At 34.6% G+C, this 72,089-nt stretch overlaps 3 protein-coding genes across 3 annotated transcripts; 2 read left to right on the top strand and 1 right to left on the bottom strand.

Moving 5' to 3' along the window:
* Positions 1-16,885: 16,885 nt before the first annotated feature.
* LOC145005514 (wax ester synthase/diacylglycerol acyltransferase 5-like) lies at positions 16,886-21,576 on the top strand. Its single transcript, XM_078964596.1, has 6 exons — positions 16,886-17,825; positions 20,115-20,187; positions 20,275-20,342; positions 20,421-20,633; positions 21,069-21,206; positions 21,301-21,576. The coding sequence occupies exons 1-6, from the start codon at positions 17,085-17,087 to the stop codon at positions 21,445-21,447; spliced, it is 1,380 nt and encodes a 459-aa protein (XP_078820722.1). The 5' UTR covers positions 16,886-17,084; the 3' UTR covers positions 21,448-21,576.
* An 11,537-nt stretch (positions 21,577-33,113) lies between these two features.
* On the top strand, positions 33,114-38,942 carry CER9 (RING/U-box superfamily protein). Its single transcript, XM_078962717.1, has 9 exons — positions 33,114-33,560; positions 33,951-34,631; positions 34,776-35,516; positions 35,607-35,818; positions 35,906-36,205; positions 36,880-37,040; positions 37,690-37,853; positions 37,939-38,085; positions 38,172-38,942. Exons 1-9 carry the CDS (start codon positions 33,273-33,275, stop codon positions 38,718-38,720), a joined length of 3,243 nt encoding a protein of 1,080 aa, XP_078818843.1. The 5' UTR covers positions 33,114-33,272; the 3' UTR covers positions 38,721-38,942.
* Positions 38,943-45,659: 6,717 nt separating this feature from the next.
* LOC145005314 (polyadenylate-binding protein 2-like) lies at positions 45,660-48,972 on the bottom strand. The gene is made up of 8 exons (XM_078964394.1): positions 48,300-48,972; positions 48,067-48,185; positions 47,255-47,989; positions 47,079-47,168; positions 46,858-46,995; positions 46,578-46,754; positions 46,284-46,490; positions 45,660-46,105 (listed from the first exon to the last, which is right to left on the bottom strand). Exons 1-8 carry the CDS (start codon positions 48,547-48,549, stop codon positions 45,857-45,859), a joined length of 1,965 nt encoding a protein of 654 aa, XP_078820520.1. The 5' UTR covers positions 48,550-48,972; the 3' UTR covers positions 45,660-45,856.
* Between the last annotated feature and the right edge of the window lie 23,117 nt (positions 48,973-72,089).

The following is a 72,089-nucleotide window of genomic DNA, read 5'->3' as shown; positions in this document are numbered from 1 at the left end:
AGGTTCTCTTGGATTGGCTTGAAACCTGGCACAATAACAGACAGAAAACATAATATCTGGTCTACTAAGTGTTAAATACATAAGGGACCCTATCATTTGACGATATAGTGTTATGTCCACAGCAGGTTTATCCAAAGATGAGGTTAGCTTAGTGCCAAATGCCATAGGAACCTTCAGTTTTGAATCACCCTTCATACCAAATTTCATCAGCAAGTTCTTTGTATAGGCCTCCACGTTGATAAATATACCTTCTGGTCCCTATCTAATATTCAAACCAAGGAAAAAATTAATTGGACCCATTGCGCTCATTTCAAATTTAGTCTCCATCAACTTCCTGAATTCAGCTGTTAAGCTAGGATTTATGGAGCCGAAGATGATATCATCAACATAAATCTGAACGATCATCAAATGTTCTCCTTCCTTCTTACGAAAGAAGGTTGGGTCAGCCGAACCTTGCTTAAATTTTGACATTTTCAAGAAGCGAGTTAGTGTTTCATATCAGGCCTTAGTGCTTGTTTTAGACCATAGACAAGTTTATCTAGTACACAGCAATGATCAGGGTATTTTTCATTCACAAAACTAGGCGGTTGCTCAACGTAGACTGTTTCTCCTAATTCTCCATTCAAGAAAGCGTATTTGACATCCATTTGGAAAACTTCAAAGTTTTTATGAGCAGCATATGCTAGAAAGATTCTGATAGATTCTAACCTTGCTACTGGAGCGAAGGTTTCCTCATAATCTATGCCTTCCTCTTGACAATATCCTTTTACCACCAACTGAGCCTTGTTACGAATGACATTCCCCTCTTTATCTAGCTTATTTCTAAACACCCATTTCAGGCCGACAACATAATCATCTTTCGCTGTAGGAATCAATCTCCAAACTTGGTTGCGTTCGAACTCATGGAGCTCATCCTGCATTGCTTGAACCCAATCAAAATGATCAAGTGTATCATTTACAGTTTTCGACTCAATTTTGGAAATAAACGAATTAAACATACAAAATTCAACTTTAGAGAATAATGCAATTTGTTTCGCCTTCAATTGAGATTGAGTAAGAACACTTTCTGAATATTCACCAATAATTTGTTCTTTGGGATGGTCCTTCGTCCATTTCACTAATGGAGGATAGTTTGGATCATATTCTAGATTCAATTTAGCTTCTACTTCTATTTCAACTTCTGATAAATCACCCTAACCTTCTTCAGTAGAACTCTCACTCTCTTTCTCCCCCTCGACTGGCGAAGTGTGTCCTGAGGCCGCATCAGAGTTTGCATCCACTGTGGGAGTTGGATTCTCCCCATCGATTGTACGACTACCCGATGGTTTTAAATCCGTATGTTCCTTTTCATATGGACCTTTTTTCGTTGAGGAGGTAGTTGACTTCTCCCCCTCGACAGAGACTCCAGTTGTCTTTGGTGCTGTCGAGCTCTCCCCCTTGAACGTTGAATCTTTGTTTGGAGAGCCAATTTATGACGTAGTACCTGTAGGTTCACTTTCCATTTCTTTAGCTGCTTCATCTATTACCTTTTTGAGATTATCGATTTTGTTATCTTCTGCTTTTGCTTCTGAATGAATCACCTTTTCTGGTTCGTCAAACAGCCGAATGTATTCCTCGAATAGGTTAGATATTGGAACCGAGACTTGTCCAGATTCTGGGAATATGTCACCTAGGTTACCTTCGGTCCTCTGAACTTTCTTCATATAATTGTCATCAAAGGTGACATAATAAGTCTCTTCAATCTTTTTGGAGCATTTATTCAACACTCTGTATGATTTTGATGACAGAGAATAACCTAGAAATATTCCCTCATCAGCTTTGACGTCAAACTTATTTCGGTTCTCTTTAGAGTTGAAAATAAAGCACCTTGAACCGAAGATGTAGAAGAATTTGACATTCGGTTTCCTATTGTTTAAGATCTCATATGGAGTTATAAAGAATCTCTTGTTGAGTAAGAATGATTTTGAGTATAGCAAGTCATGGCAATTGCATCTGCCCAGAAGTATAATGGTAGGGAAGCGAAACTGAGCATGGTTCTACTGCTTCGCATAACGAACGGTTTCGTCTTTCAACAATCCCATTCTACTGTGGTGTATAAGGGGCCGAAAAGTTGTGAGTTATCCCCTTATCAACCAGAAAGTCCTCAAAATCTTTGTTCTTGAATTCCAAACCATTGTCACTTCTGATGTTTCTCACTGTCTTCCTTAGCTGTACTTACACTTGCTTGATGAATACCTTCAGCTTGGGAGTTGCATCTGATTTCTTCTTAAGAAAGAAAACCCAAGTGAAGCGTGAAAAATCATCTAAAATGACAAGTATGTACCTACTTCCACCGATACTCTCTATAGCCGAAGGTCCACACAAGTTAATGTGCAATAGTTCAAGTGCTTCAATTATCTTCGTATTTATGCGTGTGGGGTGGATTTTTCTACTATGTTTGCCCATCTCACATGCAGCACATAGATGCTCTTTATCGAACTTAAGAAGAGGAAGGTCTCGAACGTGATCACCAAGCACCAATTTGTTGATGTCTTTGAATTTTAGATGTGATAGACTTCGATGCCATAACCAGATTTCATCAGTGTTTGCCTTTGATAGTAGACAAATCGTTGGTTTCCCTCGAATTGGGTTGAGATTCAGAGGGTACATCTCTCCCTTTCGTGCAGATTTCAGCAGAACCTTCTTGGATTGTTTTTCAATTATTTCAGACCCCTCATCATCAAATGATACCTTCAAACCTGTGCCCACAACTAATTGGGACACGCTGATGAGGTTTTGTTGCAATCAACCTACATACGCCGCCTTTCTGATAGAGAAGTCTCTGTTAGTTATCATGTCATATCCTTTGATTGTTCCATAGGAATTGTTTCCATACTTCACACTCCCACCATCTTTCAGGGACCTAAACTTCCTTAGTTCTTCCTTCCTTCCCGTCATGTGATGCGAGCAGCCACTGTCTATATACCATTCGTCGTCAAACTACTCGTCACTGATTACCTGCAAACTCAAGTAGATTTAGGAACCCAAAGTTTCTTGGGTCCTGATGAGTTTTTCATAGAGAAAGGAATAACAGAAGAAATATCAACCAAATATGTTCTTTTTACTAAAGTGGTCTGATCTTTTCTTTTAATGGTATACACCTTGATTTTAGTTTTATCTTCTTTAAATTTTGGTGCATTTTTTGGTGTGGTGTTAGATGGTTTAGGATTTTTCTTTTGATTCCTAGGGTTAGCTGGTGATTTCTTATGTTCCATCTCAGAGTCTAGTATTAGCTTTCCTTTTCCTTTAATGTCCTTCATAGAATTTGTTTCACCTTGGGACTTTGAGGAACCGACACTAGGTTTAGGACCAAAACTACATTTAGGAACGAAACTGGATTTAGGACCGAAACTGCATTTAGCATCGAAACGACGTTTAGGACCGAAATTGGATTTAGGACCGAAACTGTGTTTAGCATCGAAACTGCGTTTAGGACCGAAACTAGATTGAGAACCGAAACTCGACTTTTGGTTCTGGGCCTTGGAATAGTAGGAATTAGGACTGTAATTTTCCTTTAACTTTTCCTTTCTATTGTCCATTGATCCTTTCCTAGGAGGCTCATAGTTGGAGTTTTGAGAATTCCAGTGCCTTTTTTATTCATTGAGATTCTTGGCATGTCTCTGATTTCTCAAGCGTTTCTGTTCGGCTAGCTCCTTCTGAGATTTGTGGATATTGAAGTTGGCCTTTGGTTTCTCCTTTTGAGTTTCGATTGCCTTGTTGGACACTTTTGTTTATGCGTTATTCTTGGTTAGAACTTTCGGTTCTTCAATTGGTTCCTCAGGAATTTCTTTGGTTCCACTTGTGCTTGGTTTGTCGAAACTAGAGGGTGTGTTGATGGGTTCTTCAATGTATCTTCCTTTAACCCTCCATGTAGTCTGCTCAGATAGGCCAACGGTTTCATCTGCGTTGTCAATTGGAGCAGACCAGAAGTAGTCATCGCATCCTTCAGCATTATCTTTGTCGACCAAGATTCTTAATTCTGTCGTTTGCCTTTGAGTGACCCTAGTAACAGCATAAACCTGATTTGGAACAGTCTGAACCTTTTGATAGACCATGGCCTTTTCCTTGAGTTTTGGTTTATGTTCTTTTGACAGACGAGCAAATTCTACCGAGTTTTCAGATATTAGTGGTTTGTCATTCTCGGTTTAATTTTTCATAAACTTAGAGCAGTCAACTTCGTCCTCTACTGAGATTTCATTCATCTCGCTTTCCATATCAAATTCATATGTATTTTCTAAGTTTATTTTGTGTTCATTGTCAAGTTTGGCAGTTGAGAGATCGAATGATTGAATAGTTTCAGATTTAATTTTTAGCCTATCATTTTCATCTAAGATATCTTTTAGCATGCTTTTGTGTTCCTTAGAGTCGATGAAGGTTTCTATCTTTTCCAGACCTAGCCTATAAGACAAAGATGTCTCTTCGGAGGACACTACTGATTCACATTCTGCTATGATCTCATCTTCCTTAAATTCAAGAAAGGGCGATATCATTTTATGAATTTTCTTTCCAATTTCACAGCTTAAATGTAATTGAGCAATATTAGTATAAAGACGCCTAGCAATTAAACAGAAAACATTTCTTTGTTTTAAAAACTTTAAATTGTCTCTTTGCAAATAAATACTTTCATCCCTAGCTCTAACTAACTCTGCTTCCTTCAACTCAATCCACATTCTTCTTTCCTCACTTTTTGAAGACAACCTGTTGAGTTGGTCAGTTAGGTTAGAATTCGCTAAGCGAGTTTGTATGAGGCTACTACTTAGGTTAGAAAATTTAAAGTTTAATTCATTTAGTTCTTCTTGATAATCTATTTTTGGAATTTTAAGAGTTTCAAGAAGAGATTGTACCTTTTTGATCAACCGATCGCAGTCGTTGATCTTCTCACTCACTGGCTTGGCCGCAAAACACTTATTTTCGGTCAGGTTCGGATCCTTATCTACACTTTCGGTTGATGAATCAGCAGTGACAATAAAACACTTTCCAGCCGAACCTTCTTCCTTTTCCACAAAAGCCTTTCCATGAGTGGTCCTTCTAACCTCTTCATCTTCAGAGCCGGTTGACCAAACTTCTACGCCACCGAACTCAACTTCCCCAGCATTCTCCTGTACAATCAGGGAATTCATAGAGCGGTTAGTCTCCTTTTTCTTCTTGATTTCCTTTAACTTGCGCATACAATACGCCTCATCATCTTCACCCTCTCTCTTCTCAGCCAATTTTCTCAACATGCAATCTCTGGCAAAATGGTTCTTGCCATGATAGTAGTTACAGTCGTATCTAGAATCTCCTGCAAGCTTGCTCTCCTTTTTCTCTTCATCCTTTTGAGAGGAGACTTTCGGTTCATCCTTTATCTTCTCAGAACTATAACTTCCCTGCCAGTTTCGGTTCTTGCTGACAGGAAATTTTCTCATTGCAAATTTCTTTGGATTTGTGACCATCATCGCATACTCCTCACTTGTAGGGTCACATTCAGACATATCTGACTTTTGTTCTTCTTCTGCAATACTTTTTCCTTTAGAGACAAGAGCCAACGATCCCACACCAGAAACCACTTTCGCTTCCTTGGTTACTACACTTTCATGGGACTTAAGTATCCCTACAAGTTTAGCCAGAGAATAAGACTTAAATTGTTCATGTGCCTTCACAGTGGAAACTACGTCCATCCATTTTGGTCTCAGTCCGTTCATGATTGTCACTTTTTGTTCGATCAACTTTCTCTCTGTTCCATGCTTGATCATCTTACTTGGGAAATGATTGAACCAATCAAAAGTCTGTATAAGCTTCTCTTCATGTTTCTGTTCGAAGACTCCAAATTCTGACAGTAGTAGGGTTTGAATGGAGTGTTCCAGATCTTCATCAGTTGAGTAAAGTTCCTTTAGCCTATCCCAGATTTCTTTAGCCATTGTGCATGAACCAACTAACCGAAAGGTGTCAGATTGCAGGGCAAATCTTATCATTCGCATGGCCTTCACGTTACATAAGAGCTTGTCTTTCTTATCATGTGGCATCTTCTCTACATCTGTCACCAGCTTGTTGTAATCCTTTTGGGACTTAACAGTCGTGTTTGTTCCTGAATGTACAAATTGTCCAAGAGTGATAGCTTCCCAGATGAGATAGCCCTTATCTTCAGATCCAACCACATAGTCTTCAAAGTGATGAGCCCATACTTCGTAATCTTGAGTATAGAGTATGGGTACCCTTGTTGTAGATCCAATGTTGTTTGAGATGTTGATGGGGTTTGTATGCGAATCATCGTGAGACATGGTGAGCTGTTAGAATCAAACCTGTAATCATGAGATTAGGGTTTTATCAGAAACTGAGTTACCATCGATATGAAGAAGACGACTTCTATTTATACGATAAAAGCGGAAACCCTAAAGTAATCTGAATGCAGAAGGAATGCGTATTGATCACACAATCTCCTGCTATGATACCAATTGTTAGAACTAAGTTCTTTTAGGATCGAATGATTCTAAGCAAGTTAATAAACAATAACGTAATAAAGAACACGAGAATTGCACTGAATATGTCGAATGATCATAACTTCAACACCTCTGATGAGCTCGACGAAGAACTTCAACTGTAGAGGAGTTTAGGGTTACAATGATAAACGTAATGAATGACTGTCTTATATTATGCATACATGCATGCATATTTACATCAAAACCCTATTAGCTAATCTAGATAACTATTAAACTATTCTAGATAACCACGGATGGACAGGCCCAATCCGGGTACAAAACTTATGGCCCAAGACGCAACACAAATGGACTCAACAATCGGTATGGATTGGTTAAGCCTGCACCATGTCGATATACTTTTTCATGAAAGGGTCATCCGCCTAAATCTGCCAAAAGGCAAAACTCTTGTAATTTATGGTGACAAACCCGGATCCAATTTACAAATCATCTCTTGCATCAAAGCCCAGAAATACCTACGTAAGGAGTACCATGCCTTCACGTGGTAGATAAGGAAAAAGAAACGAAATGCATCAAAGACATTCCGGAAGTCTGCGATTTTCTTGATATCTTCCCTGAAGATCTCCCAAGAGTCCCACCAGAACGACAAGTCGAGTTCAGGATCGATTTAATTCCCGGAGCTACCCCAATAGCTAAGTCGCCGTATCGTCTGGCGCCAACTGAGATGCAAGAATTATCCAGCCAATTAAATGAACTACTAAACAAAGGATTCATCAAGCCAAGCTTCTCACCTTGGGGAGAACCAGTCATGTTCGTAAAGAAGAAGGATGTATCTTTCTGCATGTGCATCGATTACCGGGAACTCAACAAGCTCACTATCAAGAACCGATATCCCTTACCACGCATTGACAACTTGTTCGACCAAATCCAAGGAGCGAGTTATTTCTAGAAGATCGATTTGAGATCCAGGTATCATTAGTTGCGAGTCTCGGAAGGCGATGTTCCCAAAACAGCCTTTCAAACTCGTTATGGTCACTATGAGTTTGTAGTGATGCCCTTTGGATTAACAAATGCACCAGCAGTGTTCATGGACTTAATGAATCGAGTGTGTCATTCATTCCTGGACAAATTTGTGATCGTGTTCATAGACGATATACTCATCTATTCAAAGAGTAAAGATGAACATGATCAACACCTCCGACAAATCTTGGAAACTCTTAGAAACGAAAAGCTATACGCAAAATTCTCAAAGTGCGGATTTTGGATTCGGAAAGTAGATTTCCTAGGTCACGTGGTTAGCAAAGACTGGATACACGTGGAACCCTCCAAAATCAAGTCAATCGAGAACTGGTCAGCTCCCAAAACCCCAACAGAAATCCGACAATTCTTGGGCCTTGTTGGCTAATATCAAAGGTTTATACAGAACTTCTCGAAGATTACGAAACCACTTACCACCCTGACCCAAAAGGGTGTTACTTTCAATTATGAAGAAAGACAAGACGCTGCATTCCAAACACTGAAGCAAGCTCTATGCAGCGCACCTATATTGTCCTTACCAGAAGGAACAGAAGACTTCGTGGTTTACTGTGATGCATCTAATCAAGGTCTTGGATGTATTCTAATGCAACGAGGAAAGGTCATCGCCTACACCTCAAGACAACTCAAGACGCACGAGGTCAACTACACTACACACGATCTTGAACTAGGAGCATTCGTTTTCGCGCTAAAGATCTGGAGACACTATCTCTATGGCACGAAATGCATGACTTTCACCGATCACAAGAGTCTTCAGCACATTCTCAATCAAAAGGAACTCAACCTGAGGCAAAGACGATGGGTTGAACTGCTGAATGACTACGAATGCGAGATTCACTATCACCCAGGAAAAGCGAATGTAGTAGCTGATGCGCTTAGTCGAAAGGAATACTCGGGCCGCCGAGTAAAATCCTTAACCATGACGATCCACTCAAACCTGTCCACACAAATCAAGGAATCTTATAGGGAAGTCTTGAGAACAGATAATGTGGCAGGTGAAGCCTTAAGGGGAATGGATAAGAATCTTGAAGTCAAGGGTGACGGAGTTCGTTACTTCGTGGATCAGATCTGGACACCGAAGTTTGGGGGATTCAGAGATGTGGTCATGAATGAGGCTCATAAGACTCGATACTCCGTGCACCCAGGTTCGGACAAGATGTATCTGGACCTCAAGAAACTGTATTGGTGGCCGAACATTAAAGCAGAGATCGCTACCTATGTGGGCAAGTGTCTGACTTGCACCAAAGTCAAGGTAGAGTACCAAAAGCCATCGGGATTGCTACAACAACCCTAAATACCCGAGTGGAAGTAGGAACGGATAACCATGGACTTCATAACCAAATTACCCAAGACAGCAGGTGGGCTAGACACCATCTGGGTAATCGTAGATAGATTAACAAAATCTGCACACTTCCTACCCATAAAGGAAATCGACAAGATGGAAAAGCTAGCTCAAACATACATCCGAGAGATTGTACGACTACATGGTGTGCTAATATCCATTATCTCTGACAGAGATAGTAGATTCACCTCGCGGTTCTGGCAGTCACTACAAAAATCTCTGGAACGAAACTAGACATGAGTACTGCTTACCATCCACAAACCGACGGTCAAAGTGAGAGGAACATACTGACCTTGGAAAATATGCTAAGAGCTTGTGTAATCGATTTTGGTAAAGCATGGGATACCCATTTACCACTAGTCAAATTTTCATACAACAAAAGCTATCATTCCAACATTAAAGTTGCTCCATTCAAAGCCCTCTACGGCCGGAAGTGCAGATCACCACTGTGCTGGGCTGAAGTGGGTAACACGCAACTAGCCAAGGGACAAGTACCCAACATCACTCTCACTGGCCCGGAAATCATAAGAGAAACAACCGAGAAGATTGTACAAATTCGGGAACGACTAAAGGCTTCAAGAGACAGACAAAAGAGTTATGCAAACAAAAGACGGAAACCCTTGGAATTTCAGGTTGGGGACCAAGTGTTATTGAAGGTCTCGCCCTGGAAAGGACTAATACGTTTTGGAAAACATGAGAAACTAAACCCAAGGTATATTGGACCATTCGAGATCCTTGCAAGGATCGGCCCGGTAGCCTACAAACTTCGTCTACCGCAGGAACTCGATAACGTACATCCTACCTTTCATGTGTCAAACTTGAAGAAATGTTTGTCCGATGAGACCCTCATCGTCCCTTTAGACGAAATCAAAATCAACGAGAGTCTCCACTTTATAGAAGAACCAATTGAAATCACAGATAGGGAAATCAAAAGAACAAAATAAAACCGCATACCCATCGTGAAGGTCCGCTAGAATGCAAGGCGAGGACCTGGATACACCTGGGAACGCGAAGATCAGATGAAACACAAGTACCCACATATTTTTCCCTAATCCAAAAGTTTTTTTCTTACATTAAATTTCGGGACGAAATTCCCTCTAACGGGGGGTTGATGTGACAACCCGATATTTCGACTCTATGTAATGACCTAAAAAGTCAGGTATTGTAACCACTTTTGAAATAATGAAATTAACTTTGAAAATAAAATATACAAAAGTCTCTATTGGGTTACCTATTGTGTTAGATATTGTTTCAAGGTTTACAAAAATACTAAGAACACTAAAATCCGAGATATAACGATGAAGTTATGACCATTCTAAGATTTCCGATAAAACCGGCAACACCGATTAAACGAAAAACGCGAAGTTTCAATACAATAGTTTTTAGCCCTAAGTATCTAAATGAAAGTCGTAGATATCATTAAACCGTGAGCGTACATAAAAAGAACATCCAACTCTGACTTCGTATAAGGAAGTTATGATTTTTCCAAGATCCGGATATAGTAGTAGACAGCTAAAAACTCGAAATAGATATCGAGAGACTTTTGGCCGAAACAACCTAGATAAGAATCGAAGGTCTCAACCAAAGTAGCGCAACGGTAAAAAGTCTGGCAAAAACGGACTCCGGATGAAGAAGTTATGGATTTCCCGGCCGGTTAAAAATAAATAATTCAAAATAAATTCAAAATTAGCCGACTAAGTCTAAACAAGATTTGTATAGTATATTCTCACCTATGCGTGCATATAAAGAACGCCAAAAACGGAGCTCTTACGCGAAAGTTACGGATTTTACAAGTTTGAGGCTCAAAATCCGAGGTTGTCAGGTCTGCCACGACGTGGCACAGTTGGCCATGACCCGGCAAGTAACTGAGGGCGTCTAATCAATGGAAGAGGATAATATTTTGCTCACCACGACGTGGCACAGTTGGCCATGACGTGACACACCAGAAATGCTCCTATAAATAGGAGCTTAAGGGTGCTGGGTTTGGTGCTCATCTCTTTCCATCTAGGTGGTGTTACTCTGCATAATTACCTCGATAAGCCATCCCGAAGCCCCGGTTTTCACATTCAAGTTCCGAAGGAAGGTTCTACACTCCCGAGAATCCTGAGATTCCCGATAATCCCAAGAAAATCAACTCTTCCAAGTTGAAGTGCTGCTCGATTATCATCTCGCTTTCTCCCATCAATCAAGTGAGTTCATACCCCTATAAACTACACTTTCAACTATTTTATCAATGTTTTTTATACACTTTTAAGGGGGGAAATACAAGTAAACACACGATTATTATCGTGTGTAACATAAAGTTTCACTATATACTCTTTTTATCAAGTAAATCATATGTGATTCATAACTACTACATGGGAACTTTCGTATGCAATATATATTCTCGATAACATCTTGTCTTTTGGAAATAAAACATGTTTATATATATACACAAATCAAACACTTTATTATACTTTAAGTATATGTGATCATTTATGTCACTATAAATATTATACTTTACATAACAAGTGAGCATTACACTAGGGTTTACTATACGAACGAAACACACACTTTGAACAACTATAATAGGTATAGTTTACGAGAAAATCATGAATATTTACATACTAGAAACACTATATCAAGGAGATATTTTCATACACAATAACAAATTGAAATTTTCATACGTAAATCTGTTTTATACTAAGTTTTGTGAGACATTTTACGTACTTTCAAGTATGCATTTTAAGTCTTGTATTATATACCAAAATCCCTTGTAGGGGGAGCGTGATACTTGTGTACAAATCTATACGGGATGGACAATCCCACACCTAAGCTGTTAGCTACAGCTAGGCCGGCAGGCCTGGGGTGACAAACGTCATAACCTTCCAACGCTTGAAGAACGTTGTTATAGGGATCCTGGTCAAATAGCATGGTTATAAGACTCACATGGAGTATTAAAAACACATTGATTTACGAGGTTGTATTTCGAGTTTTTAGTTGTCTACCGCTATCCCGAAACTTCGAAAAATCATAACTTCCTTATACGAAGTCAGATTTGGGCGTTCTTTTTATATGTGTTCACGGTTTAATGATATATACGACTTTTATTTAGGTACCTAAGGCTAATAAGTATTTTATTGAAATTTCTCGTTTTACATTTAACTGTATTGACGGTTTTTGATGTAAATCTTTGGTTAGTCATAACTTCTTCATTATAACTCGGATTTTAGTGCTCCTTATATTTCTAAAACCCTGGAAACGATATCTATCATTTATAAAATCCAGTAATGACTTTTGAACATTTTATTTTTGACAATAATTTCATTATATCAAAAGAGGTTAAAATTTTTGACTTTTTAGGTCTTTACATTGATTTGAAATATCGGGTTGTCACATAAAAGGAGACAAATCCCAAGGCCAGGTCACCGGCGCTAGAACGCAGGGTCTTATGGACTATGGCCCGCTCCTGGATCTTGTCGAGTAATGGGTTTTTGTAGGGTCGTTCCTGAGTTGACGACCCCTTACCCTTTGATGTTTCTTCTGGTGAGATACATCAATACACATCATCATGGATATTTATTTGACTTATGGTTTTGGGATACTCTGATTTATACTTATGGTTTTGGAACTATGTTTTGTGTGAATTATGGATTTTGTGATGGTTAAAAAAATGAAAATTTTGTCATGATTTTTAGGATGTTATATTAGTTATGACCTTAGACACCTTAATCCAATAATTTTGTCTATAAATAATGGAACACAATAAAATTGCTATAATGTTAGGTGCATAAATTGCACATTTTCACATGTTTATTTCATGATTATTTATAGCATTACATTGTATTTTAATCTAATTTTACATGTATTTTGCATTTTTTTTTTAGACAAATCAAAGATCAATATACTTTTCATGGTTTTTGTGGATGTTTCAGGGTGATTTGAAGATTGGAGCATGATTAGGATGTTCGAGGGAAGCTCTCGGTAAAGTTTCATAATTTTTGGAGCTAAATTGAAGAATTCAAAAAATTAGAAAATGGGCACTTTTCAGATTATTACGAGGGTTGTGTAATGTTTACTCTTGTGATTACATGGCCGTGTTTTAGAGCCTTTCAGCATATATTTGTCGTTACACGATCGCATAACATTGTCATTACGTGCGCCATGTAATGTGATCTGATAGTTTTTGAGTTTGCAACTTTCAATTTATCTTCTCTTTTTGGCGCATGTTGAGATAACTTTGACCAAGGATTTCAAAGGAGCGATTTTGGGAGATCATGCCATCACTTAGCACTTTCGAACAATTTGATTTTGATTTTTTAAGTCTGTTTTAAGATCAAATTTGTTGGATTGATGTTCTAAGTTAGTCATGTGTGACTAACTTTTCTTATCATTTCCAGTTCTAGATTCTTATATTTGTCGACAACCCACTTTGTCGACAAACACAGGTTTGTCTTTCAAGCGATAACCACGTCTCTAATGGCACCGGAGCCAACAAAAATAAGCAATTTGTTGTGCGAATTTGATGTCCGACGTTCGATGACCACATTAACCAATAATTCTGAAACCCAACGTCCAACGAACAAACCCTAGATCCTGACACTGCCTTGGTTGTTTCCGACCAAATGTAACATCCCAAAAATCAAGATAAAATTTTCATTTTTAAAATCCAACCAAAAGTCATAATTGTTTACAAAACATTGTTTCCAAAGATAGTAGTCACATATCAAAGTATCCCAAAATCAAAAATCATAAATTAGAAGGATGTGCACGATCACACCTTTGCTTTTTCCCAGATCATCTGAAGTACCCGAAACATAAAACTTAAATTGTAAGCCAAAGCTTAGTGAGTTCCTTTAAATATCACACAACAGAACATATGTACAAAACACATATTGGGTCCACAACCTCCTGGTTGGATTACCCCTGGCCCACAACCTTTTGGTTAGAATGCCCTGGCCCACAACATTTCGATTGGATTGCCTAATACATACTGGGTCTACAACCTCCTGGTTGGATTACCCCTCACCCACAACCTTTCGATTGGATTGCTCGAGTTTGTTAACTGACAGCATAAAGCGGTACAATCTCAACTCCACCAACTATGTCAACATATATAATAGATAAAACACATAACAACAACCAGATAATCATGTAAATCTTAACAGATCACCATAGAATACCAATAAAACAAACCATAATACATAATCTACTATGCCGACATTTGTACCTTCAACCCACAAGTACAGTGAGGATAACTCACCTTTCGGTCTGAAAAGATAGTTGAACACAACACAACTCCATACACCAACTCTATAGGTTACCTTACATCCTAATAAGATCTTAATCTAATAAGTCATTTCGTACAAAACCCAGATCTAGTCCCCAAATAATGTTCTAAACCATAAACTTTCCAACTTTATGATCTTGCATGGCTATTAAGTGCCCACACCTTAAAACCCTAACTTCTTAACCTAATAAGACATCATAACCTTTGCATGGACGGACTTGAAAGGCCAAGATCACATTTTTATCATTCTAGACACTCTAAAACGTCCAAATGGACAACTCATTTGGTCTAGAGTAGCTCATACTCAAATCGACCAAGATTATGGGGCTAAAAAGCTTAAAACTCCACATCTATCAAGATCTATTGAAATAACCAACAAGTTCAGAGCTTTATACCTCTAAATAAAGCTTAAGGGAAAAATGCTTATGGATCTAAATGGGTCTTGAGCTTCTAAGGTGAACCCATTTCCTTCTTCCTCCTGCAAGAACACCAATAACACACTTTAAGGCTCAAAATGCTCCCAAAGGTAGATTAGGGTTTGTAAGATACGAAATGGGGTTGGAAGTTGATGAGAGAAGGAGTCTTGGGGAGTTAATGATGGTTAATAGGGTCCAAACCCTAAAATTTAGGGTTTAGCCTTCGGCCACGTACGCCCAGCATACAAAGACGTACTAGGGAAAAAGGTGCCTTCCACATTAATCCACCATGGGACCAATTTTGCAATAACTTTCATGGATAGGGGTCAAAATGTAAATTACTTGGATTATGAATGTTACACCAACCCCCCCCCCCCCCCCCCCACTCCTTCTCCTTCGTCTTCTCACTACCATCACACCTCATAAAACAATTACACCACAACCCCTAGAAACATAACGGGGCGCCACTTCTTCCCTTCTTTTCTAAAATTTGCGAAGAAATCAACATGGGTTTGTACGAGTAAAAATCAAATGAGATGGGAGAAGGTGGTGGGAGGGACATCGATGTTGAAGAGAAACACCACCAGTGACAACCGTGGCACTGGTAAAACGTGCGACAATGATAATAGAAGCTGTGGAATAGAGAGCACGTTCAATTCTTGTAAATTGACAAAATATGTGAAGGGAATGCGCGTGTCGTTTGACGTTTAATTCTAAAAGGTAGGGGTTAGGAGAGGTTTTTCTTCTAATATTTATAAAATAAAATAAGAGAAAATAATAACAGTTATAAATTTGAGGATGAAATAATTACTTTATATATATATATATATATATATATATATATATATATATATATATATATATATATATATATATTCTGTCAGTGTTGTTACTTATAGGGATGGAGTTGGACCTTAATAAAAAGAAAATACAAACATAATTTTTGCATTTTTGTCATTTTGACCTTTTTTGCCACCTATAATGTTAAATGTTCTCGACAAGCAAAGTTGTTTTGATGTTTTTGCTCATGACCCGCCCTTTTTGCGATACCCTAATTTTGTTTGTAGACGCCTTATCTTTTTTGCAGATGACATCTACGTAATTGATACACCTCACACAATATTATGTTTTTTTTACTAACATGAAAATAACCCGATTAAAACAACAAACACCAAAAAGATAATATAAAACAATTTTTTAAGTTATTTAGTTAAAAAATTGATCTTACAAAATATAACAACACCCAAGACTTGACAGATACATGCATTTTATTGTGTACAACAACAACCATCAAGAATTGAATGTGGACCTAACAAAAACTAAACGTATGCACCGAATCTAGTCTCTAATCTATTAGAATGTTTGAAAAGGTGTTAAATCAAATAAAGAACTAACATATCGAAAAACCTAGATTGTGACTAGTTACAGAAATGGTAATGATATCAATTATAGAGTTATTAGTAAAATAATTCACAATGATTAATTATTTTTAAAGCTTATTTTTCCATTTTAAATCAATAAAACAGCTTCTTTATTAAACCCTCTCTAATGCACAAGCTTTTTTGAAAGTTTTTCAATTAATTAAACATTTATTTTCATATATTTAAAATATATATTCAAAATGTTTTATATAACCTCGTCTTATAATTGTATGTTTTTAAGCACATAATGTTATTTCATTAAGCTACGTAGTTAAAAAAATAAAACACAATAAAAAATATTATGATTTATTTGTATATCCAATAAATTAGACTAATTAAGTAAAAAATAAAAAAGTAATAAAAATACTATATACTTAAATAAACTAAAATATTATTATTAATAAATAATTTTAAAATAAATAATAGAAAAATAAAAACGTTTATATCAATGAAATTTCAATAAGTCATATAAGTCCCATTAAATGCTTTAAGAGTATTGAAATGTAGATATTTATCTGACAACTTTTAAAAAATAAAATAAAATAAAATAAAATAAAAACTAATCCAATATTTTTTACTAATAAATGTTTAAAGTTCATATTTAACTAAAAAACAAATTGAAGATATGTTTAGTATACTAATTACAAGTTTAGTTGGTATATGAAAACCGTAATTTTTTATTTGTATATAAATATTTGATAAAATAATTAAAAACGTTTAAAATATATAAAATTATATAAAAAAAACATTTTTATAAAATTATATAAAAAGCAATCTTTGTAAAATATAAAATAGATGGAGTTTAAAAAAAAAAAAAAAACAATTAAATTAATTTAAAATAATAGCTAAAAAAAGCTTTAAAAAGCTGCTTGTTGATGACACATGATATTTTGAAAGAGTAATTATAAAAACGTCAAATATATAGATATTTTCGCTTATTTTTATCCTTCCACAGAAATTTTATTGTTAATTGACAAAATTGCCCCTGTGACTTCCCTGTATCTGTGTCACTCATTGGCTTCTTCTTTCCTCGCCGGCAATCCCTTTTCCTACGCCAAACCTTCTCTGTGTGTTGTAAATCCATCCTCACAAAATCGGAAGCAAAAAAACCATCCTCACACATTCATAACCCTCTTCTCTCTCTAGAAAATGGGCATCGAGAACGATGATGAACCATTAACGCCGGCCGGCCGGCTGTTCATTCAGCCGGCGACTCACCAGATCATCAACTGCGCTCTCGGCCTTGAGCGTCCGATTGGATTTGATGAAGTCCTTTCCGTCGTCTCCGATTCTCTCATGATCAAGCACCCTAGATTCACCAGCCTCTTAGTCACCGATAATCACGGCCGTGAATATTGGAGAAAAACCGACCTCCAACTCAACCGCCACATCATCCTACACTCCGATCCCGTCGGAGAAGCTGATAACGATGAGGCCGCGGTCAACGATTACCTCGCCGACCTCACAGTCTCAACTCCTTTGAGCCACGATAAACCGTTGTGGGAGATTCACATTTTATCGGCTCATAAATCTCTGGTGTTGCGTCTCCACCACGCGCTCGGCGACGGAATCTCTATCATGTCATTGATGTTAACTCTGTGTAGAAAATTAGATGATCCTGAACAAACGCCAACGATCGAACCTCTGATTTCATCCACTAGATCAAGCCCTAGACGATTAAAAACAGGAGAGAAGTTTTCGAAAGTGGTGAAAATGATTTGGTTTACTTTGATTTATCTGTTTGACTTTATGTCGAGGTGTCTATGGGTGAGAGACAGAAAAACGGTGGTGAGAGGCGGAGAAGGGGTGGAGCTATGGCCGAGAAAACTCTCCACCGCCACGTTCAGCCTTGACGACATGAAAACGGTGAAGAACGCCGTCAACAACGCGGTAAGTTTTGAATTTCTGTTACATTTTCCGTTAGATTTTAAGCATGCATTAGATATGTTTTTCCATTTTGGTATTCAGTTTCAGTTTTGTTTAACGATTATTCGAAAACCTTCCATATCCGTTAATGGCTGGCCAACGAAACACTACCTAAAACACTGAAAGCTTATTTGTACAGTACAACTTGTATATGCATCGTATGACAAAAATAGTAATTTTTAGACAAAATTACATAAATGGTCCTCATGGTTGACAAAATCGACCAATTATGGTCCTTATGACGAATTCTTTACACAGATGGTCCCTGTGGTTTCAAAATCTTACAAAGACAGTCCTTTTGACTAACGGCGTTAACTTTTTCAGTTAATTTTTATGTGAAATGACATATTTGCCCTTCATGCATAAGGACGCTTTATGTAATGTGTTTCTACCATAGGGACCGTTTATGTAATTTTCTGTATTATTTATTATTTTTTTATTTATTTTAATTATATATTTAACGATTTAGATTTGTTTAAATTTATTGTTTAATATATATATATATATATATATATATATATATATATATATATATATATATATATATATATATATACATGCTAACATTTTTTAATGTTTTGCTCAAATTATTTTTTTTAATCTTTTTGATATTTTCTTCAAGTAAATTTATTAATGTTTTTTATTTTGACGTTTCATTCGAATATTATTTATTTATTTATTTATTTATTTGACGTTATGTTCGAATACATTTTTCAACTATATAACGTTGTATAATTATTATTTTTGTAAACTAATTTATTAACATTTTTTTATAAAAAAGTGTAAAATGTATGTTAAATGTGAATATAATTAATATAGATTAGGTAGACATAGGCTAAGCTGAGACCGCCTCACAACGTTGCCGAGAACGACCAGGTCATTTCACATTAGATTTAAATGTAATTATTTCGAGTTATTTTTTTTTTTTTTTTAGCAGTGTTTTAAAAAATCACAACGCAAGGGTCTCTAATCAGTCAGGTAGCGTTTAGGGATTAATCTGAGTTTAAACGGGTCTAATTGTAATTTTTTACAACACTACTAAAAACAAAAAAATAAAATAACTCGAAATAATTACATTTAAATCCAATGTGAAATGACCCGGTCGTTCTCGGCAATGTTATGAGGCGGTCTCAACGTAGCCTATGTCTACCTAATCTATATTAATCATATTCACGTTTAACAAACATTTTACATTTTTTTATAAAAAATGTTAATAAATTAGTTTACAAAAATAATAATTATGCAACCTTATATAGTTAAATATTTGAATTAAAAATTAATAATTATATAACCTGATAAAAGAAAAAAATGAAAACATAATTGAAAATGAATTAAGTTAAGAATTATAATTACAATAGCCGTGAAATCCTTTAACAAATATAAACATACTATATGTTGAAAAATGTATTCGAACATAAAGTCAAATAAATAAATAAATAATATTCGAATAAAACGTCAAAATAAAAAACATTAATAAATTTACTTGAATAAAATATCAAAAAGATTAGAAAAAATAATTTGAGCAAAACGTTAAAAAATGTTATATATATATATATATATATATATATATATATATATATATATATATATATATATATATTAAACAATAAATTTAAAAAAATCTAAATACTTAAATATATAATTAAAAAAGATAAAAAAAAATAATAAATAATAGAGAAAATTACATAAATGGTCCCTGTGGTAGAAACATATTACATAAAGCATCCTTATGCATGAAGGGCAAATAAGTCATTTCACATAGGACTTAACTGAAAAAGTTAACGCCGTTTGAAACCACAAGGACCATCTGTGTAAAGAATTCGTCATAAGAACCATAATTGGTCGATTTTGTCAACCATGAGGACCATTTATGTAATTTTGTCTAATTTTTATATAAAACTCATGGAATTCACTAAAAAGTCACAATATCAATATTTTCGTAAATTTGTGAATAAAATAAATGTCTATTTTAAATGGCCCATGAATAGAAAGCAATTTAAATTGTTAGGTAAAAGATCTGAGTGTTTCTTATTTGTAGGACATGGGCCATAAATGTGAAAGTTACAAAGGGACAAATTAAACTTAAAAATATAGACAAACAAAATCGTAAATAAAAAAATGAGAAGATCTTGTAGATAATGTTGAGCCATATTTGTAACAAAAATTAAATTTTGGGTTAAAATTATAGTACATGTTATTATTATTTGATTATTGTCGTTAATGTAAAATTCGTAACATATTATTGTAATGCAGACGATAAACGATGTACTCTTTGGTATAATATCATCAGGAGTATCAAAATATTTAGACAAAAGATCACCAAACTGTAAGATTTTATTTATTTATTTTTCCTTTAAAATATAACAAATTAATTACTTGTTATTCAACCGAATTAATTACTTGTATTTCCTAGCTCATGAAGAGGGGCTTCAAATCACCGGTGTCGCCTTGGTTAATCTAAGACCATCACCGGGACTTCAGGTAATTATTATTATATATTTTTATACAAAATTCAAAATACATGTTTATTAAATTTCACATAATCTTGTAATTTTATAGGATATGAAAGAGTTGATGAAGAAAAATACAAAAATAGGGTGGGGAAATAAATTTGGTATTATGCTTCTACCAATTTACTACCATAAAAAAGGATCGGATCCTCTTATGTACTTGAAGAGGGCCAAGAAAATGATTGATGGGAAAAAATTGTCAATGGAGGCATTTTTGTCGTATCAGATTGGAAATTTTGTTATGAGTTGGTTTGGACCAAAGGTGAAATTATATTATTTTTTTTAATATTTTCTCGAGGTATTCAAAAAAATACTTTATGATGTGACATTTAAAAATTAAGCATTTTTTTATCAAACACAAAAGTCAAAAATAACCACCAACTTCGTTACCAGCCACTTACCAAATTAAAAAAAAAAATGCTTCTAACCACAAAATATCCTTATAAGTTTTTTTAATAAAAGAAAATATTTCGTAATTTAAATCTTTTATGTTTTTTTAATTGTGGTGAGCAATTTTTTAATTCAACTTGAAATATTACATTAATCACTAGTCAATTATAGCAATATCTCTAATTTGGAAAAAAAAAAAAAAAAAAAAAAAACATTTTCTTTTATAAGATTATTACGATTTATAATATAATTACTCGTAGACTGTTTGTCAGATATCTAAAATAATACAATTCAACTGTGTTTGTAGTGGGCAAGTTTGCTTAACAACAGGATAATTTGCAACACTACTTTCACGGTATCGAATATTGTTGGCCCGAGAGAAGAGTTCACGATTGCTGGCATTCCAGTTACATATCTCCGAACAACATCATCAAGCTTATCACACGTACAAATTCTTATGCTCTATGTACAAACAAAATAAGCACTTCCATTTGTTAAAATGAAAATATGTATTTACATCGTGTCAAATGGTGATGCAGGCGATCACAATGCATATGTTGAGTTACGCGGGAAAAGCCGATCTACAGATATTAGTTGCAAAAGATTTGATACCCGATCCTGATAATTTAGCAAAATGTTTCGAAGATGCGTTACTTGAAATGAAAGAAGCTGTGGTACAAAAATAAGGGGAAAAAAAAACATTTTGAATTTGTACAAGGTTTATAAATTTTACTTTAGTGTACATAAAAGTCAAATTCCATTGTGACTACAGTGACCTTCTTGATATACCAACAAATATATCAACATCTTGATAAGACTTAAGAGTATGCAAGTTATATACGAATGCACTTAATTTCTTAACAAAATGTGTTACGTCTTTTACTAGTCAAAATTGTTCTAGTGTTACTATGTGGTCCCTTGACGGCGCAAACCAAATCAATCCGTATTAACATTCTGTTTATATCATATTTCAGTATTTCACTTCCAACTATCACATGCAAGTGCTACTTGTGTTCATATGATATTTTGCATGAAAGTTCTTATCTTTTTATAAACAAATTGATTTTGACGTTACATTATTTTTTGTTATAATTTAGTTATTATATTTTTAATTTGATTATTTGAACGATCAACCTAATTATTTGTTGGCATGTCGTTCTTTGGTGACATGGCACACTGATGTGATACTATTTAGTTATGTAGCGCTGACATGAGTGTTAAAATTGGAAAATAAAAAATAAAAATTGTAGTAAAGGCAGTAAGTTCTTTTTTTTATTTATAATTTTAACACTAATTTTTTTTTTTTTTTTTTTAATTTTGACATTCAATTTTTTTTTTTTTTTTTTTTTGTTTCAAATCAAAATTAATTTAAATGGTTGTTACAGGTGTTGGATAAAAATGTTGAGATTATCGGATTAAAAAATAAATATGGCCAGACTCCACTCCATCACAAAAGTATAAAAAGTATATACATATAAAAGGATCTTATATGTCTTTAAAAAAAAAAAATCATGATTTAATTGCACAATGTTTCTTTTTATTATTTTACAAGGATCATTTATGAAATTTACTCTTTCAAACAAAAAATCAAAATGAGGTCATTTCTTGATATTACCGAGATTTCTTTTTTCTTTTAAATAATAGTACCGAGAAAGAAAATTTATTATTGCCTAGAGAACATAAATGGAAGATTGGGAACTGGGAAGTCATTTTTATAAAAGTTAAAGCTACAAAAGTTAAAATTATACCAATTGAATTTTTATGAATTGTAGCTTTTCTTACAAACCTATCATTTTTCGTAATTTGATTTTTTTTTTTTTTTTTTTGAAACGGCAAATCTAACATACTCCTAAACTACACCTTAAATCCACCTATGTCTACGATGGGACTTGAACCCTCAACCTCAAGTAGGGAGGGCAACACCGGATACCGCTGGGCTACAAGCCCTTTGGTATTTTTCGTAATTTGAAGAGTGATAGACATACTTTCATCAAAAAATTAAACTAAACTCAACGTCATTGGCTTTTTTTTTTTTTTTTTTTTTTTTACAATTGGATTTATTTGTGTTTGAAAATATTAATATTTACTGGAGTTTGAATATATAAAAATATTGCTTTTTTACACTAAAAAAATATAAATCAAACTTAGATATCCCATAAAGAATCTACTTGCATATTTTTTTTTTCTTGCACGCAGTTGTTGGACAAGACCGATATAAACACCACAAATAAAATCAAAAGTATATATATTTAACACTTTATTTAAAGTTCCCAAAATATTAACACCACTAAAAGAGATCTTTACAAAAGGTTGAACAACAAAAACAGATCTAAAAAATTACACTCCATTAACTACAAACTCCGATCTAAACAAGTGTACAAGGATATGAATCAGATCCAGTGACACTTGTTATGAGAGGTGGTGTTGATGGAGAGGCTGCATGGTAAAGGTGTAGCTATGAGTGTCACAAGAACGCTATAGAGGTGTTGGTGGTAGTATTTTTTTTGGCAAAGATGATCAAATGACATTCTTGTTGTGTGCTGGTTGGGATATGTAGTAGCCGTTAATAGTGGCGACAGTGGTAGCAACTGATGGCTGTGAGGGCAGTTGTTGCTATGCAGGTGTCGGAGTCCGTGGCTTATGTCGGCGCCGGAGTTAGTGGTTGAACATTATGAGGTGGAGTTCGGAGATTTTAGGTTTTTTAAGGAAAGCTTAATAGAGTGATAGTATATATAAGACAAATTATATGGGTTTACTTATTTGTGATTGGTTTAAACTTATTCATTTGGATTACCACCATCATATCTAATCTATACCATTAAAATTTGATCCAATGATGGAAATTTCATCCCCTTGTTTTTAAAACTTTAGTCTTAAAATTTATATTTGCCCACAATTATCTATGCATTATATATATATATATATATATATATATATATATATATATATATACACACTAGGTTACAACCCGTGGTTTCCACGGGTTAAAAAGAAAAACACTATTGGATATTTCAAATCGTAATAACTAATTAAGGATTTGTAAGAAGAAATAAAATTAATTTATAAAGATAGAAATTGTCTATAAAATTATACTTTCAGATTTAATAACTGTCTTAACAATACATTTGCCCAAAAATAACATCGATAGTCCACTGCCATTACATAAGTAATTTGTCAGAGCAATTTTACACTTTAAGACCATTTTAAAACATTATGTGAGTGATAACATTATGTTTTGTCATTAAAAAGGTTAAACACACAAAATACCAATGTACTTTTCTTTTATAGTTTGATCATCAAAAATGTTAAAACGCAAGAAATTTATTATGGAGGTTAGTACATTATAAAACAAAGAAAAAATTAAGCACAAAAAAAAAATAAATAAATAAATAAAAACCAGGGCAACTTTAAGTATCAAAACAATTAACAAAAGCATAAAAAAACTAAATACAAAACTTCAAAAATGGTCCCTGTGGTTTCCGAAAATATCAAGTTTAGTCCCTAAGTTCAAAAAACCTCACAGATGGTCCCCGTGGTTTCAAAACTTTTAACAAATGGTCCTTCCGCTTAACTCCGTCAGCTTTCTACCGTTAAGTGAGGGGCATTTTCGTCATTTCAATACACAAGGACCATTTATGAGGTTTTCTCTATTTAAAAAGAAAAGAAAAAAAATATAATTATTGAATTAAAGGGCCCCACTCTCTCTCTCTCTCTCTCTCTCTCTCTCTCTCTCTCTCTTTCTCCACAACATTGACCACCACTATCATCTTCTTCTCTCTTCCCTCGATGCACAGAGCACCATTATCATGACAAAACCTTTCATGCTTATTTTGCAGAATCTTTGGTATATATTAGAGGCTTGATGTTATGGGATAGTGAATATCAATCTTAAAATGACAGAAAACAACACGAATTCAATAATGGTAATAAAAGAAACTAGCAAATCTTTAAAAGAAACTCTTCGTGCTCAACAACAACTACTTCAAAAACTTTACAATGAATGAGATGTAGAAAGAGAAGCCTCTTCTTCAGCGGCTAGTGAAGCATTAGCAATGATTCTTCATCTTCAAGGAGAAAAAGCTTCTGTAAAAATGGAGTCCGAGCATTACAAAAGACTAGCAGAAGAAAAGATGTGTCATGCAGAGGAATCCAGTGAAGCATTATCAACTTCAAGCCTACAGATACAAGCTAGCAAGCTTAGGGTTTGAAGATATTGAAGCCAATGAAACAAGCCATGAAAGTCTTTTGAGAAGAAACTCTGCAATCTCAATCATGCCTTTATTTTTACTGGTATGATGACAGTTCCAACACCACCGATGATTTTGTCACAGAGACATTCATAGTGAACTTAACCACCAATATCAGTGGTCACAAACAACAACTCTAGGAGGTCTAGGTAAACAATGCTATGTTCGACATCGACCATTGGTACAAAGGTCTATTTCATGGTACTGTTGGATTGCTAAGTGAAGAACACCAATTGTAGATTTAGGGCTTTTCCTTTGAACTCAAAAATAAGGAATAAAAAGATGAAATCAGAGGAAATAGTGATTATTGTGACTTCAATAAACTCATAACGTAAGGAGTGGGAGGATAAAGGACTAGGGAGCATAAGAACGTAAGAGAGAGAGAGAGAGAGAGAGAGAGACCCTTTAATTAAATAATTATATTTTTTCTTTTTTTTAAATAGAGAAAACCTCATAAATGGTCCCTGTGTATTGAAATGATGAAAATGCCCCTCACTTAACGATAGAAAGCTGACAGAGTTAGGCGGAAGGACCATTTGTTAAAAGTTTTGAAACCACAGGGACCATCTGTGAGGTTTTTTGAACTTAGGGACTAAACTTGATATTTTCGGAAACCACATGGACCATTTTTGAAGTTTTGTCAAAACTAAATCATAATTCATGAAGCATGTAAGTATGAAATCAAACAGACAAGTACGTACTAATTAATTAGACAAAACTGCAAGATTGGTCCTTGTAGTATTCAAAAAACTTTGGATGTGGTCTAAAAAGTTTCTTACTTGCATAGAAGGTCCAAAATCAAGGTTTTTCTGTGTTTTTGGTCCAAAAAAACTTAAAATGACGATTATACCCTTTACTTTCTTTTTTATATATATTTTTTATTTTTCAAATACTATTTTAATTTAAAAATAAATAGAAAAGGAAATAATTATCTCTCTCTCCTCATTGCTTTGAGACTTTTACAATACGTATTCTTATAACTTCATCTTCCCCAAAAAGCCAAACCCACTTTGAACTTGAATAATTATAATCTCCATCATATTGGACAAAGAACAGACGAACGAAAGGCAAATTGACGGGAGCTGAGGTGCATATGGGAAATCGCAAGGAGGGGCAAGGGGTCTGTTAAGACCGACGACCCTTTATAGGTTTACTCTTCATCTTCATTGATTGGCAGAAGTAAGAAGGAACACAAATAGAAGCAATCAAAGTGGTGATCTGTTGATCAAACAGATCGCGAGAAGGAGTCGATCTTCGACGAACTCCCCTAGGCTCTTCGCTCGTCGTCGGCAACCCTAAATCGAGGGGGGAAAGGGAACCGACTGGATCGAAGGGAGAAAGAAAAAGAGGGAAAGCAGAATAGGGATGGTTCGATGGAGGTTTGCTCCATCGCCAAAATCAAAGAAGAAAACGAAGGTGGCTTACGCTGGTGGGTGACTGTTACAGCAAGGGAGCTGCTCCGGTGGCCTCCTTGGTTGTTCTCCTTCCATTTCATTGGCAAAACACGAGGTGTAAGGGGACAGAAACACTGAAGTATCAATCGAGGGAAGCGACGATCCTCATGGGTGTTTGGTAATTTCCGATTGACAGGAAGGAAGGGCAGAGGAGGGTTGTCGGTTCCTCCTTTTTGTCGTCAATGGTGTAGAAACGATATATATATATATATATATATATATATATATATATATATATATATATATATATATATATATATATATATATATATATATAGAAAGAGAGATAGAGAGAGAGAGAGAAAAATATTTCATTTTTCTATTTATTTGTAAATTAAAATAGTATTTGAAAATTTAAAAAAAATAAAAAAGAAAGTAAAAGGGTATAATCGTCATTTTAAGTTTTTTTGGACCAAAAACACAGAAAAACCTTGATTTTGGACCTTCTAGGCAAGTGAAAAATTTTTTGGACCCTATCCAAAGTTTTTTGAATACCACAGGGACCAATATTGCAGTTTTGTCAATTAATTAACTACAACCACCTCCTTGGTTTTAATTGATATCAACAAGAATACATCCCTAAAATTGCAAGTTTCATTTTTCATTTCTTGTCCATAATTTATCACAAATTAATGTGAATATAGTAATAATAATAATATTTTTATCTACAAGTAATGACAATAACTAATTAAAGAATGAATCCGAATTCGTTTCTTTAACTTTATACACCCTCATGAAACGATAACCGCAATTGTTGAACCTAAAAAGCATAATAAAGTAAATTATAAAAAAATCAAGTTTCCAACCAAGATAAATTACATCAGTAACCAAACTCTATAAGGAAGCAATGATTTAAAAATGACTATGTTTTTTTTTACACATACACCTCACTGTTTATGCATCACTGGTAGCAGCAACAATACATTCAAACCTCATAAGCTTAATGGTCAAGATGGTATGTAAAAATTTTGCTCATGAATTTCAATACACATTGGTTGTTCTTGTAAATTACTAAAAATATCAGTTATTTAAACTTCTTAATTCTGACACATCGTAAATTTTATCTAATCTTGTACGTCTGATCAGCCAGTTGGAATCATGTACGTTTAGTTCCTTCACATCTTCCATGGCCTGCATAGTTGGTCTTCAATGTGGACATACTTTTATAGAAGTATAGTTGAATTTCATTTCCTTTTAATCAATGTTATTTGTCTTGGTTAGATCTTGGTTGACTGCTCTCATTGTTATACTTTTAGTTTTAGATTATCTTTTTAATTTGAAAATAATATTTTTAATAAACTATTAATTATTTCCCTTTTTTTCAGATATTCCTTTAATATATATGTATGTAGTGGCTGTTTGACTATATAATTACTTTTTATATGTAATTTTCCTATGTGTTACATGAGGAATTTTTTTGTAACATTGAAATTGAAGATGAAATTGTAGAAAATGAAAGGGATATAGTGTGGTTTTCCGTTTCAGAGAGAAAACCCTAAGAATAAAAATAAAACCTGAAGTTTGAGAGTATAAAGACTTGTGTGAGATTTTTTTGATACTAATTTCCAAATAAGCAACATAAAAAATCAGTGATGATTAGTTTCTCATCAATTTCTTGTTAATTTAGAAGCATACTAAGAAAAATCAATGACCAAATTTCGTGAAACCAAATCAAAATATATAGAACAATCATTTAATTTGATGCTTCCATTAACGCAAAGCAAAAAATGGTGATAATGGGGATGAAGAACAATTCGACTTTGAGACCAGCGCTTTTAGTTTTCTTGTTTTCCTCACAAAAACAAAAACAACTAATATTATAGAGAAAAGAATAGGCAACATTGATGGAGTCCGGAGATGACAATACCTGCAAATCGAAACCTAAAGACGAATATGGTAGGTTTTCGTTTTAGGGTTTGATCATTCTCTTAGGAGGATTAAACCCTGGTTATTTAAAATTTGAAATATTATTTGATTTCCTACGGACCAAGCTAAGATGCAGTAACCTCCATTTGCATCTTTCATTCAACTTCTCCTTCTTAGTCTGATCAATCTTATCACCCCCACCCCTTCTTCCTTGTGTATTAGTTAACGATATTTTTTTTTGTTGGTTGACATTTGGAATCTCCAATAACCTAAAATAAAATTGTTTATTTTCTGGTGTAGTCCATGTGGTAATGTTTGCACCAGGTGCGGATTTCAGTGATGGCGGATTCAACTTGCAGTGGTCATATGATTTGGAATTGAGCAAGATTACTTCCAAAATAACAGTCCAAATTGTCGGATATTATCTATTGGTTTCTTGCAACCTCGATGGAAAACAATACAATTTCAACCAATAAAAGTATTTTAAAAATTAATTAGGGTTGTCTAAATGGTAAAATAGGGTGTCTTTTCAACCAACCCCTTCTTTTTATATTGACTTCATTTTTGTTTTTAATAATTTCATTATATGGGTCTAATCTTTGCAGATTTTGTCCTGTTGAATATATTGAAAACAATTCCAAATTTGCAAAAATTATCATGCATATTTGTTGAAAAATATTTAATATAATATAATGATATAAATTTGATATTTTTAAATCACAATATCACTAATAATGCATATTTCGGATACGAAACCATTGATAAAGCATTGAAGGCATCCAAGGAGTTAACCAACACATAGAAACATGATGTAAACAACACAATTGTGGCGAAGACCAGCTAGCTTGAAAACATGAAATTGCTCAAATGAGCCCATGGCAAAAACAAAAAATAAGATCTTTTATAATTTAGTAATTGCAAATGATAATACAACGAAAAAATAGAGGGTATTTAAAAGACGTGTTTAAAAGATGTCAGTTAACCCAATGACAAAACAAAATAAAAAAACCAAACAATCGAACAACTAAACCATTTTGAAAAACCGTCGTCGGGTTAGTGTTTGGAATATATAAAAAAATGTTTGTTTGTAAAAAAATAAAAAAAAATCATATGTTGGTGAAAATTGTAAAATAAAAATTAAACTTAAAAATATCGTGTCTACCTGGTAGATTAATATGATTTTTGTTAACAAATCTACAAAGATTAGTTATTATATATCAAAAGAAGGTGAAATTCTCATAACTAAACAGAAAAAAAAAATTATACATGGTAATTGAGCATAAAAACACGAAAATGTCAAATAAAATAAATGTTTTGATGATGTGGTAAAAAACAAAAAATTGTAAATGATAATTTTTATAATTTGGATGATTTATGAATAACAAAAACAATATAGTGACCTTTTTGTAATTTGAATTCCTATTCAATAAAGTACTAGAAATGATTCAAATAAAGTTTTTAATAGTCTATTTGATGTAAAAAAGCAAAACCATTATATAACAAGAGTCGAACTTACGTTTGTCATTAAAATAAAACGCAACTACTTACAAAACCTCTAACCAACCAGCCACTTAATGTTTTGTAATTTCTTTAACAAAAACTATATATATATAGTATAAAATAGACTTAATTTTGGGGCCTCAAATCATAATGAGGCCAGGGCCATCGTCCAACTTGCCTACACTATTGGGCTGGGCCTGGATATGTGAAACTCAACCCATATTTCCAACTCAAAATTTTGAATTTTTTGTTTATAATATTTGAAATTGGGTTGTTTTTGGTTTCTTTTTTTCTTTTTATGTTTGTTATAGTTTTAAATTTTTTGCATTTACATAATAGATATGGTACTTTTGTTTAATTTATTTTCTTACTATTTTCCGATTGAAGTTATTTTTTTAATTACTTGATCTTTTGCTCAAATTTTGTCAAACTAATAGATTTTTCTATTAGTATCAACTATAACAAAGGTACAACTCAATATTTATGCTTACTACACATCAATCCTCACACTTATGAAGTAGGTTTAATGGTTTTTTTGTTTCTTATCATTATTAAAGGTTATTTATAACATTTGTCCACCAACCAAATATTAAATTTAAAATAAGTTTTTCAGTCAAATACCTTAGTAGGATCAATCCTCCTTCACTTAGCATCTACTACTTCAACTTATCTTAATCATTCCCCTGCCCATTTATGGTACACCAACGATGGGAAGATGAAATAGTAGGAACTTCTATATTAAACCAAATATTTTCTATTTTTATTTGTTTTATATGTTTATTTTTAAAAAGACGAATATTCTGATTAGCGGTATAAATGATGTGATCATAATAGCAATATGATTGTATGTTTTTACCTTTACTACCAATATACTTGCATTTATTTTATTTTGATTACATTTAATACCAATCGTCTAACTCAACATAAATGTACGTAACTTCTGGTTGAACACATAATCCAAAAATTCACCTTACAACATATTGGCCTTCCGTACGCTTTGATGTTAATTTTTTTTTAACATTCTGATCTAATTATGCATGTTACTGCAACATTTTATTTCTTAGTTAGTTTCCTTCTTTTCTTTGTATATATATAGTTGTAGTTTCAGAGTTGTTGACCACTCCCAGATTTAGTACCTTCACCTTTGATTTAGCAAAGTACACTCTAAAAAAACTAGATTCCTCGATACTGATAAATGATGTTTCTTTTTGGATGTTGACCACTCCCGTATGTACTTTTTCTCTTGAGTTAAATTCAAGAATAACAACCTACTTTCATTGGTCACTTTATTATATATAACATCCTATTTTCACTTCTTAAATTAAGTTGCCCCATTTTTATCGGATCATGGCGTTTGGAACATTATCTTTATGATACAACATTGAAGTTTTTAGTGGTGTAGTGAAAATAATGTGTGGTACTTTCTTTTAGTTTTTTTGGTCGTTTTTAATGTTTTTTTTTTCTTTTTTTAACTTTAGTTCGCTTTTATGTTGTCGGTTTAACTGCAGAAGTAATTGATCGGACTAAAACTATGGCTAATGTATAGAAAGATTTGTGTGATTTTTCTTAAATTCTCCAACTCCAATGTATATTGGAAGACCAAAGTGGTTGATCAATCTGCTATTTTTAAACAACTTTACACATAAAAGTAGAATGTGTGCACTCTTGTTGTATGGATAGAAGGCATCTTTTTGAAGTTTCTTAAATAAACATTTAAGTAAACTTGTAAAGAGATTAAATATGATAAACTCACCTCATTTAATCTTTGATTTTTTTTTTTTTTTTTTCCGAATCACTTAAAACTAGCTAAATGATAAATTCTATTTTAGGGTCGTGATTATCACGGCCGAATAAGTTTCATAGTGTATATATATATATATATATATATATATATATATATATATATATATATATATATATATATATAGTCAAAATTGAAATTTATAAAAACATAATCAATTTTGTATCAAGACTAATGCAAAGAAAGTAGGAATCGAGTATCGGTTGGACTAGCTTGGTTATCGATAAATCAAAAATCAATAAATAAATTTTTTTTTAAAGTTCAAGGTTTTAGTTCTAAAAAAGCATTAAAGTATGGTTCTTTTGTTGACGTTTTTTTATTTTTGGGTTTTAAAAGATTGGGGTTTTTTAGGTTAATGTGTGTCTTTAATAATAATTAATAAATCATTGCTTCAAAAGTATAGATTTTTTAATCGGCAAATCTAATCTACTCCTAAGCTAACAACACCTATTTTACCTATGTCCACGACGGGACTTGAACTCTCGACCTCAAAGAGGGAGGGCACCACCTAATACCGCTGGGCTACAAGCCCTTTTCAAAAGTACATATATTATATGATACTGTATCATAGTAATGGTAAGAATTTCGGTCTGGAATGTTACGATAAAAAACATCATTGTTCAAATGTCAAACTTAAACCTAGACATAACAAATGAAACAAAAGTCATAGTCACAATCCATTTCAGCGGTCAAAATTCCCGCCATACCTAAGACATCTGGTATAGTGCCAGTGCCACCAACCTATACAACCAACATTGAATCCACTCGACACACATCTTTGAAAGTAGTATTCTCTACTTACAATCCTCCTAACACTTTCTTTAGTATACACCATCAAACTTGGCATCAAAATGTAATCACGGATAAAGATCGTTAAAATTTGTGATACTTTGAAGAAGTTAGGGCGTTAGAACTAAGTCAAACTATAAGAACTAAGCAACCAAACAAACGATGTCGTGATGGCCTTAAGAATAAACATCAAACATCTTATTAATGATTGTCTAGCATAATATGTCGTGAGAAAAACCCAAAAAAATTAGTCATAAGCATTGAATGTGTACAAAAACAACAAAGATTTATTTTGAAAAAAAAAAAAATTGAAGAGTAAATGTGCAAAAAGATATTAAGGATTAAATGTATATTAAATGATAAACATATTACCCTTTTAAATCATTTCTTCGGATTTCTCTCAAATAGCTGGTCATAGAAATTAAATGTGTAAAATCGAACGGTAAAAAAAGAAAAATAAATAAATAAGTATGTAAAAATAAAAAATATATATTCTCTTTAACTTATTATCCCTTTTATCATTAGTACAGCATACATCTTTCTAGAACCGGAAAATGACACATATACCCTTCTCAGGATCAACGACTTTACGTGGTACAACTGAGAATTGTCAAAAATCGCGTGCCCAAAACCGTAAATACCTTGGAACCCCGACCCACCACCAATCCACCCGCCCGCCTAGTAGCTCCGCCCTGTTAACCGTCTCTATTCCATATTCCATCATCATTCAAGTCCTACCAGTTAACAATCCCATCCACCGCCATCATATTCATCACAAAAACAAAGGGCTTTTCATCTTCTTCACACGTAGAGAGAGAAAACGCGTCGAGACTCTAGCTTCCGATTGTCAATTGATGGAGATCGCACCGGCGGTGCTAGCCGCACACGACGGAGTCGGAAACGCACCTGATTCTTCATCGGAATCTTCTGCTTCGACTGTTCCCGTTAATAACAATAATATCTCGAGCAACAGGTACGATGATGATGATGACGAAGAGGAAGATGTTTGCCGGATCTGTCGGAATTCAGGAGACGCCGACAATCCTCTCAGATATCCTTGTGCTTGTAGCGGGAGTATTAAGTTTGTTCACCAAGACTGCCTTCTCCAATGGCTCAATCACAGCAACGCTCGCCAGTGTGAGGTTCATTTACCTCTTTCACCTTAATATTAAGTGATTGTTTATACTCTCTTCCTACGTGCTGAATTTTTTGGTTAAAAATGCATTAAGATTTTAGGTTGATTATGCTGTGTGGGCCTCTTCGTTTTTATAAAAATAACTGTGACAACTGCAGACAGATTACATCAATTGACTGCAACAATTGTCCCTTCGTTGGTAAATGAGTTCAATGTGGATGTATTCATCATCTTTAGTGGACATATTTATTTAACTTAATTGAGATAGAAATTATTTTATTACAGAAGAAGTTAAGCTGACATTCTTGTAGACTAACGAGGAAGCAAATGAGTTCAATTGCTTTATTATGTGGCTTTATTGGCTTTTCTTCATTTCTGTTGTCATCATGTGCTGCAGGTTTGCAAGCACCCCTTTTCATTCTCCCCTGTGTATGCCGAGAATACCCCAACAAGGCTTCCTTTTCAGGAATTTGTTATTGGAATGGCAATGAAAGCCTGTCATGTATTACAGTTCTTCCTACGGCTCACTTTTGTGCTTTCTGTATGGCTTTTGACCATACCATTTATAACTTTCTGGATATGGCGCTTGTCATTTGTAAGAAGTTTTGGAGAAGCCCAGAGACTATTCTTGAATCATATCTCAACTACAATCATTCTCACCGACTGTCTCCATGGATTCCTGCTCTCAGCCAGCATTGTATTCATTTTTCTTGGGGCCACATCTTTGAGGGACTATTTTCGACATTTACGAGAACTTGGGGGGCAGGATGAGGATGAAGGAGATAGAAATGGTGCTCGTGTTGCTAGGAGACAACCTCCACAAGCTAACAGAAACCTTATTGGAGATGGGAATGGTGAAGATGGTGGAGGTCAAGGTATTGCTGGTGCTGGTCAGATTATCAGAAGGAATGCAGAAAATGTTGCTGCCAGGTGGGAGATGCAAGCAGCTCGTCTTGAAGCACATGTTGAACAGATGTTTGATGGTTTGGATGATGGTGATGGTGCTGAAGATGTTCCTTTTGATGAGCTTGTTGGTATGCAGGGGCCTGTTTTCCATTTGGTGGAAAATGCATTCACTGTAAGTATACTATTCCATTGCAGTTTTTCCATAAAAAACAACCTTTTTCATTCCAGTGGCATGAACCATTCCATTCCATTCCTTCTCTGATTCCATCACACCAAACACTACCTTATCTTTTTTAACTTTCTTTTACCCTTACAGGTTCTTGCAAGCAACATGATATTCCTTGGTGTCATAATACTCATCCCCTTTCACCTAGGCCGATTGATCCTCTACATTCTTTCATCTGCCACTACTCCAATGTTATCAACCGTTGTTCCCCTCACAGAACAAGCACTTTCCCTAGCCAATATCACATTAAAAAACGCACTAACTGCAGTCACAAATCTAACATCCGATCACAATGTCCTTACCCATGTCACAGAGATGTTAAATGTCAATAATGCCACTGGACTTCAAGACTCTCCAAACAATGTCACAACTCCCATTATTCTAAAAGGGGCAGTTTCAGGAGGATCAAGATTATCTGATGTCACAACTCTTGCTGTTGGCTATCTGTTCATTTTGTCCCTAATTATTTTCTACATTGGAGTTATTGCACTTATAAGGTACACTAGAGGAGAGCCTTTAACAATGGGAAGATTCTATGGTATTGCTTCAATTGCAGAAACAATCCCTTCACTTTTTAGACAGTTCTTAGCTGCAATGAGACATTTAATGACAATGATAAAAGTCGCATTCCTTTTAGTCATTGAACTTGGAGTTTTCCCTCTAATGTGTGGATGGTGGTTGGATATTTGTACCATAAGAATGTTTGGAAAGTCAATTAGTCAAAGAGTTGACTTCTTTTCGGTTTCACCACTTGCAAGTTCATTGATTCATTGGGTTGTGGGGATTGTCTACATGTTACAAATATCCATATTTGTCAGCCTTCTTCGAGGGGTATAATTATATACTATATACTCTACTACCCTTTCACTTTTTCATTTTCTAAAAGGCAAATTACAAGAAAACCCCTATATATATTTGCAGGTTTTGCGAAATGGGGTTCTTTATTTCTTGCGAGATCCAGCTGATCCTAACTACAACCCCTTCAGGGATTTAATCGATGATCCTGTCCACAAACATGCTCGAAGGGTATTATTGTCAATTGCTGTTTACGGGAGCTTAATTGTAATGTTGGTTTTTCTACCAGTCAAACTTGCTATGCGAATGGCTCCTTCCATCTTTCCTCTTGATATATCGTAAGATTGCTTTGTTATCTTCTATGGAATTGCCAATTCCATTCCATCTTGTACTTTTGTTTACAGATTCCTGTTCCATATTTGTAGGGTATCTGATCCATTCACTGAGATCCCTGCTGACATGCTTCTTTTCCAAATTTGTATTCCATTTGCTGTTGAGCATTTCAAGTTGCGTGCTACAATCAAATCAATTTTGCATTATTGGTTTACTGCGGTTGGTTGGGCACTTGGGTTAACAGATTACTTGTTGCCTGAACCTGAGGGCACTGAGGGGCAAAATGGGAATGATTTAGTATATGCTGAAAATCGAGCCATAGTTGGATTGCACCCTCAAGATGTCAACCGGGTTGTGGAAGAAGATGATGGTGATGAACAATCTGATTCAGAGTAAGTTTTTTTTTTTTTTTTTTTTTTTTTAATCATGTTGTCTGGTTGGTTGGATGGAATGGAATCAGAAAGGAACGGAATGAAAAAAGTAATGGAATACGCAAGGTAATGGAATGGATCATGGTTGTTATGTACAATTGGAAAATTAAATTGATAAGTATAGAGAAAAAAATATTATTCCATAAAATTTTTCTTTAATCAAATAAAGCTATATGTATTTCAATTGGTAAAAAGAAATATAAACCAAATATGAAAGATCAAGTAAAATGAAAAACAATGAAATCTTAAAATAGAATTCTAATTCAAAAATAACAAAAAGCGATTTAATTGAAGTTCTGAATTTTTATGAAAAGCAATGTTGTTATTGTTAATTATTTAAATAAAACTAATTGATAACTATAATATATCTTTCCATTACATTCCGACATGATTTTTCATTCCGCTGTGATATTCCATTCCATTCCCTCTTTGATTATTGCATACCAAACATTAGGGTATGGAATAGGTCATTCCATTCCATGGTCATGTTTGATTTGGAACGGATTTCCATGTGAATGGTCCATTCCATTCCATCAGACAAAACAAAACAAACAGATAATTATTTATTTCATTCCATGAATGAATGATGTGAAGTTACATATGTTTAATTTGTGTATATAATGATATTTTTTTAGGAGGTATACGTTTGTGTTCTGTATTGTGTTGCTTTTATTGGTGGCTTGGATGACATTGTTGATTGTGAATTCTGCTTTGATTGTGGTGCCTGTTTCCCTTGGCCGAGTCTTGTTTAATGCAGTTCCCCTTCTTCCTATTGCACACGGCATCAAATGTAACGGTAAGGATTTTTTTTATTTAGGCCAGGTTTATGTTTGACGGAATTGGAATTCGAGATTCCATTCCAGTCCCAAATTAGCGAAATTCAATTCCTTCAAATTCCATGTTTGATGGATTCCATTGGTAAGGATTAATGAATTTTATTCAAGACTTTAGGATGTGTTTGGTTCATCTGATGGAATTGGAATTGGATTTGAAGATTCCATTCCAGTCCCAAATGGCTGGAACTCAATTTCTTCATATTCCTTTAAATTCCATGTTTGGATTCCAATGGTAAGGAATTTGATTCAAGACTTTAGGACGTGTTTTGGTTCATCCGACATAATTGGAATTCGGGATTCAATTCCAGTTGCCGAATTGGCGGAATTCAATTCCTTTGAATTCCATGTTTGATGGAATCCATAGGTAAGGAATTTGATTCCATGTTTGGTTCATCCTACAGAAATGCAATTTGAGATTCAATTCCATAGTGTATGCGATCACCAAACAGATGGAATCCAATTCCCTCAGTTTTCATCACTTCTAGGGATCAGTTAGAAGCAAGTCAATATCATTTTTTTTGTTAAAAAGACCATAATACCCTCACTATATAATATGTTAAAATAAATAAAAACAAAAACTGATTCTACATTGGTTACACTTCATTCCAGACATATATGCCTTCATTATTGGAAGTTACGTGATCTGGACAGCATTGGCTGGAATTAGGTATTCCATTGATCAAATCAGAACAAGGAGAACCACAGTTCTACTAGGGCAAATCTGGAAATGGTGTTCCATTGTCGTGAAGAGCTCTGTACTTTTGTCAATTTGGGTATAACATCATATTTTTCTTCACTTCACCTCACCACATCTAATAACAACATTTAATCCCAATTCTTTTTTTTTTTTATTCACAGATTTTTGTAATCCCAGTGTTAATCGGACTCCTGTTTGAACTTTTGGTAATTGTTCCCATGAGAGTACCTGTTGATGAAAGCCCTGTGTTTTTACTATATCAAGATTGGGCTCTTGGCCTTATTTTCCTCAAGATCTGGACTCGCCTTGTAAGTCTATATCATTCTACTTTCTTAATTATTATAATTATAAACAAAATAAAAAAATCAAATTATATTTACTATTTCTCGAACAGGTAATGCTGGATCACATGATGCCACTTATGGATGAGAGATGGAGAGTGAAATTCGAAAGGGTAAGAGAAGATGGTTTCTCAAGGCTTGAAGCGTTTTGGGTGCTAAAAGAGATAGTAATCCCCATCATGATGAAACTTCTCACAGCTTTATGTGTCCCTTATGTGTTAGCCCGAGGGGTATTTCCGGTATTTGGCTACCCGTTAGTGGTGAACTCGGCTGTGTATAGGTTCGCATGGGTGGGGTGCCTTGGGTTCAGTTTGGTGTGTTTCTGTGGGAAGAGGTTTCATGTGTGGTTTAGCAATTTGCATAATTCGATAAGAGACGATAGGTATTTGATTGGGAGAAGGCTTCATAATTTTGGGGAAGATCATAGTAAGAGTAGTGTTGATGATGTTGATGTTGATGATGATCATGATGATGATGATGATGATGATGATGATGATGATGACAGTGATGGTGATGATGATGAGAGTTTGAATGTGTTGGTGAGAAATGATGAGGTGGGTTTGAGGCATAGACGCCATGTGGCTGTTGAGAATGTAATGTGAATATGACTGGGTTTTAAATTGGTCTGAAGGCTGTGGTTAAAATGTAAAAAGGTAGATTAAAACTAAAGGAGTTGGTGTTGTAAGTAATAAGGTTTTTGATTTATGGTTAAATTTGAGTAAACCTCAAGGTATGGTCGTTTTTGTTTTTTTTTTCTATAAAAACTGTTGTTATTGGTTTAGGTTTTATTAACTTATGGAATGAAGCATTATTTTGGTCTTTTCTATATTTTGTCGTCTTTCATTGGACCCCAAATAGAGGGAAAACACAACACAAGGGAATGAAACTAATAATATACACGCTCGTGAAGGATTGGATTTTAACACAGGTCGAGAGTTTGTATAATGAGAGAAATCATACTTTGTTCGAGTTTACTAAAGGCGACAAAGAATAGGGGTGACAATTGTGTCGTCTTTGGGTTGATGGGTTATAAAAGTTTAACGTGAACATGATTCATAAATATTTGTTTTGTCTTGCACAAGTTTAACCTTGATTAGCCATAAATATGTTAACATGTGTAACCACTAACTAGTTTCATTATATGGGTTTGCGTGTTCATATGGTTAGTTTTATTATATGGGTTTGCGTGTTCATGGGTCAGATTCAGAAACAGATCGTTATAATTGGGTTTGTGGGTTTTAGGAAAAAAATCTAAAGAAAATACAAACATAAATTATAATCACCATACCCAAAAATCCCAAGTCAAACATAAACCAATCTTTTACTTGCTAACAAAACTCTACACAACAATAAACGGTAGTACATAAAGCTATAAGCAAACTGAACATTCGGTGAACTATTCGTAAACCTTTCGGCAATAAGTTCGTTTATTTAATAAATGAACAAACATGAACATAAATTCTCGTTCGTTTAGTTAAACGAACGAATACGAATAATGGTCTTGTTCGTTCAATTATGTTCGTGAACATTCATTTTCATTGTTCGTTTATGTTTGTTTATGTTCGTGAACATTCATTTACATTGTTCGTTTGTGTTTGTTTATGTTCGTTCATTTAAGTTTTTTTTATGTTTATATATGTTCAATTGTGTTTTGTTTACATTACTATATTATATGTTCGTTTGTGTTAATATATGTTAGTTATGTTTATTTATTTACGTTCGTTTAACATGTTCATGAACATAAACGAACAAACAAGAACAATGTAAATTTTTAAACGAATGAACATGTACAAGAAAATTCGTTCATTTATTCGTTTGTATTCATTTATTTGTTCGGCTAACTTAAACCAACGAACATGAACAAATCATTGTTCGTGTTCATTCGACTCGTTTACAGTCCTATTAACACACCATCACTTTTTAAGAAACAAACTATCATTCAACGATAGACCCACCAGTTGATTGGTGGAACCACCAGAGCATTCATGAACACCTCCATGACCTTTGTCACCTTCTCTTTCAAAAATTCCATATAGTCCATCTTCAAAGGCATCCATGTCAAAATATGCCCTCGTATGTGATCTTTTTAAAAAATCAATTAATTCTCAAAAATAAAATATTATAGAGATGCTAGATGTAGCTAGTCATACATCCACACACTTATAGGGACTAGAAACATATTTTACTTATTACCAATATATACAATGACTTAATTTTTAACCTATTATGGCAACCTACTTAAAATTTTCACCCATAGTAGTAGTGTACTAACATTTTTATACCAAAAAAATCAACCTACTTTCATCTTTTTTACCTATAATACAAAGGGTCTTATATTTATTTTGCTCATGTAATTACTTTGCTACCAATATGTATAATGTAGTTTATTTGTTACATATTTGCTATTACCAATACATAATGCAAACATGCTAGTATGCTACTATATTATGAAATATAGGTATGTTGCTATTAAGGGTAAAGAAATGTAAGTAATAAAAAAACTAAATTTCATTGCCCATATTGCTAAAAGAAGTAAAGTGTGTTTTCTGCACTTTGCCCTAAAATTTAAGGAATTGAGAAACACATTTTTGGTCGTTGTAGTGTGTGTGTGTGTGTGTATATATATAGCAAACCAAAAGATTTGTGAGGACTTGCGAACTCATAACTAACTCATCATTTTTCAACACCCAAAACATAAAGTTTCTCCAAATGGTGCGTCTAAGCCATATCTAGGCTCAAAAAAAATTGATAATTTTTTTATTTATTTTCAAATTTTCATGTATGCATAATCAACAATTGTACGGACTGCTAATTGAACTGCTGATGAGCACAATCAACAGTTATATGGACTGCAGATGTGCACAATCAGCAGCCATATGGATTGTTGATGAGCAATTAACAGTCCATATGACTGTTGATTGTGCTCATCAACAGTCCATATGGCTACTGATTGTGCTCATCAGCAGTCCATATGATTGTTAATTGTGCCTATTAGTTGTCCGTACAACTGTTGATTGTGCTCATCAGCAGTCATACAAAAAAAATCGTATATATATTTTTAGCCTAGATATGGCTTAGAAGCATCATTTGGAGAAGATTTGTGTTTTTGATATTGAAAAATGATGAGTTGAATATGAGTTCGCAAATTCTCACAAATCTTTTGGTTCTCAAAAGAACCTTTCTCTCTCTCTTTATATATATATATATATATATATATATATATATATATATATATATATATATATATATATATATATATATCCTCTCTTCTAATAAAACACTCCTAAACCTACCACATGGCATTTTTCTAGACATGCACCATATGATTTTCCCGCTCATGTATCATTTACGATTTCTAATTAATGATCAATACCACATTTAAATAATTTCGTGTTTTGAATAATAACTTAATCCTTTAATTCTCGGGATGGATATCAGTTACATCTCTTTACAACTAAGGAAAAGTGAGTAAAGAAAGAGCATCAATTAGAAAATATTTCCATAATCCCGATTTACCAGCCAACGATCATGGAGTAATCCTCTTTCCAATTTCCATGTATATGCCCTTGATTCGCTCAATAATTACCTATAACTAAGCGAGTTTAATATTTCAATTATTAATGAGTAATTTCAAACATAAAGTTCTTGCTCTCCAAAAATATAAAGTTTCGATGGAGGAAAGATTGATTCTAAGCCGGTAGGGAAGGTGCTAATGTAGTCAGAAGAATCAATTTCATCGACTTTACTTGTGAGTAATTGTTATATGGATTTATCATATATCGAATAATATATATTGGTATTCCAGTTGTCTTTTTGATACCACAAGAATGAACAATCTGGAGTTTACAAGAGAAGTGATTACAGATAGTTAGTTTATACATGTTGAACTTCTTTTTAGAAGGATGGGGATGTTGAAATGGCCACAAATATAAAGAATTGTAAATTTTTTTAAGAAAATCATATTACAGGTTTTATAGTAGTAAGGTAACTCTATTAACTAATAGCTAGCAATCACTTGTTTTAACCCCTTTTCTCTCTTACTTTTTTATATAATTTCTTGCCTGTATCCATGAAAATACCAATTCATAGTTTTTGGTTTTGGTTGTAAGGCAGTGTAAAAAAAGATACATTGGAAAACCACGGTAGTTTGTAATCTGTTAAAACTGATGCATGACATTGACGCTTCTTCTTTTCAATTTACTTTGTATCTTTGGTTTTATTAGTTTTGAGTTATGTCATATACTACTCTCTGTCATAATTTGCTTCCATAGGTGTTCAAATGTAGTTTGTGCAGGCAATATTGAGGAGCGAGGGGAGATTCTCTTGGGTTCTATATAATTTTATTTTCATTGATACATATTTAAAGCTAATAACATGTAAGTATGACGATATTGTCCTAGAAAATGGGTTTTATCAACTCATTAGTGCTAATAAGCTTCGATTAACAACTCATTAATGGCCTCCTAACAATATAGAGCCAACAGTTGCACTGTTTATTATCATTCATCACTGCTGTTTATGGCCATCATTTTTTTAAACTTTGTTTTAGTTAGATCAATTAATATTTTCACATGTAGATCCCTCTTACTCAAAGAGATGCACATTTTTTTGAATTTAGTATATGTTGCAAAAAGAAAGAAATATAATGAATCCAACACATTGTGTTTTTTTTTTCTTTTGTTGGTAATCACTTTGTTTTTTCCCCATATAGTGAAATGACGATATGCTTGGACTTATGTGTTGCATTGTTAAAGTGGTTATTTATTCAACTCCTCTTGAAAGTAACAAATTGATTGGAAAAATCTTAAAAGTCATCGAATGAGAGGTTTTTTGGTTGATATATATGACAATAACCGTCCTTTTGAACCCATGAGTGGTGTTGGAGAATTAAGTTAAAAGTGTATTATATATATATATATATATATATATATATATATATATATATATATATATATATATATATATATATTAGCCATATTCCATTTTCATGTAAGATATTATAAACATATGCCTATTTTACACACATTTACTCATAAAAGCTATAGTGTTGGATAACATGTAAATAAGACACTTAGCCAGTAATTTGGAAAACTCACGGATATTAATTTTCACATTCCTAAAGCATCATTTTCTAAACCCTACTAGATCATCTGACTTTAAAGAGAATATAGGCTTATGTTACTTGAAACCCTAGAAATGACCAAAAAAGAGATGCTAACATACACAGCACGGGTTATTCACGATCCGCACAGTGGCAATCAAACTGTTGTTGATTCTTATTTATTTTTTTATTTTTTTGAAATGACAAATATCATCAAAAGGTTGACGATTAGCAAGTAACTAAATCGCGATAGAGAAACAATAAAAGGAGAAAAATATGAAAATAAAAGCAAAACAATTTACAAAAATAAATGAGCAAAAGATGAGCAAATTCATTCAGTCCGGTCACCACAACCATTTTTTCTTATGTATTTGCACCATGGGTATGAATTAACGATAATGGCATCTGCTACCTTTGTTGAAGATACTCGAATATTTTTAAAAATCCAATCGTTCCTGGCAATCCAAATGCTCCAGAGTGTGCAATATAAGACTGTATTGTCAATCAATTCCTGTGTCTGAGAGTTGTGTCACTCATTACCTAAGTTAAGAAATTCTAAGATAGTTGAGCACCTTCTACTTCCCAATCCAAGCCACAATGGAGGAAAAGATGGTTCACCGATTCTAAATCATTGTTGCAAACTGGACACATTTGATTAGTAACATTTAAACCCCTTGCTAATAAAGTATTCTTTACTGGAATCCTATCCATCGAAATCCGCTAGACAAAACACCTAACTTTTAACAGAATTATTTTCTATTGTTACATATACTCGATTTAGAATGATTAAAGATTACTTGCTTGCATAGTTGTCATGTCATCTACATCGAATAAGAATCTAAAAGTTAAAGCAACCAAGTTGAAAAACATCTTCTCAAAACAAAGATAGAAAATCAATTAAAAACGATGCCTTAGGACTCTTAGATTTACCCGTTGACAACCAAATGTTTGACATGTTCACACATTTGGATTTAAAGAAATGATTTTTTTGTTTTAAAACCCACTACTGGTTTGTTCCACCAAACGTTCGGTCCCCATTTTTCTTTTTTCTTTTTTCTTTTTTATTTATTTGTTTATAATTCTTTTTAGTTAAACATTATTTTGTAATTAATTTTATTTTACTTTTAAAATATACTAAAATAGGCAAAATAATTTCATCTACCAATAATAATATATTTTAAGAATTTTATTAATACACTTTCTATTATATAATCCTAAAAAATAAAAAAAAAATTAGGTTAGAAATTGAATAACACATAACATATGTAGTTTGTATAATATAATAAAAATTAATCATGAATAATACCAAAGTTTAGTTTGTGTTGGATTGATGGTGGGTGTTAAAAGTTAGGTTTAATTAGGTTGTGTAGGAAGAAAAATAAATTAATTTTTTAATATATAGTTGGATTGGTTTGGTTGTAAATAAAAATAGTTTTAAACATCCATCTAAAGCTTTGAAAAACTAATGTTAGCAAAAAATTATAGCTTTTATTTATACAGTGTTTGACAAAAAACAATTGTTACCTGTAACATTAATGAAAATGTAAAAGTTTTCAAATACTAGTTATTTTTGTTTAGTTTTTCCACAAAAGTTGCAAGCTCCCAACCAAACACATCCTTAATCTTCAAACCACATAGTTTATGGGTCCTACTAATTAGATCTCAGATTTTCTTAGAGGACCCCTCATTAATGACTTTTTAAGCATAAATTTCCGTGCATTTATAATATTAATAGCTTTTATGATTACCTAAAAGTTAATTTTTTTTGAAACTCGTATTTATCATTTAATTCCTATAAACTTTTTATTTATTATATATTTTATTTTTTTATAATCAAATAATAATACAAATATGTCAATTTTTTTTATATATTTTAATATTTATATAAACCAATAAATAAAAATAAAATGATATTAAATATTTAAATGAAAACTAAGTATTATTATTATATCGTATTTGAAGTCACTTATTATTATGCTTTTATATAAAAATGATTTTAATAAATTGCACTAAAAACCGAAAATAAATTAAATTTTTTTTTGTTTAAAATATTTTATTTTGTATATTTGAAAAAAAATAAGTATATTTTTATTTTAATACTTATTTATAAAAATAATATTCTTTTTCTATAAACAAATCTTTATATTAAGCCATTTTATTATATAATAATTAATTTTATTTAAAATAAAATATAAAATAATCGAGTAATTATTTAAGTAAATAAAAAGGATCCAAATAGCTGAACCCTAGTTTATTTGTTGATTTTGTTAAACAAGATAAAAAAACAATATTATTGTTGTGATAATGATATTTGGGAGTTTAATAAATTGCTCCAAAAATCAACGAATTGACTCCATTTTTTGGCCAAATCGAGAATGAAGGCTTACATATACGGAAGGAAGCCTTTAAAAGCCACCATTCCCAAATTAGCATGAACCAATAACAAAAACACAGATTATTTCAAATCCCAAATAAACACCATCACAACCAATCCATCACATCACATCACATCACATCACATCACATCATAACATCATTCATCAAATATTCAAATATCAAGCCCAACAAACTTCGAAAAAAAACACTACAATCAATCTCTTCACTTACTAACCAAACTTCCTACACCACAACACGATTTTAAGAAACAATCCCATCATTCAAAGACAGACCCGCCAGTTGACTGGCGGCACCACCAGCTGCCGCCTGCTGCTGAGACACATTCCTCAACACCTCCATGGCCTCCGCCACCTTTGCTTTCAAAGCCTCCGGCGACTCCAGCAAATGAAGAACCTCAGTTTGATCCATCTCCAAAAGCATCCCAGTCACCTTTGCTGCTGATTCAGGCTCCAACTGTTCCACCAATGGGTACAGACTCTCTCCCAACATCTATCATTTCATTATCAAAGGGCAAATTCGTCATTTCATCTCTAAATACTTTTTAGAAAATATACTTTAATAGTAATGCTTATAATTTGCAAAACAGACTAAAACTGAAAATAAATCAAAACACAGGGACCAAAATTGTAATTTAATCTAAAGAACTAATAAAAAAAAAAGCATATACCGTTCTCTGTTCTGTGGGGGAAGCATTAGCAAGTGCAGAAGCCAACGCACCAATCGGAATGGGTTGTGTGATTCCGGTGTCTCTCAATGCCATTCCACCCATGTCATAAGGAACAGAAACCATTCCCCCACCTCCAATTCCGGTCATGGAACCATCCGGAACATTCCGTCCAGGGGGGTAACGGTACATCCTCCCACGTGGCATCATCTGTTATTCATTCATTTTAATCAATCAATTAATTAATCCAATTATTAATATCACTGATTTTTTTTTAAATGATATTGGAATTCTAACCTGTTGCTGCATTAGGGGAACGGGCTGCTGGTTTTGCTGACCTGGACCAGTAGCGCGCCTGCCACCTGGGCGTTGACCTTGTTGACCTTGCTGCACCATCGGCATGAAGAAGTTTGGCATTGGTGTGCCACCTGGACGCATACCTGGCACGAGTTGCTGTTGATACCCAAATCCAGGCTGTACATGATTTTTTTTTTTTAAAAAAAAATTGTTTAGTTTTGAAAAGATCTTGAAACATGATTATAATAAAAAGAAAAATTTTATTAACTGAAGTTATTACCTGTGGAGGAATGAATGTAGGCTGAGCTTGACCATAGAATATCTGTTGACCTAAACCTGGCCCACCAGGTGGATACATTGGCATACGTGGCGCTACAGCTGGCGCCATTGCAATTGGGCGCATCTGTGAAAACTGTGCCTATATACAAAAAGGGCAAAATCGTCATAAAAATGTTTATATTTGTTGCATCAAAAGTACATATGTCTCAAGTCTCAACATACCTGCAATCTTGCCCTTCTGTCTTCCTTACGCTGTGCAAGTGCCACATAAAGTGGCTTACTTGCAACCATCTTTCCATTCATCTCAAAAAGCTATTACAATTTACAAAAAAGAAAAGAAATTTAGAAAGAAAAGTATGTAAGAATGATATTGATATTGATAAAGATATTTTACTTACTGCTCTAGAAGCTTCTTCAGAAGTAGAAAAGGCAACAAAACCTGAACCTTTGCTTGTTCCATTAGGATCTCGCATAACCTTGCAAGAAGTGATAGTACCATAAGAAGAAAATAACTCCTTGAGGTTTTCATCATCAATGGTATCATCTAGATTTTTTATGTACAAATTTAACCCTTGTGATTTATCAACTGCCTCTTTCATAGTCTGTTCAAATCGTTGCTTTAATTCCTGTTCCCTTTCGTATTTCTTCTGTGCTTTTCCAACATACCATTCTTTGTTATCAAATTTCTGACCATTAAGCCCTTCCACTGCTTTACCAGCATCCTCAGCATTCTCAAAGTTAACAAATCCAAAGCATTTGGAGTTCCCTTCAGCATCCCTCATCACAACAGCACTTGTCACAGTTCCAAATTCACTAAATGTCTTGTTTAGATCATCATCTGTTGTTGATTCGGACAGGTTTTTGACATAGACGTTAGTAAACTTTGTCTTGTCGACAGCTAGTTCTCTTTCTTGTTTGCGCAAAAAAGGTCCCACGTAGACTTGTTTGTCGTTTAAAAGCATGCCGTTGAGTTTTTCAATGGCTTTTTGTGCAGATTCTTCAGCGTCGTATTGTACAAAACCGTAACCCTTTGATTGGCCAGTTGAATCTGTCGCGATCTTGCAGGAGAGGATATTGCCAAATGTAGAGAATGTGTCGTGTAAGGCCTTTTGGTCGATTGCCTTATCAAGATTCTGTTTTAATTTACATTGTTCATACAAGTCAGTAGGTAAAGAAGACTAGAAGAAAGTAGATACAGTGATTTACATACCTTGATAAATATGTTTCCAGAGCCACTTTTGCGTACGCTTGGGTCTCGATGAGAATACATTATTCTGATCGCCTTCCCATTCAAAGGTGTGAAGTTCAGCACCTCCATTGCCCTTGCAGCTGTTGTCATGAACATAACAGAAGGAGTAAGAACTAATGTTTTCAACAGTGTTGACATCAAAAGGAACTGCAATATCTAACTATGAGAAGGTGAATTTGTTAAACAGCACTAACCATCTTGAGGATTCGCATAGTTGACATAGCCATAACCAAGCGATCGTCGAGTCGACAAGTCCCTGCAAACTCGAACAGAAACCACTTGACCTAACTGGTTAAACAGATCATACAACTGCGAATCCGTCACATTCCACTCCAGATCCCCAACATACAATGAAGTCGGCACAAACTGCTGAGCACCAGCAGGAGCAGCACCACCGACACCAGCACTCACCGCCTGAGGTTGAACTTGAACCTGAGCCGCCATCTCAAAACCCTAGAAATATTTTGCCTTTTCCCCAAATTTTCTGATTTTTTTGGCTTTTTTAACTTCCCTCTCCTTTTATTGATATGAATCCAAACCTAGATAGATAAATTGCCTGCAAATCAGAACGCTTTTCCAACTCCGAACAAAGCAAACCACAGAAACCCTAGAAACTTCCAATTTTTTATTGTTTTTTTTAATAAGAGAGATAGAGAGATAGGAGAGGGAAGGATATGAATATAAGGATAGATAAGTCGGAGATCCGACCAGGGAACCGCCTAGATCGCCGCCTGGATACGGCGGAGGAGAGAGAGGAGATGTAGATAAGAGAGGTTGGGAGTAAAAGTTGGGATAGGAGGGTTTGAAGGGGAAGATAAAAACTGCAGGCTGCAAGTTGAGGGCTTTGGAGACGCGTGTGCTATGTGGGCCCCGATTGTTGTGTGTCAAAGTCCAAAACGTTATGGTGAAACCTACGAGGTGGAGGCACGATCTACGCCGTTGGATCTATTGACAGCTGGGTTTATGACTACTTGGTCAGCATAGAAAACATAGAAAACATGTTTCCTCCGCATTTTCAAAATAGATATGTGTTTTTTTTAAGAAAAAATTATATATTTATTTATTATTTTATTTATCTATTCTAATAAATAACGTTTTTTTTTAGCATATATTACATTTTGATTCAAATTGTCTAATATTATTTTATGTTTATTTTGATTTTTTTTACATATCAATTTATAAATTTTTCTATTTCAATAAATCCATATAATAATTTAATGTTATAATTATAATAAAAATATTTTAAATTAATATTAATTTTATTAAAGGACTTACATTCTTATTTTAGAATTCTTAAATTAAAGTACATTAATTTATTTATTTAAATTTAAAAGATAAAAAAATCAATTTTAATAATTTATTATTTTTATGTATTTTCTTATAAATCTAAATTTCTTAAATATTTAGACATTTATATTTATTTATTTTAATTAATCTATGTAATATATAAGTCTTACACTTAGTAATTATATATATTATATTAAATCTCGTGGGGTCTGGGAATAAGAATATTTAAGGAGTCTGAATTTGACCACATAAGTTTTGCCTTTTACATTGACCACATAACTTTCCATAGTTATATTTTTCCATTTTCCTTGCTTCGAAGATGTTTCAATTTTTTGTTGGTCTTAGTCAATGGTTGGTAGTGGATCCAATTACGTCTCTTCCACTTATGATACACCGCCTCCAACGTTTCCTCCACCGCTTCTGCATCTAATTACTTTCCTCCATCTCGGTATCATTCTATATATATATATATATATATATATATATATATATATATATATATATATATATATATATATATATATATAATTTCTCTCCATAAAGGTAGCCTGCCACCACCACTGTCATTCTGATAGTTGTCTCTCAAACCCAACTTCACTTCGTGTCCTAATCCTCACTCTAGTTCGATCTAGCGATGTGACTCCTCTTATTTGTGTCTTCAAGTTCGATTGTATGCCCTAATCCTCACTCTGTATCTATTTGGATTTGCTTCGTCCGCGACCCACCATTACCAGAAATTGAGAGGGAAGGGAAAAGATGAAGCGAAATATTGAGGGTGAGTCGAACAACAGCTGGAAGTGGGAGGTGAATGGTTTTCTGGATTATTCGACACACATATTGTTCTTCATCATCTGCTCCGACACCGTCTCCATCTTCTATTTCTTTTAGAAAAAGGAGCCACATCGACTTAGATCAACTCTTTTTTTCCACATACTATGTATTCCGCCTGCCTTCTCTACTTTGTTTCTGATATTGGAACTTGTTTTCCTTATCAGCTTTGCTCACCACATGTTCGATGAAATGCCTTTCAAACATTCATAACGATTATAAGCAACTCATGACTGTCCTGCCTCTAGAATTGGTATATTTGTCAATTTTTTTATTCGTTTTATAAGGTTTAAACTCTAATTAACCATTCAAAACAAACGGACAATCATTTTACATTGCAGGTTCTGATTGGTTGATTGGTCACTGATTCGATTTTTGATTTTTCAATTTCTCATTGTTGTGTGCTTATTGTTATGTTGGATAAATTGGTTATTGTTGGATAGGGAGCATGTGTGAAGGTAGGAATCAAGTTGAGTTAAGGGTGTTTTAAAGTAAACTGATGTTTTGTTTTTCTGTCCATAGAATTTTGTGAATAGAAATCACTATCTTGGAGAGTACAAAGGACAATTTATTAGGAGCTTCTCAAAGGTACTGCCTGAAATTACAAAGAGAAAATCAGGGCACATATATTTGCTCCTGGTGGATTGTTAGGATGTTCCAAATTTTCGGATGATATCTCAACAACTAAAAGCCTGTGTAGCCTCTTGATACTGAAACATGTCATCATCCTCTTCAAACAACCTATATCTCTGTACCACAAATGTTACAACCATCAACTATTCATTTTATATATGATATGAATGAGGTCACTGCAAAACAATATCAATTTTACTTGGATATAAGAAATAGTTGCAATGATTTAGTTTAAGCATACAAGCCTTTCATTTGTTTCCTTTTTTTCTCATTTAAACATATAATTCTTCTTCTGTCCTATTTCTCCTTTTACTTTACGTAAAACAAAAATAAATGTAAAGTTAAATGACAATATATTACAATTTGCTCTTAAGAATCTTTATCTACCTATCCTTGCATCTACAGGCCCAATTAATATTATTTCATCTTTAACTTGTTTACTTTATTCATAACAATTTAATTTTGATCCAATTTGTTTGACATATAAAATTCTAATGGTAGTGGTATTAAACAAAATGACCAAGCATGATGGGTTCTAAATTTTTTCATATTATGATACATTTTATATCAATTTTTTAAAACTCATAACAAAAAAGGTTTGAAATTAAAAACCACAGACTAAAACTATAATTTAGTCAATAATCTAATATGGTAGACTGGTCAATGCTGACTTGCTGACTTATTTGTCGCGTGTATATATCATGTAGGCATGTAGGTAAATGACCAAAAGCCCCTTGAAGAATAAATAAGTGAGGGGGAAGCTTGTGCAAACTTTATGTAAATGAAAAAAGGTCCCTATTAAATCATCATCAGACAATGCACTTTTGTGTGATTATTATTATTTTTTTCACTACCTCGAAATCTTTACAGAAAAAAGAGATTAATAGGAAAATGGCATGGGGTTTTGAGGGGCAAAGTGGTCAGGTGCAAAAGGTCCGAATTTTTTTATATACTTTATACATATATTTATTAAAAAATTATAATAATGATAAAGGCTTTTTTCCTGAACCGTCTTGAGCATTTGACTTAATTTGAATTCTTGGGGAAAATGGAAAATTTTAAATAAGATAAAAAGGTTAGTGTTAAGTTGTTAAATGTTATTTTTTAATTCATTTGATTATCAAATATACTTTTAAGTATTATATGTATTATGTGGTTGTTTACTGATTATGATGTAAAGAACGTTTCCCAGGGTGTTGTATGTTGCACCATGTTGAAGCAGAAAGTACAACGATAACGGATGGTGTATCGCCGATCCCATGTAAGGATTCAGTGGGGATTTCCACCCTCAAAGATGCATATAGTCTGAGATGTGTGTTAAACAGTTCCAATTTAAAAATTACGGACTAAGTGGAAATTTTGAAGTATTGTCGACCCGGGACGAAGCCCGGTCTATGTACTTGTATGTTGACAAGTTTCATCTATGCTTAATCTAATGCAACTGTCTAACACCGTAAATTTTCAACAAAAAATTATTTTAAAATCACATAATTCTCATAACACATTTCACAAAACTCTTATTTATTTAATTTACAAAATGCAACTCCATAATTGTTTGATTAATAATCCAGGATCCTCAAAACATAACTATTTATCTGGTGTGTACAATCAAGTCGGCCCCTTCCTGCAATCCTGAGAAGAACCTGAATCACATATCACATAACATGGTAAGCACGAAGCTTAGTGAGTTCCCCAAAATATCATATATATCTCATTAGCCTCTCATTTATATACTCAGATAAGACCCTTCGGTGAATGTGTCTCAGTGGGACCCTCCGGTCCTAACTTAGTAAGCTCACAATAATACACAACATAAATCACAAAGACATAAGGCAAAATTTCACAATACTTAATATAAGCACATAAGACACCTCATCCACACAACGATACCACACATGGTAAGTATAATGAGAAGACTCACTTCGGATGATGAACAGATCCTATAGTTGTTGTTGCTACACCGACCTCTAACGTTGGACCAAAATCCACAATTACCTAATTAAGATTAAGTCTAAATCCTCACTCTTTATGTCTAAAGGTACTCCACTAACAGCCCATCAATAACCTAAAACTCATGGGGACCACTAAGGTCCATTAATGAATGGGCTCTCCCGAGGCCCAACTCTCAAGTCTAAGTGACAAGCCTAACACAAGTCCCAAGGCATATATATATATACTATTTCTCTGTTCAAAATCTTTAGTACACAAGCCCAAAGATACAGGCCCAACCCTTAAGGCCCAATATAAGATCTAGCCCAAACAGCCTACAACGAGGTTGATGGGTTTTAGTATACTACAACATCCTATGGTGCACATACAACCTTAAATACCTTGGATCTATGTTTTCACTAATTATACATGCAAATGGTTTCCAAGGCATTAAACATATAACTAGCACGCAATTTAACATAAACAATGCAAGATGCTAGTTAGGATAACATACCTTTTTGTTGTAGCTTGATTCCATAGAGCTTAAGAGCTGAGTGCCCCAAGTGTGACACCTCAAATGGTTCACACAACACCAGCAACGACTTGGAATAACTTGAGAGAAAAGTCCTTATACTCAAAATCGGCTAGCCCTCTCATATGAATCCTTTAGGGCCGATTTCTTGAGCTATGGGGTCTTTATATATTATGGTTATTAGGGCTACACCATGTAACTCATGTCTCTCCATATTCTTCATGATCCATGGGTTAAAACCTTCATGGAGTATCAATGGGTTACTCCATCGGTTTAGCCCAACATGAAGAACTATGGATCATAAGCCCACATATATAAGAATGAATGATTTACACAATCAATCCCCATATATTCAATTAGTATCTTTTAATCACAAAATTAATTCCAAATTAAATCTTGATTAATACTAATTAAATAATATGATTTCATATTAATATATTAGAACTTATAATATATTAATAAGTCATAAATATCCTTTTCTCACAAAGGTCTATCCAAATCGTTCTGATGTCATGCAACCCAAATGGACCATGCCAAGTCGAGTCGAATACATACCATTAATAGTTATGGACTTAGACACTAATCCAACAATCTACCACTTGGATAAGTCTAAAACTATTATTGCGTATGACTCCAAGATCCGGACTACCAATCGTAGCTCTTAAAAGCCGTTGTCGAACTCTGAACAAATCACTGGTATGTCTATTAGATAAGTGATCATATATTCCTCCATTATAGATATCATATGGACCGAGACATGGATTATAATCATTCTCTCTATCCATCTGTTGTTTCCTGATTTCCGATTTATGACGACTGACTAATTGAACAAATTAAATCAGTCCAGGCCCGGCCGAGCACTTACGTTTGTCATCACTAAATCATCGAGGGCCCACATATATATCTTTTATCCCTCAAAGGGTAAAAGGAATGGATAAACTTTGACTCATATGCTTGCTCTATATACTCATCAAATCACACACAAAAATGCGTTTTATAACACCAAGTTACTAGTACGTTTTCACATAATCAATGTGTAACCGACTTGTAGACTGCAACTCATATCTCTTGGTTTGAAGAATATAAGATATTATCGTCTCATGATCACTCGTGATCAAATCCATGAAGTAAGTCAAATAAGTGTGGGTTTAATCCAATACTTGAATCTCATTCTAGGAGCACTCATGAACATTGCAGCTATGTCTAGGCCATCTAGACAAACTACAGACCCATTCATGACAGTCTTGCCTCATAACTACTTCCAAAGTATGATTGACTGTGGAGAGTTTGAATAACCTAGTTATTTGGGAAGTCAAAACATGCAAAGTAAAACACAAGAATAATACTAATCCTATATGGCCCCAAGCACATTTGAGAGTAAATAGAACACCTTTTATTTAAACACCATATTGATTATTGATTATTCATGTTGTAATGTTTCGAATGATCAACTTTATACCTGAATTAAAACTATCGTCATGCCATGCTCCAAGCATGCACACTATGTTTGTCCAAACAATAGTTATCTCATACTCCAAGTATGCACACTATGTTTGTCTATGATCCTTTCTTTGTGAAATATACCAATTGAACATCATTCCAATGATGCTTATTTCACAATCCAAATCCTCATCGTAAATGTAAGAATTTCAAATTCCTACCATTTACCGAAATCTGTTAGATTCTAAGCTTATATTCATTGATCCTCTTTTAATGACTATGCACAAAGTCACAAAGACTTGACAACATACATTTACAAAGTATTCCAATGGAGAGCAATTTCATGGAAACGAAGTTTCAAATTCAGAGTACATTACTTTGAACATCCTTCTTGCATTAAGTTTTTCTAATCTTACGCAGATTGAATAACTTCCACCTATGGAGATATTTCCACATACCCATTTTGACTATCACTTATGAACAAGAGTTGCCTCCTTTCAGAATATGTCAATATGGTCCTTCCAAAAATTCACAACATACTTCCAATTGTCCACAGGCAACCAATCTTTGGTAAACCTCATATTGTCCTCGATAATTGCTTAATTATTTTTTTCATATCCAATTCTAGACCTTTTCCCCTCTTAATGCCCTAGGCATTTGGAAAATTTAGAAATGATAACTTTTATAGCACATGTAATCGATCATATATCCGAAGCATATGGGACACGACTCATAATGTCTCACATAAAGACATGATCCCATACCAGTCTTTTGCTACAATATTTTTAATTTTCCATGTTTTCATAATTCAACTATGAAGAGAGATGCCGCAATCATAATCGAATTTTGAGAACGCAATATATATATATATATATAGAGAGAGAGAAAGAGAAAGAGAAAGAGAAAGAGAGAGAGAGAGAGAGAATTTCCTTAAGTTGAACCATTCCAACATAAAATTCATATATATATATATATATATATATAATATATAATATATATATATATATATATATATAATATTTTTAATTTGTCATGTTTTCATAATTCGACTATGAAGAGGGATTCCGTAATCATAATCGAATTTTGAGAACGATATATATATATATATATATATATATATATATATATATATATATATATATTCCTTAACTAAATATGATTAAAATCTCAATCTAAGCTTTTAGAATTGAATTGAAGTATAATTTTCTCTCCCTTAATTATAACAAAACAATTTTTCCCAACTGAAACTTTTGTTTTCTATAATTAACATTGCTAACTTGCAACACTTATCATAATTATATGCTCCTACTAACATGATAATTATTAGCATAACACTTATGCTCTCGCTAGCTTTGACATGTATCCTGAAATCAACTAGACTTCAAGAAACCAATACTTTATTGACTTTTTTACCAAAGTTCAGATTTCTGATATGAGATGCTTTGATAAGACTTTATCAAAATCATACACCTTTCCTTACATAGCTAATATGTGTGTCTAAACAATTTTTAGTACTATGAAAAGGAATGTCGTAATCATAGTCTCAATTGTTTAGACCTTTTACATTTCTCACAAGTCCATGTTAGTGTGTCTGTTAACCACACACGCTCTACTAACGACTTTGAGAATACAAATATCACAATTGCTATCTAATTTAAATCTTCTTCATGAAAGCGTTTCCTCACCATCATTTTCATGAATCGGAAAGAAACTTTATGATGCTTAGATTTTATGGTGTATGTTTTCTAATCCATGCGAATTTGTCATAACCATAATTAGAAGACAAGGTTAGTGACGAATCCAAACTCATATGGACTGAAATTGCTCAACCTTAACTTCTTTCCATCTGGTAGCACAAGCAGTGTTGTAAAACTCGCCGATTTGCCCGAGTACTCATCCGAGTACTCGCTACTCGCCCCCTTACCGAGGCGAGTTACAAAATTCGAGTACTCCCTGATCCGCCCCTAATTGAAGCGAGCACTGTTGTAAAACTCGTTTAACTCAGTGATTAATATGTAAAGTATACTTAATGATTTATTATTTAACACACATATATGTGATTATTACTACATATATATCTTAAATTTTCAATAATTATTCACGAAATGGGATAATTGTGTGTTTTTTTAGTTTTTTTGTATTCGCATGTATCTAATTTTGTTATATATTTCATTCAACTTATGATTTTAACTTATGATTTTGACATATATAATTTCCCTAAAAATGTTTCTATATGAATTATTGAATCCGAGTACTCCCGAGTACTCGCTACTTAGTAGTCGTCCGAGTAGGTACCGAGTAGCGAGTTCTACAACCATGAGCACAAGGGCCTACGATTGCTTCCAAGTAGTTGTGCAAACAACTGAGAACTCATAGAACTCACATGCATATTCAACTTTAACTGGAATGGACACAAAAACAATAATATGTCAACACGATAGGTTACAAAACTCAAGTCGTGTGCTAGTGATAAACAATACCCTTGATTAGCTCTTCAAACTTTTCCAGATCTTTAAGACTCACATTGACCTCTTGACATGTCAATAACCATTCCTTGATAAAGCAAATATTCAATAGTTAGTACGGATTCTAATCAAGACAAACACTTCACACAATTGACCTTAGTTGGTCTTTGTTTTATCCAAAACATCACAACTTACCAATTTCAAATGTACAAGAGTTAGAAAACATTTTACTCTACATTCGACAAGTGTTATAAACCTTCTAAAGATTATGTCACTCAAGTTACAATCTTGGAGTACGACTCTAAGACTTGTTTTTGGAACGAAGTATGATTTATCTTTTGATTCAACCATTTCAACAATTCATGATTCCTTTTCTTAGTCAAACAAATGCACTAAGATGTACTTCGAGGATCAATTGTCATATGGTTTTTCATAATCATTAAGATGATCATAAAACATGATATTGAAGTACTCTCCCATCTTTTTAGATTGGAGAAACTTTTATCTTTCTGTCTAATTTGATTATTCTTATTCATTCTGCCTTACATTGAAACTTTTCCAATGTTTCATAATTACACTTAAACTTGTAAGCATAGCCATATTTACTAAACTTTAGTAAATCATGACCAATAGTCTCATCCATCTTTGTGGTGGACCTGACAAGTGTACCCAATCTCCTAGTCCTTCACTTGACTCACATATACATGTGAATAATGAATTAGTCTTAATTTCCCAAAGATGAAAAATTCTCACTCGTCATACAATACAAGTTGCAAGATTCCAAGTTTCTACCCAATTGAAACTTGGGTGATGAGAATCTTTCCTTATTTGGTAAATTATGACACCACCACAAACGAACGAGTCAAATCCATTTTCCAATATTGATATCAATGGAATCATATAAACAACAATTTTCACAAATTCCATTGTAAGGATACATAACATAAATAAAATCAAAATTTTCCTTTTATTTTAAAAATGTAGAGAAAAACTTATCCTTACAATGCAAATACATATGAAAATTATGTTATTATGCATTCCTTAAGCAATCTATCATGACTCTTAAGTAGCAGCTCCGAATTTTGATCTTCGAACCATGCGATCAAAATCCATCTTTGTGATCAGAATCAGCTTACTCTTCTTTTAAGCTTCCTTTTTTCTTTGATTCTTAAAACACCAACATGCGACCTAGTCCCATCATGTATTAAGAATCTCATAATAGGAACTTAATAGAGTTAGATAGCAGACTTTACCCGACGTAGAGTCAAACTTTTTGACTTTACCAACTTTATGATCCTTCAGGTAAATAGGGCAACTTCACATCCAATGCCCCCTTCCTTTGGCAATAGAAACATATGGACTCTTTGGAAATAGTACACGAGACTATCTCAGACTTAGCCTTTCTCTTTACCATTTGGTCAACCGAGTTGACTATGGACGATCCCTTTCCATTGGGAAGAGAAAGCTTTTATGGATTTCCAATGTTACCATTTTCAATGTCCATGGAAGTTTGGGAAGTCGATCTTCCAATCAAATTTGCTTTACCAGTGCTCCAAATCATTGTTGATTCAGCAGCATCAAGCAAATAGGTAATATCATTAAGGGTCATGTCATGGTCTGTTATATAGTAGTCCTAAAGGAACTCACTATGTGACTTAGAAAGTGAATGAATAACCTAGTCAACAACCAACTTCCTGAAGACTTTGGCACCCAACTCTCCCGGCCTGTCAATATATGTGACTTCATCTCCAAGATGTGAGCATACATAGACGATGATTGCCAATAAGGCTTGAGTGACCTTGAAATATTCAAGAATAATTGGAGAAGGTGGAGGAATTGAAGTATGATTTCCATGATCCAACCACGGGACATCCTCTTCATTAGGAAAGCTTGTTCCAAGGGATTTGGGAAGATCATAGTTGTTTGAACCAAACATCTATAATGGGAGACTTCGATATTCAAGTTAGTTGATTTAAACCCTTAATATAACACCCAATAAGAAATATTAAGGCTGGGACCCAACACAATATTGTATAACTTGGAAGAGGGATGCTGTAATCCAAGCTATAAAATATTTGAAGATAGGAGAATGATGATTCACCAATTTCCACCATGAAAACCTAATAGGGGTTTAATTGGATTGAAACTCCTAGATCTTTTGAGATTAATTGAACTATTCAATGGCATATTTAAATCTCGATTGTGCCCTCTCAGGTTTATGACTGGGATGCTGAGGATCACAAACAAGGTGTGAATAACCATGCAAATTGACTTGGTACCCTTAATATTTTATCAGCTAGTCGATGTGCCAGTTACCCACACGTGCTCCACCGATCTATGATAAACATTAAGTCACCCTTTTCCACTCTTACTAGTCCATGTTAGTGTGCTGATTACCCACACACGCTCCACCAACGACTTGGTAAGGTACAAAGTGTAATTTCACGGGTTAGCACCAAATTCACATTTTCCTAAGTTACTAAGATTGGGAATTTATAAGTGTTTAGTTACTTAGTATTTATCATTATACTTTTAATGAAGGGAGAATTATAGTCCTGTCAAACTCATTCAGCTAATGACCCTCCACCAGTCAAGGAAGTGGTGGGTGAGAGTGGACACCCATTAAACTGCCATTTTATAGGCAGTAACCTTATACCCCCCTTATAGATCGGCTTCGTGAATGAGGCCTACTAACGGTAAAACTGACTTTGTTCTTATACATATATATATATATATATATATATATATATATATATATATATATATATATATATATATATATATATATATATATATATATTAACTATTAATATTATAATAGTATAAGGGTTTAATTTGAACTTTTAAAATTCTAAGGGTTTAACTTGGAATTAAAGTATTCATGGGGAAACTTTACAAATTCCAAAACTTGAGGGTAAGTTTTGAACAGTTCAAAAAAACTTTTCAATTCCATAACTTATGAGTTTAAAGTAGTTTTAATGGATAAACTCTTCAAGCTCCATAATTTGATGACACGTTATGGAAGACTTTAAAGCATTTGAAAATGAGACTCTTCGTTTTTTATAACTTATGAAAATCTTATGAGTTTTAAAAATCATAAATGAGACTTTTCATATAACTTGAAGACAAGTTATGGAAGACTTTAAAGCATTTAAAAATGAGACTCTTCATTTTTTATATCTTACAGAAATCTTATGAGTTTTAAAAATCATAAATGAGATTTTTCATATAACTTGAGGACAAGCTACAAAAACATATATTATGTACTACTTTTAGATCAATTTGTATTGAAAACACATTATCACATATTTTTTCTGTTAATCTAAACTAACTCATAAGAACAAGATAATTCAAATCATAAATCTTCAAGAAGTTAACATGAACATATAAACTAACACAAATCTTGAAATTATGACAATTATCTTTGAAATTAGATTAGCATGAATATTACCACATCAAAAAATAGGTTTATAAGTTCAAAAACAGCTTAAGGTAATGTTCTTAGTCTAATTCCAACCAAAACCTCGAAGATATGCTGTCAGGGGGTCTAACTCGTCGAGTGCATGAACAAACTTGACGATTTGGATGATTTTAGGCATGGACTCGTCGAGTCCCTCCCTGGACTTGTCGAGTAAGTTATCCGAACAACATATAAACTTCGATTTTCAGTCTATTACAGCAAGTAGCATCAAGTATAATTGAAAACAAGCCATGGCTCTGATACCACTGATGAGTTTTAGTATACTACAACATCCTATGGTGCACATACAACCCTAAATACATTGGATCTATGTTTTCACTAATTATACATGCAAATGGTTTCCAAGGCATTAAACCTATAACTAGCATGCAATTTTACATAAACAATACAAGATGTTGGTTAGGATAACATACCTCTTTGTTGTAGCTTGATGAGCTTAAGAGCCGAGTTACCCAAGTGTGACATCTTAAATGGTTCACACAACACCAACAATGACTTGGAATAACTTGAGAGAAAAGTCCTTATACTTAAAATCGGCTGGCCCTCTCATATGAATCCTTTAAGGTCGATTTCTTTAGCCATGGGGTCTTTATATATTGTGGCTATTAGGGTTACACCATGTAACTCATGTCTTTCCATATTATTCATGCTCCATAGGTTAAAACCTCCATGGATTATCCATGGGTTACTCCATGGGTTTAGCCAAATATGAAGAACTATGGATCATAAGCCCATATATATAAGAAAGAATGATTTATACAATCAACCCCCATATATTTATTTAGTGTCTATTGATCACATAATTAATTCCAAATTAATTCTTTATCAATACTAATTAAATAATATGATTTCATATTAATATATTAGAACTTATAATATATTAATAAGTTATAAATATCATTTCTCACAAAAGTCTATCCAAATCGTTCGGATGCCATGCAAGCCAAATGGACAATGCCAAGTCGGGTCAAATACATACCATTAATAACTATGGAATTAGACACTAATCCAACAGAGGTTACGTTGGGTGTACCTCCCTTGGTACACTCAACATACACAAGCATGCACGAATCCTGATCGAGGACATCAACCTGGTACGCGGGGCGTACTAGGATTATGCTCAGTGTACATCCAACATGGGTTTCCTCACTATCCTGCTCTTAACCTGTTAAGACCTTAGCTCATATCACATATCTGGACTCCTTAGAGGCTCTTACTCCAGAAAGTCTATGACTTTAAGCCTTTGCATGGCTGATAAAGTCACATACACCGAAAACTCTCACTCTTTTATCTCAAAATGCTCATATCTCATTCATGGGTTGATTCAAACGTCCAAGTCTCGATTTTTATGACTCTACACCACTTAAAATACTCAAAAGAGTTGATAATAAACTCTAGAGCTCAATATCTCATATAGTCTCCAACAGGGTCGGTCCAGACGGTGGGCAACCCGGGCGACCGCCCAGGGCCTACATCTACAGGGGGGGGCAAAAATTTTGGGCTATGTAGTGTGTGTATATATATATATATATATATATATATATATATATATATATATATATATATATATAAATTAATATCTAAATGATTTTTAGGGTTTAAAGTTGATTCAAAGTCAAACTAGCTTAAAAGATAAACAATTTTGCTTGCTTGTTATTGCTAATTGTATGCGTTTATAGTGAAGAATAAATTATATTTTTTTGAATCTTTATGATATTTGTCTTTTAGGGGTCCTTTTTTTCCGCCCCGGTCCCCATATACGTTTGGACCGGCCCTGGTCTCCAACATTATGACTAAAACCCTAAAATACACTAAAATGATGCACAAATCAAAAGAGTGAGAAAGCTTTGAGCTTTATACCTCAACATGAAGCTTCCAATTCAGATAAGCTCAGATCCAAAGCCTGGAATCCCACTCCTTATTTACTCCAAAGAAACACAATATCACTCAATAGCTCACAAATGGACACACAAGCTCAATGGACGAGTATTTAGGGTTTGAGAGGGTTTATTGTTTGAGGATGGTGGCCAGGAATTAGGCCATCTTATTCTTTATATAGGGGCACCACCTCATTTAGGGTTTTCACTATGTGCCTAGTACGCCTAGCATACTAGGTGGCTCCGCTTAAAAGTCACGCTGAGTACACTAAGCGTACACACATGTACGCCTAGCGTACTTAGCTGCCACCTTTCTCAAATAAGGGACTTATCCTGCCAAAACTTCAAACTTCCATAGCTTCCTTGATATAACTCCGTTTCTAATGAATCTCGTATCCACAGAAAGGTGACGAGAAGCTCTACGCTTCTAGCAACTCGTCACAGCCATGAGGCTTCCTCATGCTTGGGTTGCATCCAACAAACCCTAATCACGGACGACCCGAAACAGGATGTTACAAACTGCTTCATCTAATTTAATGTTAAAACTCCATCAACCCCATGTGGAGCATGGGCTTATCCTAGTTTGCATAAAAGGTTGTGGTTTGTGTTAGTGATATTACTAGTTGTATGTATACATGTAATATTAGAAAACCATCATCCCTACCATTAATTGTTCTTTCCACCTGATTAAACCACCTTTTCATTCTTAACTGCATTTTATGGTTTCGAATGTCTATATATTAGAAAACCATTATTATATGTTATGTATCTTATATCGATTGACATTGTCATTTATGTTTTTTTATGTCAGAGTCTTTATTATCTCTATAACAAGCAACCTGAAGCAATCCATTGCTTCCTCGATCTCAGAACTGCAGTGGCATTCCTATAGCCTTATCACTGGCTCAACCAGATCTAATCCATCTAGATAATTCAAACATCCAATCCGTAGATTTCCATATCCTTACTGCTACACCCAAACTGGTGGGTACTACTGTTCCTTTCGTGTCCTAATTACGCACTCATGCTATCTACCAACCTAGTGAATGTTACGGCTACCCCCGCATACTTACAACACTCTAACACTATCTGGCTACTAGTGAATGCTACGGCTACACCCGCAGACTTACAACACTTTAACACTGGATCGAACACGCGCTTTACCCGCACTCAACTATATTCATGTCCTGACTGGAATCCCCAACCTGATTTCCCAAGGCTTTCTAGCAAACCTTACGGGGACGTGATCCCCTTATTGGTAAGTTTTTATGAACTTCCATCTCACACTATCCTCAAACCATACAGCTTCCTGGGCTGTCTTCCTTCCTGACAAGGATGCGAAACTTATCCTAGTATCAAAATTGCTCCTGCTTCTGAATCCTTGGGCGATTCTCCCCCACTTTGATTCAGCTAATGCCTTACAGCACATAAAGCTAAAAGAATTCTCAATCCTTATTACCCTTCTATGCCCAATCTGATGAAAACCACGCTTACTGTTGCTAGTCATTCAATACTAGCCAATCCAAAAGATCACACTACCTCCAAAAACCTAAATAAGTTTCCGGTAATAACCCACTAGACCCCCAGACACTCCGAATCTCAATTGGAGACCTCGGAATCTCCCATTGCATCACGATCTCTATCTTGGCCGGATTGACTAGAATACCCTTCTGATTGACAAGGTTCCCAAGAAATTGCACCTCGCGCAACCAGAACTCACATTTGAAGTAGCTTGCAAAAAGTCTCTCCCTCCTCAAAGTCTCTAGCACCTCCCTCAGGTGCTTCTCGTGCTGCTTCTTAGTCTTGGAATAAACCAAAATGATGTTGTCCTCTCCCAATCCAGCGATTTGGGAAATGATCTTGCGCTATCCGCTAAAAATTCTCGATATGCAATTGGCATATGCCATTTCTTGGAAGTATAATTCAAAAACAAATTGAGGATAACCCAGATTCACACTTACTCAACCCCTGAAACGAAAGACTCTATCATGCAATTTTCCTGCATGTGCTGTATTGAATCTAACCATGCTGGTCTCTCAAAAACTGATCCAAAATCTAGGGTCTTCTCCTGAGGCACCTCTATATAAGAAACTGATCTAATTCCGTTACACCAATGTGCTCCAAGTACATATCTCGTTCTCAACTCAAGAAGTCATATCATTCAGGGTCTTACGCCCCGAGATACTCACGATCTCCCTGCTAACACTCTACAATATGTTTTGATAACTTACCTTCTTCATTTCTTCATCTGTTGCATTCTGTGGTACCATATAAGCTCTTTCCCGAGACTTGGTAGTGAGCTCTGCCACAGTCTCAGTTGTCTAGTGGAGATCTAACAACTCTTGTGCTAACTGTTGCGCCTCAATCGCCTGGGCACGCTCTACCCAGAATCTAGTCTAAAAGTCATCCCATGACATAGCATCAACCGCATCATTACTCAACTCACTACCAACCTTTTCCTATCAACCTTATGCTCTATACCCCAATAGACAGGAAGTAAGTCAGATCTTGTCTCTTTTCGAGATGACGTATGGTACGAAAAGTGTTGGTGACATCTGTCAACCATCTGCTGCTAACAATGGGTCCCCAACCCCCATGACAATCTGAAGTCTCACAAACTCTGAATTCCCGAAACATCAACGTACGGGCCATTATCATGACTGCTATCTCAGTGCATAATGCACTCGGCTTCTCATCACAAATCTCTATAATGTCCTCCTTAATCACACTGAGGATCACCGGAGTCTGGTCAATTATATTGCGCATAGTTCTCAGATGGAATGAACTCCCTCATTTGATCATCAATCTGCCTGGCTCCAGAGTCCAAGCCTGATCCCTCGTCGACACCAGAACTACCATCTGGTCTACCACATAGCGTCACTATATCGGTAATACACCATCACTAACATCACAATACTTATCAAAACTCGAGGGATCTCACACACACTACAATTTCCCTGGTCTTATCTCAGTGTTCCTTGATTTGAGTACGGATCCTCTGCTTTCAGTAGTACGGGCCCATACTACCTTCCACATCTATCCGTACTTTCCTCAAGTACTGCCTCGACTCCACCAAGTCAGTTTTATTGCTATTGATCTCTGCTACTCTCATCCTAGGCTTTCCATAGGGAAATCTCTGACTCTACCCAATCTAGTCCCCAGCTGCTGTAGGCCTCCTTGTAATGCCAATTAGCCATTACCTGAATACCATCACATGTGGCGAGGCTCAGATAATCCTTCGAGTAAAAGACTCGTCCCTACAACGGTTAGACTCAAACAAGAGCTGCGTAATAGGGCCAAATCTATCACTCTGAGATTATTCAACCCTGATCACATGTGACATGACGTATTCACCTAATGGCTAGCTCCCATCACTCCGAGTCCCACAAAGCGCAAAGCAAGCAGCATTCAGACACAAGAGACTACTCAAGCAATTATATCCTCATAACAAGAAACAGTACTAGCATACAATGTTGAACACATACTATCATACATAACCTAATCAGGCTATCCTACTGCTGTCTACTCAGTACTAGCATGCAATTCTCATAGAGCTAAACATATAAAGCAGGCACATAAGGCATCCTCCTAGATCCTTAGTCCTATACTAGCATGCTCTTCTACTAAAACTGAAACTGATAATTGTAACATAACTTGTATGGGTAATTCGGAAGTACTTACTTGAGCTCAACTGATTACATGCACCACACCCTTTTCTCTTTTCAAAGTTCCTTTTTCTTTCTAAATATTCTTTTTGCTTTTTATAAAACTCTTTTCTTTTCTCAAACTCCTTTTTACAAAATGTGACAACCCGATATTTCGAGACAATATAATGTAAAACCAATCAAATTTAGGTCAAAATATAACTTTCCTAAAATCTTATTTCGGTTAAATAAAGTAGTAGGAATCGTATCAAGGTTTTCGTACATATAAAGAACCCTAAAATCCGAGTTATAACGAAGAAGTTATGACCAACCGAAGATTCTCGGCAAAACCGACAACACCGATTAAACGAAAAACACGAAGTTTCAATACAATAGTTTTTAGCCTTAATTATCTAAATTAAAGTTATAGATAACCTCAAACCGTGAGCGTATATAAAAAGAACGTCCAAATCTGACTTCGTATGAGAAAGTTATGATTTTTCCAAGATTCGGGTATAGCAGTAGACAGCTAAAAACTTGAAATAGAGCTCAAGATACTTTTGACCAAAACAACCTAAATGAGAATCTAAGTTCTCAACATTAGTAGCGCAACGATGAAAAGTCTAACGAAAACGGACATCGGATGAAGAAGTTATGGATTTCTAACGGAATTATCGCGTCCCGGCCCGTTAAAAATAAATAATTAAAAATCAAGTCAGAATTTGCCAATGAAGTCTAAATGAGAGTTGTAGATCATGTTTTTAGCTACACGTGCATATAAAGAACGTCGAAAACGGAGCTCGTACGCGAAAGTTATGGATTTTACAAGTTCGAGGTCCGAAATCCGAGGTTGTCAGGCTTGCCACGACGTGGCACAAGCTTGCCGCGACCCGACAAGTGACTGAGGGCGTCCAATCAATGGAAGAGGATAAGCTTGACTCCCCACGACGTGGCCATCACTTGCCACGATGTGGCACACCCCAGAAACACCCCTATAAGTAGATTTCAAGGGTTCCGAGCTCCATTGCTCAGTTCCTTTCTTTCTCGCGCCGAAATTCTGCGTTTAAGCCCCCGAGACCCTCCCGAAGCCCCGGTTTTCACCTTCAAGTCCCGAAGGAAGGTTTTGTGTTCCCGAGATTCCTGAGATTCCCGAGAATCTCGAGATTTCCCGCGTTTTCAACTCTTCCTGTCGAAGTTCTGCTCGATTCTTCTCCCGACTACTTCAAATCAACCACTTCAATCAAGTGAGTTCATACCCCTTTCAAACACACTTTAAATACATTTTAAATGCTTTTATACTCTTTTAGGGGGGGAATACAATTAAACATACGGTTATTATCGTGTATTTTATAAAGTTTCACTTCACTTGTTTTATCGAATAAATCACTTGGAACTCATTACTATTATGGAAAACTCTTGTCATACTTTGTGTGCATTAGACATTATACAAAGTATATAATGATTTCAAAGTAACTTTTATTGTTAAGTCGTTTTATACATTCTAAAAACTTATGATTTTGCTTTGTCAAACATTGTGAAAAAGGATAAACTTTGCATAGAAAACTATCACTTTAATACGGGATTAGTTGAGAATCCATGAGACGTGTATATCTTCAAACGTTACTTTTCTTTATTAGAAAGTAATGCTGCAAGTCCTGTCTATAACCAGAGTCTCCCGTTCGGAGAACGTGTCAAATGTGTATAGATCTATACGGGAAGTCATGATCCCGCGCCCTGACTGTTAGTTACAGTCCGTCTTTTGGGGTGACAGTTGTCATAACGCTGCGACGCCTGAAGAACGTCGTTACAGGCATATTATGTTTAGTATGGTTATAAAACTCATCGAATATACAATTATTATGGTATTATGCTTTTATGAACGAGTAGCTATTAAAACTATTCTTCATCTAACAGATGCGATCTTCGTATAGTTTTATTATATAAAACTATGACACAACTTTTGAGAACGTCGGTTTCTTGCGATTTTCGGTCTTAGAGACTGTCATTTATGTTAGGAAAACAAGGGTTTCTCCTGCATACAAACCAAACAACTAATAGGAAAATAAGGGATTTTCCTGGTGCATTTATTTACAACTTATAGTACGAACATTCATATGCATTTCATACTTTTATAAGAAAATAAGGGTTTTTCTTGGAAAACACAACAACTCGTATCTCAACCATTAGGGAAAATATGGGATTTTCTGGATCTAATACATTCACTTTCAACACAACAAATCACAACTCTTTACATTTGAAATGCTGCGTTTTCTGGAAAACATACACCCATTTTGGAATGGCATCTAATTTTTCTAAACTACTTATGAACTCACCAACTTAATTCTTGACACTTTTTCTTTGAAATAACTTGTATTCTCAGGGAACCGCTAAGCAGGTTTGGGAATCAACTTTTGGGATTAACGCGCTGGCGTTAATTACTTCTTTTGAATGATGTTTATGTATTTATCTTTTTGAACATGTAATGAATACAACTATGTAAAAATCTTGGAAACTTTAATATATATGGTGGTGTGTACTTTCCTTTCTATGAACTGTTATGATACTGAATATGAAGTCCTCCGCCCCCGAACGTTTCCGCCGTTCTGGTTTGGGGGTGTGACAGATTGGTATCAAAGCATTGTTTATAGTGAATTAAGTATATCAAAACCATTTTTGGTATACAACTATAAACACAACTGGGCAAAAACACTCTGAGTAAGAGTCATACTTTTAAAATTAAATTTATTTAGTTTTTGTAAAGTAGGCATGCATTCATTCCATATTAATAACATGGTCAGTATCATAATTAAAACAATATAGAAGTATTATAAATAAGTTGTGCAGTGCGGGTATGCCTTGGGACATGTAATCGGAACTGGGAAGAATATAGCCTGATCAACTATATTTGTCCAAGAGCCGACTAACGTATGCCAAGGAGTGTCTGCAATGGACAACAAATTTAAAACTTACCAAAAGCATATCGTTAAAGAATACTAAGGGAGTATTCGAGTGCCTTCAACCATTAAACTTAAGATTAAATTCCATGTGCTTTAGCTTATAGTCCATTCTTAACCCTATTCTCGTATAGACTCAAGTGGCTGGATTCCATCACCCCGGTGACCCCTACTACCACAACCAAGGTAATGGAGAAGGGATAGAGAATGATCCTGAGGAAGGAATGCAAGAAGAATTAGACTCAGATCCAGAGAACAATAACCTACCCTTAACGGCTCCAATTCAAAATCCTAATCCTCGACCGGAATTTCATGGCTCGACGCCCCTTTGGACAACTAACCTGAATAGGTGGAGCTGCAAACTGGATCAACCCCTTCCATTCAACGGAGACCGAAGCTTCTACAACCTAAGCGAGGGAGGCTCAGCAGACAGAGCCCTTCCTATATTGGTTCGTCGGATTTCTCGCCTTGGTGAGCAAGGATGGACGACCATCCATCAAACTGAGGAAAATGATGCGAACACTGGAGTCAACACAGTTCGCATCCGATAGTTAGGATTATCTCACGAGAGAATCGTAAATCGAAATGAAGCGTTGCAGAGAGAGCTAACGGCAACTCAAACCGAAAGTGATAGAACTTCGGGCACGCCAGGCAAGACATGAACTACGTATGCTCGAGATGGAGCGTCAGTTGGCATAATCTAAGACCCATGTAGCCAGCTCACGTAACAAATAATACTTGTCTAACTTTCAAAATTTTGTCATAGCATAAGACCTCAGATAAAGTCCTTACTTTTCTTAACCTCGTAATCGGAGACCTTTAGATAGGTCAAATTTTCCTAACTACAAAATGTAATGCACCATGTTTTATAATATGATGTATTTCCTTTATTAAACCCTTTGCATACCTCTCCAATTCATGAGTTTATCTACTCTCCTTATAAGTCGAACTCAAAACCCTATTCAGGGGTAAACCAAACTTCTGATATAACAGAACACTAATGCGCGACTTTCGAATCATTAAAACTTATAGTTCTTCTTGTTATTTCCTTATCAGAATCATGTCGCCAAAGAAAAACGATCAACCCATCAACCAAACACCAACTCTTCAGATTGATGCAGTTACCTTTCAAGCTGCAGTCTCGGCTGCCGTATCAGTTGTTCTGACCCACCTTAACGCTAACAGCGCGAATGTTAGCGGGATTGTTAACAATAACTCCAATCCAAGTAACAATCAAATACCTCAACGGGCAACAAATTACCACGAAACCCCGAATCCCAAGCCCAAGAATAACAAACGAAAGCTCTGGGCTAAAGCTAAAGGAAAATCACCCCAAGGGACGAGCAAAAGACGACAACATGTGGCAACCTTCGCAGCCACGACATCTGTACATCGTACTACCATCCCTTCTGGTATCCCAATTGTCCCTACACCAGCTAGGCAGTATGCTGGAAACCTACCGGAATGCAATAAGTGCGGCTTCCATCATCTAGGTAGTTGTCGTCCGTTACACTGCTTTAAATGCAACAAGAACGGACATACTACCAATTGCTGCTGGACTCGGACCCAACACATTACCTCAAACACCAATGTCGAAATCTCTTGAATATGCCATCTATGCGGCATAATGGGACACTTCAAGAGGGACTGTTCAACAGAGAAGAACGACGGCGAATCCGGAGGAGTTTGACCTCATAATGGAAAGAAGCAACGAAAGAACCTACTATAGTATACGTTCACTTCCAATCGTCAGTATTATGTATGTCTTTTTAAAACATGTTTAAAACTAGTGCAGCTAGAGTCTTACCTTTTGCGAGATCCTGTCTGTATAGGAATTCTCGTGCTGCGTATACTTGTCTTTTGTAGTATATCTTATTCGCAGCAATAGTCTTATGGTAAATCTAAAGTACTGTAACTCTGTTCATGGTTACACGGTTGTGCTTTGTCTGTAAACGTCTTATGTTCAAATCCAATGTCTTTAAGTTTCAGTATGATTTCGACATTATCATACGAATTGATTCAATTTGATCCTCACGAAAACAGCTTCATACGTACATCTCTTTCTTCTGGATCACTTTTCCAGTGAAACCGTCACATCAGAACACCGAAGTACTCATTCCAGGAGTACCTATTAGTTATTTTCTTTCCGAAGAAATCCCCGAAGTACCACTCGTGCAGTACGTCAAGTTTAATCCAGGGATTCACGCGGTTGATCTATCACTGAAGAATGTATGCATAAGAGTGATATATAATCAAGGTTCTACAGGTTTAGAATTGATGATTTCACTTTAAATTCTATTTCCCCGATGGGATGTGAACTTAAAGAAGAACCAGTTATTCGACTACCTTTTCAACCTTAATTATATATGACTCGTATACATGAAAGGGTGATTGTGAAACTAGGTATGAATTCTAATATGAACTTCAGGACGGAGAACTGCCTAAGTACGAGTAATCACATCGTCAAGAGAACAAGCATAGAACCCAGTACGACTCCCGTAAACAGATCACCTTATAGTTTAAACACCCACGGAGATACAAGAACAGTTTGGACAACTTAGCGAACTACACATAAATAGAATTAGAAGCCTAGGTTTCTCACCCTAGAGAACCTCGGTCATATTCTTCCATAGATCGGCAGATCGCATTGCATGTACCTCGGTTATCGAAGACTCCGTCAAGATTTTCATAGAAATCGTTATCTCTGCCTCGCATAGATAAAATAGTTGAGCAAACGCAAGGAAAGAAACTACTCCCAGGAATGGATCTGGAATCCGAATATCACCAGTTCGAGTGTTAGGAGAGGATGTCCGGAAGACTATCTCCTGAACTCGATGCGGACACTTCGAGTTCGTAGTGATACCTTTCGGATAGGACCAATACGCCCATAGTTTTCATGAGCTAAATAAATAGA

The sequence above is a fragment of the Lactuca saligna genome, chromosome 7 (genome assembly GCF_052625555.1).
Source record: "Lactuca saligna cultivar CGN05327 chromosome 7, ASM5262555v1, whole genome shotgun sequence".
Classification (NCBI taxonomy): Eukaryota; Viridiplantae; Streptophyta; class Magnoliopsida; order Asterales; family Asteraceae; genus Lactuca; species Lactuca saligna.
Note: the sequence above shows the minus strand (reverse complement) of the source record. Positions and strands in the feature narration are given on the sequence as shown.

Coding starts and splice junctions, on each gene's coding strand:
- LOC145005514 (XM_078964596.1), top strand. CDS start 17,085: ATGGGCATCGAGAACGATGATGAACCATTAACGCCGGCCGGCCGGCTG. Junction 20,188..20,274: donor AGACAAAAGATCACCAAACT/GTAAGATTTTAT, acceptor TGTATTTCCTAG/CTCATGAAGAGGGGCTTCAA. Junction 20,634..21,068: donor TGAGTTGGTTTGGACCAAAG/GTGAAATTATAT, acceptor CTGTGTTTGTAG/TGGGCAAGTTTGCTTAACAA.
- CER9 (XM_078962717.1), top strand. CDS start 33,273: ATGGAGATCGCACCGGCGGTGCTAGCCGCACACGACGGAGTCGGAAAC. Junction 35,819..35,905: donor ATCTTTCCTCTTGATATATC/GTAAGATTGCTT, acceptor CCATATTTGTAG/GGTATCTGATCCATTCACTG. Junction 37,041..37,689: donor ACACGGCATCAAATGTAACG/GTAAGGATTTTT, acceptor ACTTCATTCCAG/ACATATATGCCTTCATTATT.
- LOC145005314 (XM_078964394.1), bottom strand. CDS start 48,549: ATGGCGGCTCAGGTTCAAGTTCAACCTCAGGCGGTGAGTGCTGGTGTC. Junction 47,990..48,066: donor CTGGAAACATATTTATCAAG/GTATGTAAATCA, acceptor AAATTAAAACAG/AATCTTGATAAGGCAATCGA. Junction 47,169..47,254: donor CTGAAGAAGCTTCTAGAGCA/GTAAGTAAAATA, acceptor AAATTGTAATAG/CTTTTTGAGATGAATGGAAA.